Source organism: Amphiprion ocellaris, chromosome 13 (genome assembly GCF_022539595.1).
Source record: "Amphiprion ocellaris isolate individual 3 ecotype Okinawa chromosome 13, ASM2253959v1, whole genome shotgun sequence".
Taxonomy (NCBI): Eukaryota; Metazoa; Chordata; class Actinopteri; family Pomacentridae; genus Amphiprion; species Amphiprion ocellaris.
In genome coordinates, this window is record NC_072778.1 from 508,093 (window position 1) to 580,181 (window position 72,089).

General features: G+C 39.9%; 1 long non-coding RNA gene across 1 annotated transcript; it reads left to right on the forward strand.

The window, feature by feature from the left end:
• Positions 1-3,879: 3,879 nt before the first annotated feature.
• LOC118470565 (uncharacterized) lies at positions 3,880-29,106 on the forward strand. Its single transcript, XR_004847673.2, has 3 exons — positions 3,880-3,975; positions 4,218-4,294; positions 28,979-29,106. It is a non-coding gene; the product is annotated as an uncharacterized LOC118470565 (long non-coding RNA).
• The last annotated feature ends 42,983 nt before the right edge of the window (positions 29,107-72,089 follow it).

Genomic DNA, 72,089 nt, shown 5'->3' on the forward strand with positions numbered 1-72,089 from the left:
ACAAAATGACAAAACACCACACAAAATTACGAAAATTAGATAACAATTGACAAAAACAAGACACAAAACAACCAAAATGAGACACAAAATGACAGAAATGACAAAATGACAAGAATGTGATCAAAACTGACAAAAACAAGACACAAAATGACACAAAATGACAAAAACGAGACACAAAATCACCAAAATTAGATAAAAACTGACAGACTTCCTATTGATCCTTTTAGTAGAGTAAGGTAAGAAAAAAACTAGATTTCTTACCTATAAACAGGACAGGTTCAGCAGCTTATTTCTCACCTCAAACACTCTGAGAAATACTTGAACTGTTTTCATAATAAAAGAGAAAGTTTATGTTGGTCCTGTCATATGACCTGTCATGTGACCACCTAGAGACACGCCCACCCGGTGGCTGCGTTTCCACATAGCTTTAGTCTTTGGTTTTGATGAGAAACTGCAGATTTGTGTCGTCTTTTTGCAGCAGCTATGATCCGTCTTCAGGTGCATCTGGGTTCATCTCCATCCAACCTTTCATTAAACTAAAATCTGACACGAGTGGAAGGAAATTGTCCTGTTCTTCAGCGATCTCTTAAAGCTCTCTGTTGTGGAGAGGCGTCATTAGGAGGCCGTGATTGACACGTCCAAATGAGTGAGGAGTCTATCGAGGGGCTGCGGTATATCTTTTTCACATCATTACTGAGAGCGTCAGTAATTTCCATCGTGAACACGGCAGCGTCCCCTGACAGCCTCTCATCGGCTGCGACATCCATCGGGGGAAATGATGGTATTAGACGGGAGGCGGACTCTCGGGGTGAGGCTCCGTGATGAGAGGCAGGCGGGAGGAGGGAGCTAATTAGCCTTTTATTACCGGGGACCGGAGCCTGGTCCCGGGAGGCCTCGCCTGGCCCTGTTTGAGACGAGGAGGATCCGGCACGCCACATTAGCTCAGCTGCTCGGGCTCTCCGCCGTGATGTCGCATTAAGAAAGCCACCGTCTGTTTCCATCCAGAGCTCTCACAGGACGCTCCTCCAAACAGACCTCCGTTTCATTCCGCCGTGAAGCAGGTCGGCGGCCCGCCGTTAGATTGATGGTTTGTTTTCATGCCGGGCTCACGCCGCAGGGCCCCCAGAGGCCCCGAATATACAGCGACTGGCGATGCTGGGCTAAACCTGCAAGAGCAGCCGTCAGTTCAGTCCACTGCTGAAAGGAACACTAAAAAACACATAAAAAAGACGGAAACATGAGCTCTGACTTTGATACGACACAGAAAACTGACACTGATCATATAGCGACACACAAAACGACAAAAACGAGACACAAAGTGACAAAAACGAGACACAAAGTGACAAAAACGAGACACAAACGACAAAAATGAGGCACAAAATTACATAAATGAGACAAAAATGACAAAAAGAGACACAAAACAACAGAAACAAGACACAAAATGACAAAAATGAGACACAAAATGACAGAAATTACACATAAAATGACAAAAATGAGACACAAAATGACAAAAATTACACATAAAATGACAAAAAAAGACACAAAATGACAAAAACAAAACCTGAAATAACAAAAATTACATATAACATGACAAAAACAAGACACAAAACAACAGAAACAAGACAGAAAACGACCAAAACAAGATGTAAAATGACAGAAACGTCATCATCAGGTTATGCTAACATGTTGTGGGACACGTTCCATCACCAGATGACGACCTTTCAGTGCTGCTTCTACATATTCCTGACGTCATATCGATTTACTGGTTTCCTCGGCTAATGAACGACCAGCAGGAAGACACCGGCAGGAATCTCCACTTGGCTCTGCTCAGTAAAAATGATCCAGTGCTGTATTTACTGCATCAGGAGCTTCTTCACATGAAGGATGGCTGCTGAACGGGAGCCTCACCGGCTGGAAATAACGTGGCAAAAACAAAAAGCATGCGAGCGGCGAAGGTCCTCTGGGCTCCGACACGTCGCTGATGAGTGATGCTGCAGCAGGACGGAGGCTGTTAGTCACACAGGAAGCAGGTGAACATCCCAGAATATACAGCCTCAGAGAACAGAGTGGATTTAAAACCTGCAGCGCTTCATGTGAAACACTGAGAGAGAGAAAACATCCGTCCATCAATCTGGATCCACATTTAAAAGGCCAAAATACAAACAAACACGGCAGAACAGACCCTAAAGAACCCGGTGAACAGGAGATTTTCTGTTTCTATAAAGCCGCTGTAAGCCCAGATTTTACTGGAGTCATTCCAGAAAAACTGGACACAAAATGACAAGAATGAGACACAAAATGACAAAAACAAGACATGAAATGACAAAAACGAGACACAAAATGACAAAAGTGAGATGCAAAATGACAAAAACAAGACATGAAACGACAAAAACGAGACACAAAATGACAAAAGTGAGATGCAAAATGACAAAAACAAGACATGAAACGACAAAAACGAGACACAAAATGACAAAAACAAGACACAAAATGACAAAAACGACATGAAATGACAAAAACGAGATACAAAATGACAAAAATGAGATGCAAAACGACAAAAACAACACACAAAATGTCAAACGACACAAAATGACAAAAACAATAAAACTGACAAAACTTACAAAAATTCAATAAAAACTGACAAAAATTACAAAAATTAGATAAAAATTAACAAAAACGAGACACAAAATGACAAAGATTCGATAAAAACCTACCAAATCCAGGTCCACAGCCACTAATTCTTATGGTTTCTTGGATTAACGGTCACTAGCGCCTCCTACTGGTATAAACTCTGATGCTGAGATTTGGTAGCGGTCAGGAAACCTTCCTGGTGTCAGTATCCTCGTTTCACACTCAGATTCATCTTCCTTCTCACCACTGCTGATTGGTCTGGAGGTTTTTCCACCAGGACAGACAGAAAACCATCAGATGTGAGACGTGGGTGGAGATTCTGAGACTCTGATGTGATTTCTCTTCACTTTCTGCCTGGAAGCTAAAGAGCAGCGGGGCCAGACGACTGCAGGGCAAAATAAACCAAGCCTTTTATGGAGTCTAAACTTTCACTCAGTTCAGATTTAAAGATTTTAAAGTTCAGATGTGATGAAGCCAGCAGGATGGGAGTCTCATCAGGGCCTCAGATCACTCAGTGTCTGTGCGAGGCGTTGCATGATGGTTGCATGATTGTTGCATGATGGTTGTGTTGCTCATCAGCATAAAGTAGTTTTATTTCTACTTCATGGAGCGGAGGTCCGACGCATCACGAAACTTCGTTCTAGAACTGGAGGAGATTTTACTTCAAATTTTAAATAATCCAAAATACTAAAACATGCATTTGTTGTGTAAATGTACTGATGTCCTGAGTCATTTTGGGTCTCATTTTTTAAATCAAATTTTTGTGATTTTGTGTGTTGTTTTTGTCGTTTTGAGTCTAATTTTTGTCACTTTGTCTCGTTTTTGTCAGTTTTCGTGTAATTTTTGTAATGTTGTGGCTCATTTTTGTCAGTTTTTATCAAATTTTTGTCATTTTGTGTGCCGTTTTTGTCAATTTTTATCGAGTTCTTCTCATTTTGTGTCTCGTTTTTGTCAGTTTTTATCTTATTTTTGTAATCTTGTGTGTCATTTTTGTCATTTTGTGTCATTTTTGTCAGTTTTAAACAAGTTTTTGTCATTTTGTGTGTCCTTTTTGTCGTTTTGTGTCTCATTTTAGCTGTAATGCATTTGTGAACAAGTAACGTCTTCTTTTTCTTTCGGAGGACTTTAGAACTCTCTCAACTGCACAAATGTTGTCAGAAATGATCAGTTTGTGTGTTAATCTGCAGTATAATCATCCATCTACTTTACCCTGGAGTTTATTCCAGCTAACGTTAGCTTGTTTTCCACTGCAGGAACTCGAGGCAGGATGAAGGTGGTGCAAACCCGTTTCCTGTAAGATCCTTCGAGTCCAACGTCTAGGATGATGTCGGCACTGGAAAAATGGAGGTTTGTTATGTTTCCGGTGAACTTTATGTCATTTCTAGTGAAGTTAGAGGATGTCAACAGGCCAGAAAAATGATGTTTGTTGTCATCTCTGAGTTTAACCAATCAGTATGTAGGTAGGTCCCTCAAAGAGGTTCCACTGGAGCCGTTCTTGAGGTTAAAACATGCAAAAACATTCAACATTCTGGAAAAGTGCAATGAAAAACATGATATTCTCTTTCAAAAAAATGATGTTTTCACTGCAGGATGCAAATGTGCAGGATCTCGTTGGGACGGATCTCCAGAACCTCGACCTTTGAGCTACATCTGCCTTCAAATCCAGGTCTGCATTCACTAATTTTGTCATTAAACTAGCAGCCTATCGCTGGTATAAATTTTGCAGCTGAGGTTAAAAGGAAAATCATAATATGTCATCTTTAAACAAATCTAGCTGCAGATTAAAAAGTCTGCAGGATCTGGTTGAGTTTCTGTGCTCCGAGTTCAACCAATCAGCATTAAGTAGCTCGTAAATAATGCTCTGTCTTACCTAAAACCCTCCCAGAAAGAGGTTGTTCAGGGTCGGTTCTAGCAGTCAGAACACGCGCAGACGTCTGGGTCGGCCTAAAGCAGCAGATGAGTTTCTGTTCTCTCTAAACGACAGACGAGATGCAGCCGGACAGGTCGGCCGTTTCTCCGTTCTGCTCTGTTTGTGTGGAACTTTCATTCATGAAAATACAACCGGCTAGTCAGAAGAAGAAGAAGACATGCAGAGCGAGGAGTCCTGTTGGAGAAACAAATGTAGAAGAGCAATTTCAAACCGCACGGCCGACGTGTCATCGGAGCGAGACTGACAGTCGCGGACAAAATGAGACGAGTAAAAGGTCCGGGCGGCAATAAACGAGGAGCAAAATGAAAGATGAAAAATGTCTCTCTAAAGCAAAACAGTCCGTGACGAATACGAGAGGCAGCGGAGAGCGACGCCACAATCATGGAGATGGATGATGATGATGATACCGGACGGCGACCTGCATAAAGACCGGCGGCCTGCTTTCAACCCACGTGTCCTTTCTGTGCTTCATGCAGAAAGAGGAAGCCGAGGTGGTTAATAAAACTCCTCTCTGGGGTCTGGAACAGCTGCTCCATTCAGGAGCAAACAGGACGTAATAAAAGCCAACAAACGCTAAGAGCTTCTTCAGGAAATCACATTATTTTCTGTGTAAGACGACGACAGATGGTGTTTTTTTTTATTTCACTTTCACCAGAGAAACAAATAAAGGAAAAAAAAGGTGCATGAAGCCGTTTGTGCATCAATTTGACGCCGTTTCAGTTTTAATTCTGCTCGATCTGTCGGCGTAAATTGAACTGTAAAATGTGACAACAGGCGTTGGCACTGTAACACTTCTGCATTTTAATTCCACTGAAAACGGATGCAGTAAGTAAGTAAGTGTTCGGTTTGTTGTGTTCAGGGTCGTCTGAGGTTATTTTATAGAAGCTGCTGCTGCTGTCAGCTGGTTTAATGAAGCTGGGATGAACTGAAGGACGTTTTTACACAGAATAAACCCTCTGTGGATTTTATAGTTTAACTGCAGTAACAGTTCGTTTTTTACATGTATACTCTGTTTTTACACCTGGTGGATGTTCAGGTAAAATTCTCTAAACTAACAGGTTCACCTGGAGGCTGGGTTCAAACCATGTGGAAGGTTGGGATGGTTGGATGGTTGATGGCTGATTGGATGGTTGGATGGATGTAGGTTTGGTCCTGCATTGGAGGCATTTATTTCTGTATACACATCTTAGATTTCAGATTGTTTCAAAATAAAATTCAGTTTCTTTTGGACAGTGACTAAAAATGGACTTTAGTTCTATTAGAACATGAGTTTTTGGAGACAAGCTTGGAGATAGGCAAGAATTAAACACCTCAGAACATTCTAAGATGTATTTTTCCACCAAAATGCCAACAACACACTGAATTTCAAGACCAATAAAACAACCATTGTTTTGCCTGTTCGTCTCCACTAAAATATGGTTGCAGAAGCTCTTCAGTGTCATTTGATGGATCCAAGAATCTCCAACCAGAACACTGTGGACCTGCTAACAACCTGTAGATGTAGATTCATGAGATGACCACAGGTTTGGATGTTTGTATTCAGCAGAAACACTTCAGTCGACTCAAAAACCAACACTGTAGAAGCCAAAATGGTGAAAAAACTAAGAATAGAAGAGTGGATGGACGTGATCCCAGTGGATACCAGCAGACAACAGAATAAAACGTTAAGAAATAAAGTGGTATCTGTGATGGTAATGATCGTATTTACACCAGAGCATTAAGTTTATATTTGATTCTAAATGTATTCAGATCTGGTTGTTCTGTACGGATCCTCTGATTAGCTCCACGGGGGAAAAAGCAGTAATTTGATCTGAAATCACGACTATTATAGCTCCGGACCCCTTGTGAATTTCACTCCCGCGTACCAGAAAATTAATGAAAACCTGAATTTCTCTTAAAGCCTCTCGCCACAAGAGGCCCGACATCGCACTGAATAATAACGTGAAGCCAAATAGCCGGTTTGATGTGATCATCAGGCCGATCGGCACTAAACAGTTTGTCAAGAAAAAAGACCAGTCCAGTTTTCCACTCTGTAAATATCTGTCCAAACACATCGCTGATGGATTCCCAGGATGTTTTAGCAGTTATTAAAAAGCAGATGAAAGGAAATGAGCGGGACCGAGGAGGAGCAACACGCTGATAGAAGAGCAGAGTAAATAAAACAAATATAAAAAAGGCAATTAGCTGCTAAATTAAATGATCTGAAAGGATTTAAAGGTTTGAAGACCAACAAGATACAGAATCATGGTCAAACTAGGAGCCTTGGTGAGAAAGGAACTGGACTTTTAGGCTCTTAAAATCTTTAAATCTTCTCCTTTTCTTGATGCACATCCATCCATCCATCCATTATCTATACACCGCTTAATCCTCACTAGGGTCATGGGGGGGCTGGAGTCTATCCCAGCTGACTCAGGTGAAGGCAGGGGACACCCTAGACAGGTCACCAGTCTGTCACAGGGCTACATACAGAGACAAACAATCACTCTCACATTCACACCTACGGGCAATTTAGAATGATCAATTAACCTCAGCATATTTTTGGACTGTGGGAGGAAGCCGGAGTACCCGGAGAAAACCCACGCATGCACAGGGAGAACATGCAAACTCCATGCAGAAAGATCCCGGGAAAGCCGGGACGTGAACCAGGGATCTTCTAGCTGCAAGGTGAAAGTGCTAACCACTACACCACTGTGCAGCCCTTCTTGATGCACATTTACATTATTATAATTATCTTTTTACTGGCCCTCATTTAGACAAATTCAACCCTAAAATCTGCTGATTTTCCAGCTGCTACATCATACTGGGTCACCAAAATTTAGAAACTAAACATGAAATTCTACAAATCTTCATGAAGGGAAAATCAAATGAGACACAAAATGCCAAAAACGAGGCCCAAATTGACGAGATAAAAAAAAAATGCCTAAAATGAGACACAAAATCACAAAAACGAGACACAGAACGACAAAAATGAGACAGAAAATGATGAAAATGAGCCAAAACAACAAAAACAAGACACAAAATGCCAAAAATTAGACATAAAATGACGAGACACAAAATGCCAAAAATGAGACACAAAATGACAGGAATGAAACACAAAATGACAAAAATGAGACAAAAAATGACACAATTTATTTTCCTTATGCACGTTAACATTATTATAATTATCTTTTTATTGGCCCTCATTTAGATGAATTCGGACCTTAAAATCTGCTGATTTTCCAGCTGCTGCTCCATTCTGGGTCACCAAAGTGTAGAAACTTGAAAAAAGCTGCGACTTTCATGTTGTTGTCTGGATGCCTCGACGCAGACTCACGAAATAATTACATCAAAACGGTTGTCGGCTGTTTAAACGGCGGCATAACTCAAATCTAAGAGATACCAGAAGACGCGTTATTATTTTTCTGGCCTGAAACAGAAGCAGCGCAGCTATAGAGGAGGAGGGTGATGCAATTTGGGGGATTTTTATCTTCAAGACGGAGGAAAACAAGATAAATCAGAGGAAGGAAAATGAATTAGAGAGACGGAGTGTGTGTTTTTATCAGGAGGCAGCGAACGCTCACTTCTCCGACTCAATCTTCACCCAACACGCCGCCGCAAATGACACACTTTAGAAAAGCTCAGCTCCGACCACAGCCCTTTAATCGTCATTATCTAACGGGGGAACCATCAACCCTTTTCCCTTGAAAACGCCGCTTTCTTTGCCACGCGTTAGTATTGAGTTTAGTAGCTTTGACAGTTGTGCGACAACATAATTAAAGCTTGTGGGAAATGTCTTTGTTTCAGCGCGTGTGGCCACAATAGCAATCAGTTTCCACACGCGTGCTAAAAACAACAGCGTGGCCTCCAGCTTGTGTTATTCCTGTCAAAACCTCCCACAAAACAAAACAACAGTGTCACCGTTCAAACACAATCGTTTAGTTCTGTTTGAGCCGCAAACCACCTGCTAATGCTAACAATCCGGCAGGAAATTAAGCACACATTCAGCACAAACGGCAGCTGGAAAAATACGATTGTGAGTCACGACCTACTTAAGATTCTTACAGGAGAGTTTCTGGTGAAGATGAGGAACAGTAGCCGAGTTGTAGAGAATAAAACGGAAGCAAAGAACAATGCAGTTATTAAATAGGGAATAAAATCACCCAGAAGCATGTAGTAGATTAGTTAAATACATCTAGAACCCCCAAATAGATGCATGAGACCAGTCCAGCACCATTACTGCTGCTTAATAGTACTAATACTACTAGAAATACATCTTCATGAGGGACTTCTGAGGTGCAGAAAGGCTTCCAAGTTTGAAGAGATGCTTGCGAAGGGTTTGTCCAATGAACCAGAATTAGCATCCAGATTAATGTGATGGACGTCTCAGAGGAGGTGTCTACAACTAAAGACAGAGATATCAGTAGAAATGGAGGAGATACCTTCAAGATTTAACATCCATTTATCCCTGAAAAGCAAACACTGGTAAAGCTAAGATCAGTTTTCAGCTTTAATGTTTACTTGTTTTACCTGAATTTTGTGTTTTGATGAAAGAAACAGTGAAATTCTCCACATATTCTGATCTAGAACAACTCCATTGTTCTACTACTATATCACATGAGCTCATAGAACTGGTGATGCATCCGATAACGATTGGTTTTGGTGCATTCAGAGTTTACGTCGTGTTCGAAGCCGTTGGATTCAACACTGGAATGGAAACAGGACTTGTATGGGGGTATTATTTTAGTAAAGCTATTTGCGGGATATTAATGGATCTTCGTATTGATCTTTGTACGGATCTTTGTACGCATTTACGGATCTTTGTACGGATCTTGTTATGGATCTTTGTACGGATATTTGTACGCATTTACGGATCTTTGTATGGATCATTGTACGCATTTATGGATCATTGTACGCATTTATGGATCATTGTACGCATTTATGGATCATTGTACGCATTTATGGATCTTTGTACAGATGTACAAGTCTTTGTCCGCATCTACAGATCTTATTATGTTTACAAATTTTAATACATATTAGCAGATTTTTTCCACATTTGAAAGTCTAATTACAGATGTACAAATTTTGCAGATATTTGTAGATTCCGGTTTGCATCGACAAATCTCAGTACACATTTACAGTTTCTTTTACACATTTACAGACTCTTTTACACATTTACAGATCTCAGTACAGACAGGTAGTTTTACTATAATAATACCCCGTTGACTGGCAGCTTCCCAGAGCTCCAGCTGTGGAAAACCTGCTGAGCTGGCACTGGTAGCAGTTGATACTGCCTCAGAATAAAAGCTGTAGCTGTAATAGTACGATCACAGATGCTTGGTGATGTTTAGGACTAAAAACTGATGCACAATGATGCTTTTCTATTCTTCATTATGACATTATGAGTCACATAAAGAAACAAAGTGTTGTTTTGATATAAAAAGCTCTAAATTTTAACCCTGGCACTGAAACATCCAGTCTGCAAACACACCAGGACTAAAATCCTCAAAAAAAAAAAAAAGTCATGGAGCTGAGATCAACAAGCAGCAGGGGGGGAAAGTTCAGCAGAAAAAGTTCCATCGATGCTCTTTAGTTTTTACATCCGTTCCTGCTGACACGCCAAGGACACGAGGAATCAGTCTGATGCTGCAGAAAAACACCTTCCTGCAGAAAAACCTGGTTTTTAGGACTCAGTGGTAGAAACGTCTCTGCAGAGGAGCTCATGAACTCATTTTGGATGAATTTTAAATCGTTTTGGACAATTTTTTAGCTCATATCAGACAAATTTTTAGTCATTTTGGACATTTTTGTTTTTTAGCTCATATCAGACAATTATTACTTTTATCTCATACCAGACAAATTTTAACTAACTTTGGACAATTTTTGGAATAGAATAGAATAGTCACTTTATTGTCAACCAGAACATACAGTAGTCGGTGCACATTATGACTGAAATTCCGGTGCAACAAGCTCGCCATCGGACTGATAAATACAACAACAAACAAAAATTTTTCTAAAAAACAATTGCAATATTACATGTAATCAACTATATATATTTATATAGTATGTATATAGTGTATTTATATAAATATGTATATAAATATGTATATGTAAATATATGCACACACGTAAGCACGCACGCACGCACGCACACACACACATACATATACATATATATATGACAATTTTGGACAATTTTTAGCTCATATCAGACAAATTTCAACTCATTTTGGACATTTTTTGCTCATATCAGACTCAGTGGTAGAAGTGTCTGCAGAGGAGAGTCTAGTGTGTGGAGACTCATCCATATGCATGCATACGTAGGTAGATGAACCACAGTACATGCAGGTTGTGAAGGCGCACATGCAGACACGCATGGAGCACATTGGCATGATGGCGCATTAGCATGCGGTTTACAGCGGAGCCACTCAGACGTGTCAATCTCCCCTCCGAGCTTCTCAAGCCGCTTCAATTTCGTCTGATCTCAAAGATTTATGAATTTGGAAGTCAGCAGATAACACATCCCCTCATATCAGCACTAAGCTGGTGACAGCGGAGGGTGGGGGGATGTTTTCCTGCCTTCATGAGCGTGGAGAAGCCGTCAGCCAATCGGACGCTGCCGCCACCACCGACTCTCTGGCTCAAGGCCACCGATTCTCTCAGCTTCTTCACATCCTTGTTCCCAAAGCAGCGGCGTCAAACACAACTGTGTAAAGTGTAAAAATTCCGGAGAAGACTTTAACTGCAGATTGGAAATTAGTAAAACTCTAATTTTTGTCATTTTGTGTCTTGTTTTCGTCATTTTGAGTCTGGTTTTTGTCATTTTGTGTCTTGTTTTTGTCATTTTGAGTCTGATTTTTGTCATTTTGAGTCTGATTTTTGTCATTTTGTGTCTTGTTTTTGTCATTTTGAGTCTCATTTTTCTCCTTTTGTATCTAATTTTTGTTACATTTTATCTTGTTTTTTTGTCTTTTTTGTCTGACTTTAGTCGTTCGTCTCATGTTTTTGTCATTTTGTGTTTCCTTTTTTGTCTCACTTGTGTTTTTTGTCCTATTTTTGTGGTTTTGTGTTGTGCTGTCCACCTGCTACCGAAGGAGGAGAGAAAAAAATAAAAATACCAGGATGTCTGGCGGAGTGATTGAAGCGAAAGTGAAAAACATAAATTTTATGGTTTAAATAAAAGCAGTCCAATCTGGCCTGGCTGACATTTCGCCGGGTGCTCAGGGGAAAGGACAAACAGAGATCGGAGACTGCTATCAGATCCACAGAGGGAACTTTATAGAGACAGTTCAGGGGATTCAACATTTGAATTTTACTGAACACACAAACAGACACACACACACACAGATTCTTGTGCGGTTATTTATTTCCCTTTATGGATTCATGCATAGCTGGCCAAAGGCATAAGGAAAGTATATGCCAGGGCCCAGCAGACAGCAGTATGGCCCTGAACCAGCATGGAAGCGAAAGCACAACCTCTTCTAGCCTTTTCAGACGTATAAATACAAATAAATTAGATGCTTGACTGGTTGTTTGTCTGAATAATCTCTTATTTCCATGTAAAGCTGAATTACTTGTGTGGCATTTGATCTCAGACTCTCTTTTTGAACCGCATTCATCACATATTTTTGTAGGATTCATAAAATTCTTTCTGCTGGTTGAAGTTCGCTGCAAATAACTTCTCACAAATGCTTTTCTACACATAACAGATTCGTATAAAATAACTGGAATCCACATTAAATGGGAGATATGAGCAGAGCAGTCAGTCACACCGACTGCTAGCACAAATGTACTGAGGAAAGAAAATGCATTAAGAAGATTTTTTCTTTGCATTTCTCAGATTTTTGCAGCTTTGCAAGAAGACTCTTACCAAAATTTACCCAATGAACCATCACATGTAGGTCCAAAAGGCATGTGTTCTTTTAAAAATGCCCCACATTACATCATTTATCAGAACCACACACCGTAAAACCAGCAAGAATTGTCAGATTTTCAATTCTCCGGCACTCAATCTACATCTTGTTTAAGAATTTGACAAAAGTGAGACACAAAATGACAAAAATGAGACACAAAACGACAAAAATGAGACACAAAATGACAAAAGTGAGGCACAAAATGACAAAAATGAGACACAAAATGACAAAAATTAGACACAAAATTACAAAAATTAGACAAAATTACAAAAATTAGACATAAAATTACAAAAATGAGGCATAAAATGACAAAAATTAGACAGAATGATATTAGCGACAGAAAACAGACAATTAGAGAGACTGAGAGTAAAATAAAAGCTACTGGATGAATAAATAAGTGCAGCATGGCTCAGAAACAGTGAACAGAGCAGCTAGTTGTTGGAGATCCATCCAGCATGGTGAAACATCTTTCTGTAGATGATGAGCAGAGGAGAGAGGAAAAGTCTGGAGAGGCTGAAAACATGGAGATATTCTTATTGAAAATGAATCAAACTACCCAAAATGATCGAAAACTTTGTCAAAATTTAAAAAATGAAAAAAAAAATCTAAATTGCTCAAAAATTCAAAATTGCTCAAAAATTTCTCCAAAACTAGATTCCAAATGTCCAAAATGACTCAGAATTCTTCCAAAATAACACAATTGTTCCCACATCATTTAAAAAAATGTACAAAAACACTCAAAATTTATCAAAAATGACAGAAATTTGAAGTTCTGAGACGTCTCTGAGTTCTTTCTCCTTCTTCATGTTGTTTTCTTTAGAGCTGCAGGACTTTAAAAATGAACCACAGTGAAGAGGAAACGGCGCTAACATACCTGCTGGGCTTCAGAGCAAGCTGGCAGTGACACTGAGTGCTGATAAAACCTGTCTCTGATATATTAGATAAAAGCAGAGTGGCAGACATCAGGATCAGTCGTACTACAGCAGCTCTGTCAGCCTCCGAGGCTTTTACATCACATTCCTGTTCAAGAATGAGTGATAACAGCAACAGGAAGTACAAACCTGATGATGTGATCACCAAAGTTACTACAAATGCAAAATCAACAGAAAACAATGCAAAATTACCACAAAAAAGGATGCAGAATTATACAGTTGGGACAATAAGGTCCAAAATCACTGCATAAAGATGCTAAATTGCCACAAAATATGCAAAATCACCATAAAAAGATGCAAAATCACCATAAAAAGATGCAAAATCATCATTAAAAAAAACTGAAAAATCACTACAAAAACAAAAGTACCACAAAGAGAATCAAAATTACCACAAAACAATGAAAAGTCACAACAAAAACACACAAAATCTATACAAAAACAGGTGAAATAATGGCAAAAGTTGCAAAATTACAATAAAAAGATGCAAAATGACCACAGGGGGACAAAAAAATCACTGCAAAAAAAGAGCAAAATCAACAGAAATGATGCAAAATGACCACAGAAAGATGCAGCGTCATAAATCACTACATGAAGATGCAAAATCACAACAAAAATACACAAAATTACCACAAAAACAAGCAAAGTCACCACACAAACATACAAAATCACAACAGAGGGACGGAAAATCACCACAAAAAGGTGCAAAATCACTACCGAGAGATAAATCACCACACGAAGATGCAAAATCACAACAAAAACACTCAAAATGAACACAAAGAGAGGCTAAATTAACACAAAACGTAAAATGTAAGGCTTGTAAATGAGACATTAAAACGGAACGTTTCTCTTCTCTGTGTGAATATTTTCTTGAAGTGAAAGCGAGTCGACCTGCTGTAGAGCTTCTTCTGAAGGACCTTCAGCCGAACATCCAGCTGTTGGTGTCCTGACCTGATCTGAGCTCAAAGCATTCTGAACTCTCCTCAGCCCTCCAAAAGATGAGAAAAGGAACAACAAAAAGCTGTTACCTGCAGGAGCTTCTTCCTCCTCGCTCACATTGTACTTCCAGCATCTTTACTTTTAGCCACAATTTCACATTTTTCTTGTCATTTTTCTTGAACACAGCTGATCGTTTTTTGTGGTTCTTCTTGTGCTGGTAAACTATTGATTGGTTCCACCTGCTCTCCCAGACATTACGTTCCAATACAACCAAACAGCATCTTCAATTAGGCTCTGAAAGAAACCCATTTTCTCCCTGACAGGTGACGCTGTGACACGAACTCCACGTAAAGATGAGGTACAAGTCAGAACTAAGACTGGTTATACTTCAGCTTTGTTTGAACTCCCTGTTTGGTTGAGTTAAAGATAATATATAATAGGATTTGGGTTAAAAGTCAAACCAGATTTTCTTGATCCAGATTTAATTTTTTTGCACGAAGAATACCTAAAATTTTCAGTCGAAAAACACACCTGAATTCTGGTAAAAACTGACACCAGATTACCACAAAAAGGGAAATGACCTCAAAAAGATGCAAAATCACAACAAAAACACAAAGGTACCATGAAGAGAATCAAAAATGACCACAAAACAATGAAGAATCACAACAAAAACACAAAATCTGTAGAAAAATAGGTGAAATTGTGGCAAAAGTTGCAAAAATCCGCCGCATGTTTGACATCCCTGCTTTAAAGAGTCGACATAAGAACTCAGAATTAGCATCAGATGCTCCAGAGCTGATAAAAAGTTGGATTTGATCAGTTCAGACTGTGAACCACCCCCACAGCTCAGGGCTCGGTTGTGCTTTTTGTCGCTCTGCTGTGAAACTCTCCAACCTGCTCCCCCTCTGCCCGACGATAAAAAACCAGGAGACTCAAGGTTTTCGCTGTTGACACACTCACTGGATGTAACAAACAGCCGTCTGATGGTGAAGGATAAGCGTGAGGAGCTGTGGAGTGGAGTGAAGAAAGCCGACTGTCAGAGCCGCTGAGCTGCAGCAGGAAGCTCGGTGGTGGAGTTTATCCGGCGCTCTGACTGATGTTTCGACAGGAAGACACTCTGCTCTACAATGGCTGTTGACAAAGCAGCTGTTTGACCGGCTTCTGTTTTGACAGCGCTCGCTGCTTTCAAAGAACGTTTCTTACTTCTCTTTTTGCAGCAGTGGCGAGGTAGATGTGTTTCTGCCACGTCCTTCACCTTCTCCCCTCAGGTTTCCTTTGATTCCCGTGGCAGCGAGTGTTCGGATTACAGCTCCTCCACACATCCACGCCCTAGGCAGCGTCCTGTTGTCCAAAGAGCCCGAGAAACTCTCAGCAACATGCAGGTCCAGTCGGAGCGCAGCATTAAATATATATAACCCCGAGGTTCAAGGGGAGTTCAGGCCGGTACGAGGCTGTTCAAACACCTCGCCGGTGAAGAATCTGATTGTTTACCTCCAGAAAGGTTATTACGGCTCATTGGATGGCTGAGAGTTAAAGGCCGCATTGTTTTTTCTCCAGAAGCTGAAACCTGCTGCTTTCACTTGCACAGAATTATTTGAGTGTAGAAAAAAGACAACAGAACAGATGAAACTCTCTGTTTCTTAGCAGGAGAAAAAAATCCCATAAAGAAGTGGACAAACAGCAGTGAATCAATCCTCGTGTTTCCCAGAGCGAGCTGTGGATGTTTCATCGACTGGAGACAGAAACTCACCTGAATATTTCAAACAGGGATCAGAGTTATTACTGCAAAAACACACATTAAACCTCTTTAATTATCATTTATTATCATTATCAGCTTTGTTTCTGTATTCAGACTGTTTCTAAAAGTGGTTTCAGTTTTGGTTTACGACTGGTTTCAGACCATTTTAGGACTGGTTAAGGACTGGTTTTAGGCCTTTTTAGGACTGGTTAAGGACTGGTTAAGGACTGGTTTTAGACGTTTTTAGGACTGGTTTTAGACCTTTTTAGGACTGGTTAAGGACAGGTTTTAGGCCTTTTTAGGACTGGTTAAGGACTGGTTTTAGACGTTTTTAGGACTGGTTTCAGACTGTTTTCTGTGTGGTTTTGAACATCTTTTTGGACTGGTTTAGGTTTGAGTTTGATCCTGGGTTTAGACCTATTTAGGACTGATTTAGGACTGGTTTCGGACTGTCCTAAAGGTTTATTACCACCACCTACCAGACTGGACAGTGGACGGAGACACAACCCCAAGAACAGCAATCCTGAAGCCTGATTCTTTAAGTTCTGTATCTTAAGTTGATGAAAGTGCTTCTTGATTCGAGGTTTGATTTATCTTCTTATGTTTTTGTTGATTTATTAGTAATTTACAGCCAATATTTGCATCTTTTTGGTGGGTTTTCTTGTCCTCTTGTCACAACTAGAGATATGTAGATCGAGTGTTTTTGCCTCTGATCTGATCTGAGCTTCAAACCATCGACTATTTTAAGGTTATTAAATTCAATCCAGCGTTTATGATTCATAACTGAACATCTCTGCACTGCATTATGAAAAAAGAAACTGCATTCTCTCACACAGTGATGTATTCAGTTTCTCTCTCTGTGATCTTTTCGGCCTTGTCGCTATCTGGAGGAAATTTCTCTCTTTTAAAAAATATCCTTCAGTGTTTTGTTTTGCTGCAGCTTTGCTTCGGTTACCTGAGTGAACCCGCTGCTGTGGGTTTTCTTTTCAGATGCAGTTTCAAACCAATAGAACTGAATGCAGGTTTCTTCTGTAAGTGGCTGTTGGATTGATTTCTATTTTAAACTTTTTCTATTCTGCAGATATTTAAGGTATGTCCTGCCATGAGTTGTGTCTCCTTCCACTGTCCAGTCTGGTGGGTGGTGGTGATACACCTTTAGGATGATTTTCTGCTCAAGACGGTCTGAAACCAGTCCAAAAAAGGTCTTAAACCAGGACCAAGATCAATCCTAAACCAGTCCAAAAAAGGTCTTAAACCAGGACCAAGATCAATCCTAAACCAGTCCAAAAAAGGTCTTAAACCAGGACCAAGATCAATCCTAAACCAGTTCAAAAAAGGTCTTAAACCAGGACCAAGATCAATTCTAAACCAGTTCAAAAAATGTTCAAAACCAATCAGAGTACAGTCTGAAACCAGTCCAAAACCAAAACTGAAACCAGCTTTAGAAACAGTCTCACACTGTTTTTAAAACAGTCAAAAACCAGTACAAAATCTGAACAAAACCAAACCTAAACTGCTCCTAAAAACAGTCCAAGACAGTCTGAAACCAGTCCTTATCCAGGACCAGATCCAGAGTAAAATAAATCCTAAACCAACTTCAAATCACATCCAAAACCAGGAGAACCAAGACTGAAACCAAACATAAACCAGTCCCAAGAAAGTCCAAAGAAGAAAAACAGGAAGAATTGTGCTTTTCATTCAAAACAACTGTCTTAAAGTGGATGTAAACCAGATCGGGCTCAAGAAAAAGCCATTTTCAGCTCAGATTCTGATCTTTTTTTAGTTTTATTCATCTTTGCACTTGAATTTAGCTTCTTTAGTTGAGTTTCCAGTCGTTCCTGAGCTTTCTTCAGCTGTGTGGAGGACATCGTGTCTGTGTTTCAAATCTGCTTCAAAGCTGCTCGGTTTAGTTTCACAGCGGGTTGTTTTCTGCACCGCGAGATCCGATTTCTCATCATTGTCTGTAATCTGACCGATGGCGACGGTGACGACGGCGGCCTCGGATTTCATAACTTCAGTGTACGAGTAATTGTGTTTTTGTTCTCAAGTCTCTCTCGCAAATGAGATCTCGTTCCTCGCCGAGACTTTGTGATTAAATAAATAAAAACGAGGCGAAAACATCGGACTCACCTCGTGTCTCCGAAACCACACGGCTAATTGCTCCTACACATATATGCGACGGCGTTCCTTATTTTGTGACACATTTTAACTTCAAGGGATCGCCTTGATAATGAGCGCTGATGAGCGAATAATTTGGGATGGAGACACGGGAAGCAGGAAACAAAAGGACGGCCTGTTGTTCGCCGCCTCGCCTAATGGCTTCACTGCTGAATAATTAGAGGCTGACCCTGCAGCCGCTAATGGATGCTAGCATGCAAACACACACACACACACACACACACACACACACACACACACACACAGAGGCAATTACACAAAGACAAGACGTAAATGTGATGTCTGCCACACACACACAAATAAATAACACACACAATTACAAAAAGATGGGATGTAAATGAGTTTTCACACACACTCGTATTTAGATGCAGGCAAACACATATCAATAAAAGGCAGGCTTAGATGAGATTCTCACACACACACACACACAAACACACACACACACACACACACACACACACACACGCGCGGCTTCTTCCTGTCGGTGAGTGAAGTGTCAGGTTAAGCAGAATGAATGGACTCGCTCTGAAAACACAAATTGCAAAGTAAACAGATTAGAGTGAAAGCAGACTCCTCCACTCGTCCTCCCCCTCCAGCCGACCAGCCACTCCGCCTCTCCATCACTCCGTCATCCATCTCCTCGCAGCCACATCTCAGCCTGCAATCAACTTATTTTAATGCGATCGGCGGATTTATCGGCGGAGATGCAGGCAACAAATGCGGCGGTTGAATAAAACATCTGCGAACTGGAACCCACATCTGGACAAACATAGCTCTGTCGGTTTAGAGGGAGTCCAACAGCTGTAAAACAGAGGAATCCAATTAAATGCAACTATACGTTATATAAACGTTGATATAGGAACTGATTGGTGAATAAATGCACTTCTGGTTAGATGATAAACTGCATTTCACTACCTGTACCTGTACACCTGTAAGGAAAATGAAGCTGAATCTAAGCTAGTCTTTATTTATTGTCAATAGCAGCAATTTAGCACCTTTTCTTACAAAAAATGCCAATTTTTGCATCTGATTTCTTCAGCCAGCACAATTTGCATGTTAACTGCATGTTCTTTTGCACCTTGGTTTCCTTATTTTTATGTAAATGTAACATGTGATCTATCCATCCATCCATCCATCCGTCTATCCGTCTATCTAATATCTATCTATCTATCTATCTATAGTCTATCTATCTATCTATCTATCTATCTATCCATCCATCCATCCATCCATCCATCCATCCATCCATCCATCCATCCGTCTATCCGTCTATCTAATATCTATCTATCTATCTATAGTCTATCTATCTATCTATCCATCCATCCATCCATCCATCCATCCATCCATCCATCCATCCATCTATCTATCTATCTATCCATTCATCCATCCATCATCTATCTATCTATCTATCTATGTAAAAGGATGTCTTTGATGCAATGTTCAGAAGATGTTTATAGAAATCTTTTAGTGTCTCTAGAGAACTTTATCTTACCACATCCAATATCCAGTTAACATTCTTGGAGCTTTAGGACAACTTCCTGCTGAATACATGACTAGAACTTTGCAGTATTTTCTCAGAACATTTTTAGAACAAAAGTTCTACAACCAGCTAGGTGAGGGAGAACATTTGGTGTAAACAACCTGAGCTTTGGTGAGTTTCTTGACCACAGCGACTTCTTTGTCTTCCCCAGATTTAATCTCAGGTTGTAGGTTTGCTGTTTGAGGAGTTTCAGCTCATCAGATGGATCTTGAAATGTTTACAGAGCAGAACCTCCAGGGAACATTAAAGGTGTTGCAGGAGCTCTGGGAGCAGAGCAGCACTGGAGGCACTTCAACAGTTGGCATCCACATTTAAAGCTGTCGTGATGTTTTGCTTTTACAGCCAAACTCTCACAACTTTTCCGTCAGCCCTCGTATGTGTTGGAGCTGGAACCGGTCCAGACACGATCCAACCACGAGGCAGATGTTTGTCCAGCTGTTTTAGTGGCAGTAAAATCCTGGAAATCAAGCTGAGGGGCTCGACATCTGCTGGAATCACTGGAGCATCTTCTCACTTTAAAAACCTGCATTTACAAACTGGTTTGTAGCCTCTGCACTGCTTCAGCTTGTAGTTTATCTCCTGTTCCTAGTGTGTTGGACGTCATACTAGATCAGAACATCGGAATAAACACTGACAGAACACAAGAATCTACATACTGGATGGTATTTCTGTATTTCAACGTATAAAGTCTCAGTTGTAACAGAGTATCCTTGAATAATATAATAATAAAATCCAAATATCAGATATTAAAATGAAATTAGACTGTTGGGAGTTAGCGATAAAACCTTCATCACTACATTCTTAAGCAAACTTTCAAGTTAATTTCACTTTGCTTTCAAAAATTACCCACTTTCTTCTATAAACACCAAGCTCTAACAGGACTTTTTAATCATATAGTTCTTTACAAGACAATGAAGTTAAACATGAGGATTTCTGTGTTGCGTATTGTTATTTGGAAATATCATTTTGAGTCATTTTGAACATTTTGTTTGTCATTTTGGACAAATTTGTCAACCCACCTGGTTCTATTTTGATAACAAGACTTTATAATCACTTAATTTTTACAAAAAAACAAAGTGAAATGTAAGAATTTGCAGCCTTTTTTGGCAGTTCCATGTCTCTGTTTGCTCCTGTTGATTTCCTCCGAGCTATAACCCGACTCTGATGATACCCTCAGAGTTTCAGACCGAACCTCCTGCTCTCTCTCTGGCATTTCCTGTCTGTCGTCCTTCCTTCTGCGTTTTCAGACTCTCTTCTTTTTGGCTCGTCATCAGACCTGGCAACCCGCTGCAAACACACACCAGTAAACACACACACTCACAAAACACGCGCAGATTGCAATCAATATGCAATTTCCCCTCCGTGTATAAAAGATGGACCTACTTGGAGGCCGTCCTGCCACTTTTGAGTAACGGCGGGTCTACATGAAGTGCTGCTATAATTCTCCTAACTGTGCCGCTCGCTCCCTAAATCGTGATAAAAAGGATTTCATCTTGTGGGCAGCTGCAGAAGCACACGGCCGCTGATTTATCCCCGACCTCCTGTTTCGTCTCTTCTCCTTCCACGGCGAGGAAACATGAAAGCTCTGAAACGGATTATTTGATGGTGAAGAAAAAGATAGTGGAGGAACCCGACACTTCGGAGCTTCTTCCTGGAACAAAACTCTCCCCTGCTTCCCCCATCTCATCTCGCATTAGAGTTTTGAAGTAAAGACTCGGGGGTTCTACTCCTTTTCTCATTAGTCTCCAGGTTTGAAGTCGGGATCTTCAGCAGAGGGAAAAGAGCTGCTCAGCTGCTTTCTGAATGCAGATGGATTTTTACCGTTTTAAGAACAAGATTTTCTTATTTCTTGTAGTTTTTTCTTGAATATGCAGTCTGTGAGTCAGAAACTGTTTGCAAAAGGAAGTCAGTCAACAGGTGGACGGGAGGTCAGAGAACAGGTGGACAGGAAGTCATTGAACAGGTGGACAGGAAGTCAGAGAACAGGTGGACGGGAGGTCAGAGAACAGGTGGACGGGAAGTCAGCCAACAGGTGGACGGGAGGTCAGAGAACAGGTGGACGGGAGGTCAGAGAAAAGGTGGACAGGAGGTCAGAGAACAGGTGGACTGGAGGTCAGAGAACAGGTGGACAGGAAGTCATTGAACAGGTGGACAGGAAGTCAGAGAACAGGTGGACAGGAAGTCATTGAACAGGTGGACAGGAAGTCATTGAACAGGTGGACAGGAAGTCAGAGAACAGGTGGACAGGAAGTCATTGAACAGGTGGACAGGAAGTCAGAGAACAGGTGGACAGCAAGTCATTGAACAGGTGGACAGGAAGTCATTGAACAGGTGGACAGGAAGTCATTGAACAGGTGGACGGGAAGTCAGCAAACAGGTGGACGGGAAGTCATTGAACAGGTGGACGGGAAGTCATTCAACAGGTGGACAGGAAGTCAGAGAACAGGTGGACAGGAAGTCAGAGAACAGGTGGACAGGAAGTCATTGAACAGGTGGACAGGAAGTCAGAGAACAGGTGGACAGGAAGTCAGAGAACAGGTGGACAGGAAGTCAGCAAACAGGTGGATGGGAAGTCAGCAAACAGGTGGACGGGAGGTCAGAGAACAGGTGGACGGGAAGTCAGAGAACAGGTGGACAGGAAGTCATTGAACAGGTGGACAGGAAGTCATTGAACAGGTGGACAGGAAGTCAGCGAATAGGTAGACAGGAAGTTAAAGAATAGGTGGACAGAAAGAGGGTAAATGTAGTGTTAGAGGGCTTCTTATTTTTGTTTTTACATCTTATTTTCTGTTTTTATTCCTACTTGTGGAGGTGTGTCAGTGAAGGCAACGCTCTGCTCCAATCACAAGGCACTGATTGCTAATTATCCTGGGGCCGGTGGGAGGAGGCTGCAGAAAGTATGAAGAGGTTCTTGGATGCCAGAGGAACGTCTTCTCTCAGCAGCAGCAGCATCCGAACCGGTCCAAGCATTAAAACGAGACAATCGAAACGGAGGCGAGTCGCTCGTTTGTGAGCCGCCCACAAGTGACAACGATTCAATTAAAGCGAGCCGCCCGGCGCTTCCTGGCAACGGGACGGGCCTCCAGGGCCGAGCTTTAGGAGCCCAAAGTCCAGCGCATTACATAATGGACCCGACCAGCGGGAACGGCTCATGCTCATCGCCACGGCAACAGGTGGATTTCAACAATGCACATTGGAGAGGCTCACAGATTTCCTGGAATACAAAGCCTGCTGCGACTGCCAAGCGTTTATGGTAATGCTGCATTCAGGGGAAGAATGGAGGATTAGTAAAGCCACCGAGCTGGAAGGGCTCCATGCCGGCCTGCTGCCGGAGGAGCCGCTAGGGGCCCCCAGGAGCCGCCAGGGGCCCCCAGGAGCCGCCAGGGGCCCAGCTGTGGTCCCCAGAAACCCAGCCGTGGCCCCAGGTGCCACCAGGGGCCTCCAGAAACCCAGCCGTGGCCCCCCAGGAGCCCGGCAATGGCCCCGAGGAGCCCATCTGTGGGCCTAGGAGCCCAGCCGTGGCCTCAAGGAGCCCAGCAGTGGCTCCCAGTAGCCCAGCAGTTGCCCCCAGGAGTCCAGCCATGGCCCCAGGGTGCCACGATGGGCCACCAGTAAACAAGCTGTGGCTCCCAGTAGCCCAGCCATGGTACAGGAGCCACCAGTGGCCCCTAGGAACCCAGCTTGTGGCCCCCAGGAGCCACTGCAGCGTCTGCAACGTTTCAATTACAAGGGGTTTCTGCATTTTTCCCAGAATTCTTTGGTTTTCCTTTGGTGATGATTTAATGTTTCTCTGAGTGGATTATGAAGTAAAACTGCATTTTATTCCTGTGTAAATATGTTTTTAATGTGTTTCTACTCTGGTTTCGTGCTCCTGTACGTCTCTGTCAGCGTCCTTCAGCAATTTGAGCAAATTTTTAATTATTTTTGGACAAGTTCTGAATCATTTTCTTTCATCATTTAAGACTTTTAAAGTCAAACTGCAGATTGTTTCATTGGACTTTATTCACCTCACACTCATAGAATCCATTTAATTTATTTATTTTTCTGTTTAACTACGTTCTAAATGTATTTCTATTCTGGTAGCAGCAGCACTCAGCGTCCTTCATGCATTATAGGAAGCTTATTGAAGCTCCTCCAGACATTAAAGCTGAATATAGAAGCTTTATGAAGACCTTGGATCAGGTTGACTTTAGGCTGAAAAACTACATTTAAACCAGAATACAGTGAAACTACATTTTTGCAGCTGCACAAAGACACAAAAAGTTTGACTTTAACCAACATAACGATAAAAAATCTATAAAAACTACCATAAGGTAACATTATTTTACAGCAAGCCTCAGAAAGTCCAGAAAACTTCAGCAGGAAAAAGTTTGCAGACAGTTCTTTGGTTCCATTTTAATCAGAGAACTCCATGATTATTTAGTTATGTTTAAAGCTAAAAAGGCAAATGTAAGATGCCAGTCTGGGATTTGGGAAACAGTTTAGTGATTAACTGAGAAAATGATCCTTAGATTAATACATTTTGGACAAATTCTAAGACGTTATAGACGTGTTTTGTCATTTAGGGAAGATTTTGTGCACTTTTGGATAAAATTTGAAGTCATTTTGTATAGGTTTGGGATCATTTTAAACAATGTTTTAGCTGTTTTATATCAATTTAGTCATTTTGGAACACATTTTGAGTCACTTTTGAATAATTTTTGGAAATTTAGGGAAAATTCTTTTTGTCATTTTGAAAATATTTTTGTCATTTTGGCCAACTTTGGGTCATTTTGACTATATTTTATAGACCTTCCTGGCTCTAATTTGATTTTTTTTTTAAAAAGACTTTCCAACCATTTATTTTTTGCAAAAAGCATTTCTGTGTTCCTTCCATGAGAAAATATTTAATATTTTGGGTTCTGAGCCATGATGGACATGTTTTTGTCAATTAGGAGAGATTTTTAAGTCACTTTAGACACATTTTATGTAATTTTGTACACGTTTTGGGTCAATTTTGAAAAGTTCGAGACATTTGGTGGGAAAAATTGAGTAATTTGGGAATTTCTTTTGGGCAATTTATTATTAGAATTAAAAAATATATCCAGAATATATCCCCTTTGCGGCCCACAAGTTGTGTCCTTTTCCGTCCTCTAACACACAGTCTGGATATTCTGATTTTGTCCTGCATGTTAACGATGAAGGAAAACCAAATTATCGAGCCAATTTAACGACGTTTCTACCACTTTAATGCAGTTTCAAATTGATAAATGTGCACATTTGAGTTTAAATTACTGTCAATATTAAATTGATGCAACATTATTACGTCAAAACACAACTCATCAGACAGTATTTCCCTTTGCAATCTTACATGTAATGAAGTTGTGGGTATAAGAACCTAAATTTAATTTAAATCTGCAGTCGTCTGAGATGAAGCTTCAGCAGCTGCAAGGACTGGAAACAGTAAAAACAGTGTCAGATGGGGTTACCTAGATGACGGAGAAACAGTTTAAATCATGCTTTTGACTTGCTTGATTGCACTGAAAAAGGAAAAGCTCACTTGGACTTTATGATCGTTCATCAAGGACAAACAGAGCAGAGAATCAGCAGCGAGACGTCTTCATACTTGGATGTAAATGTCTTCCTAGACTCGTCTGTTTGTCCTCCTGCAGGAGTGTGGACTCAGGAGGGACATTTCCAAAATTGTGAGGATCAAAGAGAAAATATCATGTGGTCCACACTATTAAAGCAACTGAAAACAACAATAACTGAGACTCTTAACTATCAGTAATCCCCACCATTTATGACTCTATTTAGGCTACATTCCCAAATGAGGACAGACTCGCTGCACTGTTTAACATTTATTATTTCACACAGTTTTTTTTTTTTTTTTTTTTTTAACATAACTTTTCCTCATGCCCTTACTTAACATTTGGTTTTTATTTCAAAGTCTCAACAACAAGCTTCAAACTAGTAGACTTCTCAGGACAAAAAAAGGAGGAAAAACCAACTGGCATAACTTAAAATAGCATGGTAAATAAATACTAACCTGGTACCAGAACAAAACAGGTCACAAATAACGTTGGCACATCAAATAAAACGTTAAGTGGGCTATAGCGATTTCAAATCACAAGGCTGAAATGGGCTCCTCACACTGCTTAATGGCTGAAGTTACATTTCCCCTCTGACACCAACTTTTTCACATCAGGCTTGGCCGCTGTCAGACTTATGTGCAAACAGTCCTCCAAAGACTGGTTTGACAGTCGGTTCCTCTCGTGTGTTTTTATCGAGTTCATCTTGGAGAACGCAGCCTCGCAGGTGTAGGTTGAACCCAACATGGTGAGCACATACATAGCCAGCGTCTTCAATGTGCCATAGTCCTCGGGACAAGACATCCAGAATGTGCTCAGGCTTTCAGCACCATGGAGAGCAGCCTGGATTTCAGCCAGCTCGCTCTGAATGGACGCCTCGTCCAACGGCATCATTTTCACCACGTTTGTGGAGAATTCTCCACTTGGGCTGATGGTGAATGGGTCACGCACAAATCCAGTGACATCCCTGGAAATGAAAAAGTCATGGAATCTAGCAGAGAAGTTGTCTTTTAATTGTGTGATGAATGTCTTCATCTTGTCTGTTACGTTGCTTTCTCCCACCGTCTTCAGTGTGTTGAAGTGCAGCAGCCTCTCTGACAACAAATCTGCATGGAACAGATCAAGTTTGTTCCCAAAGGCATCAAGTTTTTCCACCAAATCCCCCACTGATTTTTCTTTTCCTTGCAGCTGGAGATTAAGTGCATTCAAATGGGAGAAAATGTCTGTTAAAAACGCAACATTGCACATGTATTCTCTGTCTTGCATGATGCGGAGATGGTCAGCTGCCGCTTTTGATTTCCTTTGTTTCAAAAAATCCACTACTTGGGCATGGAGTTCAACGAAGCGCTCCAGTGCTTTGCCCTTACTGAGCCAGCGCACGTCATTGTGGAGTAACAGGTCATCATGAGAAACCTGGGATTCCAGCACAAATTTACGGAACAGGCAGTGCTGCGTGCTTGAATTTCCTCTGATGTGGTTAATAATTTTCATTGTTTTCTCCATCACCTCTTTGAGCTCCCTGCTTAGCTTTGCACACAGCACGCTTTGATGGATAATACAGTGAAGTGCGTTAGGTTTAGGAGCGACTGTGGTATAGGTGATAGGAGCCTGACTCATAAAGGCTAAAAATGCCTTCAGTTTTGTAGTGAAATGGAAAAAAATATAAACAATAAACATCAAATAATAATGTTATGCCAAAATTAGATTTTTATTTAATTTTTGTTTGAGGGTCCAGCCCCCAAGGTGACTGTCTGGTAAAATTCTGGCCCTCTGACAAATATAGTTGGTGACCCCTGCTCTAAATAAAGATGTTTCCAACATGAATTCATGCACAAATGGTACAAATTAATGTATAAAATGTATAAGAATGCAGGAAATTCAGTGTTTGATGCTCAAATTCATGCAGAAAAGGCACAACTTGGTGCATAAAACTCACCAAAATCCATAAAATTCCATGTTTGATACTTAAAAACAGCCCCCAGAAGTTATTGTGTTCCAGTGTTTGCAGAAATAAATACAGATTTACTGCGAGGGAATCTTCTAATTTGTGTTAATTCTGCTGGAATGACCTGATTGTGTTTGTAAGAAACAGTCTAGCGATGGGCTTCTGCACAGTCTGCTGCACAGATACTAATAAATTAGCTTCTCTGGTGTCTCTCAGGTTTAACTTTAACTAAATGTGATTAAAGTGACCCGCAGCAGGCGCTAAATAAGCAGCCGGCTCTTATTTACAGTCGGCAGCTCAGTATTTGCAGCTTTTTGTTTGGTAAAACTCAAAGAAAGTGAACCTTCTGTCAGCCATCTGCAGTGTTTTCCCCATTTCTTGCTGTTTTTGTTTTGCCATATTGCGGTGCCCTTGGTATTTACTGTAGATGGATTTTGTCTATCAGAGCCGCTGAGTGATGGACCAGACTTTTAACAAGTTAGCTTTCTGCTGTTACTGCTGGCGGGCAGGCGGCTCGGTCCTGGGAGAGTTAAAGCTGCTATCTGGAGCACTGCGTCAGACGCCAAATAAACACATCAGCTCTGCTCTGTCTGACTGGAACAGGAAACTCACCTGTCTGGAGCCTCACCTGGTGACCACAAACAGCGAGCCCATCCCACACTACACACACTCAAAGTCTATTTTTAGTCTAAATGTCTCATCCCACTCGATTTAAGATAAATTCACTTAACAAGAGACATTTCAGCAGATGGAGGGACTTGTTTTAAGACAATGCATCTTAAATATCTTGTTAAGTCAAATAATCTTGAAATGATCTTGTTTTGAGTTGAATTTTATAAGAAAACTCAAAATAAGTTTAATCCTCGTGTCGTCCTGTCAAAATGACCCGTTTTAAAGTTTGAAAATGTGGAAAAAATATATTTATTTTCACAGTGAAACTTCTGATGTCCACATTTTCAACATTTTTGGGAAATCTTTGAATATTTTTTGGTGGAAAAAAAGAAATGTTATAAATGTTTCTTAAGAACATTCACGAATGTTCTTAAAGAAAATATCAGAAGTTTTACTGATATATATGGAAACACTTTAGATATTTTTAGAATTTTTTGGAAGCATATCTGGCTTATTTTAAGACACCTAAGCTTGACAATCCTGGTAAAATAGAGCTTAAAATAAGTTTTCCCAGCTAATTTTAAGATCTCAATGTTGTAAATATCATATCTTATTTCCAGAAATGTGACCAAGCCATTTTTCACTTGTTCTATTGGCCGATTTTTCACTTATTTCAAGGTAAAAGTTCCTTGAAATAAGTTATTTTTTTCTTGTTTTGAGAGGAGCATTTTTCCAGTGCAGACGCCTCCTGGATCCCGTTGAATCTGCTAAACGAGTTTCCTGAAAGCTGTCCGTATGCAGACTAAATCCACTCCGGAGCCCCACAGAGCTCCACACAAAGAAGATGGAGAAGCTGCTTGTGGCTGGAAAACATTAAAACCAATTTCAGGAGGTGATGGGAAAGAAAACTGTGTTAGATAAAAAAGCATTACCAGACAAATTTATGTGTTTTTGTGATATCTTCCCTCCTGTTGCTGACCAAACTTTTTATTTATTCATTTTCCTTTGTTTAGTTTTGTGTTTTATTTTTCTTAGAAATAATTCTCCGGAAACTCTTTCTCCTTTTTTAAAACTGTTTTTCAGCTGAGCTCCTGCAGTTTCGGAGTTCGATGTAAGCCTTGCATCAGTTCCCCTTCAGATCTCCGTGGAAAGTCGGTGTCGAGTCTCCGGTGAGTTGACGAGCATCGAGTTCAAGCCACATGTCAACAGCTCTGCTCAGAAATGCAAAGATTTCTGCAGAAAAACCATGAAAATTAAACGCACTGCGCATATACTGCCACTGAGTTGGATCTGTACTGCAGAAATCTGTCTTTTAATTAGTCAAAACATTTCAGACAAACATATGATTAATTATGTCATTTTATTATTCAAGTTTATTGAAAATCTCACTGCAGATTCAGCTGCTGGTATCAGCGACTAGATTAAGATGATGACCTCAACTCCAGTTTCAGTCAACAACAGTTTAAAACGTGACACAGAATGACCAGAGAGATTCAAACCAACAAATATTAATGTAAAATTAGCACCAACACATGATCACAGACAGAGAATGACCAGAAATAAGAGACAGAATAAACAAATAAATGATGCAAAATGAAACGGTGCAAAAAAGATGTAAATTCATCTCTAAAAGACCAAAATAGCCTGAAAGACAAGAGACATTCCTTACATTTTTTTCTTTTTTTAGGCTGCTTTTGTCATGCTGAATATATCCTTTATATAGAGGGTCCTCAACTTACGTCGGAGTTTCGTTCCTACGGCCCGAAGTAAACAAAGCGTGCATCACGATATCAATCGATTCTTCAGAAAAGTCATTAAAATCAATGACTTTCATGCATATATAAATCATTTTACAAGAAGATAACAGAATATGTTGCACTGTTTTTACAACTTTATCTAATAATTCCGATGTTCGTCAGTGTTTCTCCTGTTCCCAGCGTTTTATTCTATCTAATTTCACTTCCATGGAGACGGTTTTCCTTTTCTTCCAAGCATCAGAAGAGTCTGACTGACGCTGGGAGCCATAATGAAGGACAGAAAGTTAGTGAATGTAGCACAATCCAAGGTGGAGTACAACCAGAGAATGGAAACAAAGCCGTCTGATAGCACCATGTGACGACGTATTCATCCACTCATCAACTAGTTCTACATAACCAGTTCTGACATAACAAAGAAACGCTGTAGGTCGTAAACTGAGGACTTCCTGTATAGATATATACTCTTTGTAAGATCCTTTTTACTGGATGACACGACTTGACTGGACTATTTTATCTTGATTTTGATATGATTTATCAGTTATGTATTTATACGTATTACTTTTTATTATCATTATTATTTGACATTTGTTTTATTATAAATCAGTTTGTAACTTTGGCTTTTAAAGACGCCATACAAATAAAGATATTGCTCTTATGAAAAAGTAAACAAAATACACATGATCATGTAAAATTAAGGGTAGAAAATTTCTGGTAATTATAGAAAACTAGCATATTTGTTATGATGTGGTTATTTTGTGTTGTTTTACGGCATGTTTTTTGACAGAATAACGTTGTTAACTCGTGTAATTGTAATTCTGGACAGTCAGAACCGTCTATTAAACAGCTGCAGTCGGTGCCAGATATTAATTCCGTTCTGTCAGTATTAACTCCTGGCAGAGAGTCCGTCTGCTGCTGAATATCTGGCGGCTGTCAGACGCTCGGCTCTGCTGCTGTCACCTCCGTTCTGTACAGGAAACTATCAGTGACAGCTGCCACGCCGCTCCTCCTCCTCCTCCTTCATCCTCCTTCATCCTGCAGCTGACACCGTCCTCAACATCCTCCTCACCCGCCAGACACCACCAAGACAACGCTGGTGCACCTAACTCACATGCACAAAGAAGGGTTTCTCTTCTTGGAGGCGTAAACGGTGAAAAACTGCAGATTCGGGGGAGATTTTTCACGTCAGGCTTCAGGGTGGAGGTGTCACCGCTGACGGAAAACTACCTCTGCTGTCAGCTGCTGCCAAACGTCTCCTATCAGAGGGTGAGGAGGGAGGGGAGGATGAGGTGAGGATGGAGGGGAGGAGGGAGGGGAGGATGAAGGGAGGATGGAGGGGAGGAGGGAGGTGAGGATGGAGGTGAGGATGGAGGGGAGGATGGAGGGAACGATGGAGGTGAGGATGGAGGTGAGGAGGGAGGTGAGGATGGACGGGAGGATGGAGGTGAGGATGGAGGTGAGGATGGAGGGGAGGAGGGAGGTGAGGAGGGAGGTGAGGATGGAGGTGAGGATGGAAGGAAGGATGGAGGGGAGGATGGAGGGAAGGATGGAGGGAAGGATGAGGTGAGGATGGAGGGAAGGATGGAGGGAAGGATGAGGGAAGGATGAGGTGAGGATGGAGGGGAGGATGGAGGGAAGGATGAGGTGAGGATGGAGGGGAGGATGGAGGGGAGGAGGGAGGTGAGGATGGAGGGAAGGATGAGGGAAGGATGAGGTGAGGATGGAGGGGAGGATGAGGTGAGGATGAGGTGAGGATGGAGGTGAGGATGGAGGGAAGGATGAGGTGAGGATGGAGGTGAGGATGGAGGGGAGGATGAGGTGAGGATGGAGGGAAGGATGGAGGGAAGGATGAGGGAAGGATGAGGTGAGGATGGAGGGAAGGATGAGGGAAGGATGAGGTGAGGATGGAGGGGAGGATGAGGTGAGGATGAGGTGAGGATGGAGGTGAGGATGGAGGGAAGGATGAGGGAAGGATGAGGTGAGGATGGAGGTGAGGATGGAGGGGAGGATGAGGTGAGGATGGAGGGAAGGATGGAGGGAAGGATGAGGTGAGGATGGAGGGGAGGATGAGGGAAGGATGAGGTGAGGATGGAGGTGAGGATGGAGGGAAGGATGAGGTGAGGATGGAGGGGAGGATGGAGGGAAGGATGAGGGAAGGATGAGGTGAGGATGGAGGGAAGGATGAGGGAAGTATGAGGTGAGGATGGAGGTGAGGATGGAGGGAAGGATGAGGTGAGGATGGAGGGGAGGATGGAGGGAAGGATGAGGTGAGGATGGAGGTGAGGATGGAGGGAAGGATGAGGTGAGGATGGAGGGAAGGATGGAGGGAAGGATGAGGGAAGTATGAGGTGAGGATGGAGGTGAGGATGGAGGGAAGGATGAGGTGAGGATGGAGGGGAGGATGGAGGGAAGGATGAGGTGAGGATGGAGGTGAGGATGGAGGGGAGGATGGAGGGGAGGATGGAGGTGAGGATGGAGGTGAGGATGAGGTGAGGATGGAGGGGAGGATGGAGGGAAGGATGAGGTGAGGATGGAGGGGAGGATGGAGGGAAGGATGAGGTGAGGATGGAGGGGAGGATGGAGGGAAGGATGAGGTGAGGATGGAGGGGAGGATGGAGGGGAGGATGGAGGTGAGGATGAGGTGAGGATGGAGGTGAGGATGAGGTGAGGATGGAGGTGAGGAGGGAGGTGAGGATGTTGTGAGGATGGAGGGGAGGATGGAGGTGAGGATGAGGGGAGGATGGAGGTGAGGAGGGAGGTGAGGATGTTGTGAGGATGGAGGGGAGGATGGAGGTGAGGATGAGGGGAGGATGGAGGTGAGGAGGGAGGGGAGGATGGAGGTGAGGAGGGAGGGGAGGATGAGGTGAGGATGAGGTGAGGATGGAGGTGAGGATGAGGTGAGGATGGAGGTGAGGATGGAGGGGAGGATGGAGGTGAGGAGGGAGGGGAGGATGAGGTGAGGATGGAGGTGAGGATGAGGTGAGGAGGGAGGGGAGGATGGAGGTGAGGAGGGAGGTGAGGATGAGGTGAGGATGGAGGTGAGGAGGGAGGTGAGGATGTTGTGAGGATGGAGGGGAGGATGGAGGTGAGGATGAGGGGAGGATGGAGGTGAGGAGGGAGGGGAGGATGAGGTGAGGATGGAGGCGAGGATGGAGATGAGGATGGAGGTGAGGAGGGAGGGGAGGATGAGGTGAGGATGGAGGTGAGGATGAGGTGAGGATGGAGGCGAGGATGGAGGGGAGGATGGAGGTGAGGAGGGAGGGGAGGATGGAGGTGAGGAGGGAGGGGAGGATGAGGTGAGGATGGAGGTGAGGATGAGGTGAGGATGGAGGTGAGGATGAGGTGAGGATGGAGGTGAGGAGGGAGGGGAGGATGAGGTGAGGATGGAGGTGAGGATGAGGTGAGGATGAGGTGAGGAGGGAGGTGAGGATGAGGTGAGGAGGGAGGGGAGGATGGAGGTGAGGAGGGAGGTGAGGATGGAGGTGAGGATGAGGTGAGGATGGAGGTGAGGATGGAGGGGAGGATGGAGGTGAGGATGAGGTGAGGATGGAGGTGAGGATGAGGTGAGGATGGAGGTGAGGATGGGGTGAATATGCTCATTTATTAATGTGGATATTTAGACCTTCTGAATGGATCTGTAGTTTAAAACTTGCTGCAGACACTTCCTGTGAGGGAATTCTTTCCTAAATCTGACCAGTGAGGGTTGGAGAAAAACTGCTGTCTGACAGCCACCTGAAAACTGCATCATCTCCTATATTAATGACGGATGTTTTCACCTTTCCTGCCTCTCCGTCGTCTAAACGCCTCTTTACGCTCGTCTCCTTAGAGCTGCTTCATTGAGCCGCCGTCGTATCGCTTCCACCCGGCAGGTCAGCTCTGCTTTCAGGGAGAATCTGCCTCCGACGTCCTCATTGTGGGCCGTGATGAACATTGACCTCTCGGAGTGCTTCGAGTGGAGCCGAGTGACGCCCACGTGTAAACATCTAAAAAAAAATCAGCGATACGGCGAACCGGAGGTCAGGAAAACTTAAAGATGTTATCAAAGAAAGCAGAGAAACAGACGCAGCGAGCCACATTCAGGCCAAACACGAGGAAGGAATCCAAGGAAACGGCAGAAACCAGAAGTACAAGAAAGAGTGAAAATCCACAAATAAAAGAACTCAACAGGAGAAAAACAGTAAAACACATGTCCGTACAGAACCCTTAAAACGTGTGATCAACCTTTAGAAAATAATGTTTTATAGATTCAACATAAAAACAAAAGAAGAAAGAGGCGCTGCTGATCGTCAGTCTGTTTGATGTTTTATGTCACACTTGCATCAGAGTCAATATTTTATCAAACAACTGAATCTGCAGCAGGAATAAGTTGGAAAATGTACAAAAAAACAATCACTTGTACCTGTAAATTATGTACTTTGTGTTAAAAGAAAAGGAGTCGGTGGAGAATATCAACCTGGAGATAAAAACCAAACTAGACAACAGACAGAAAACAAGTAAAATCACCAAGTAAATACCAACAATCCAGAAGAGTTTAGTTCAGTGGAGGTTGAAGAATCCTAGAGGAGAACCGCCGAAGCTCCACAGACATGGTTTAAAGGTCGAGTCAGAGTTTAGACCTCAGTCCAGCTGAGGATTAGAAAAGTTCTGTTGACTCAGGATCCCTGAGGAAGCCAGCAGTGTTTAAGAGTTTATAAAAAAGAAGGAGGTGAAACTTTGGATGTTCAGACTGATGGAGACCAACAGGATCAATGATACAGCTAAATGTTCATTTTAAACCATTTTTGGACCAATTTTAAATCATTTTGAACCACGTTTTAGTCATTGTGGACCAATTTTTTTGCAATTTTGGACAAGTTGGAGTCATTTTGGGCAAGTTTTAAACCATCTTGGACCAATTTTAAGTCATTTTGAACCATTTTTAGTCATTTTGGACCATTTCTGAGTCATTTCTTTGTCAAAAACTCTGAAACAAAACATGGAAGCATCTAATTATGACTTGCTGATGAACACGTTGACCAATGACCTTCCAGCTGGTTCTACCTCCATGCTGGTTCTACCTCCATCCATGCTGGTTCTACCTCCATCCATGCTGGTTCTACCTCCATGCTGGCAGCTGAAGTTCTTCCATCCTGTGATCCACCTGCAGCTCCGGTTCTTCTGCAAGTTCCTGGTCTGGTCTCTAAATCACCAGACATCATAAATAAGCTCTTTGTTGGGAGCGAAGTGTTCCTAGCGGTCAGCGTGTGCGTCGTGTCGTGTTTACGGCGGTGTTTCAGAGGCTTTATGATGTCAGGAGCAGAGACGGAGGGGCGGGAGCTGCTTCTCCGGTTTATTTACCAGCCATAACAGACACATCTCAGCCGCCGCTCCTCCGGGATAACACATTCATGGATGAGACGCTCGGCTCATTTCACGGGAGAGGTGGATAGATTGCCGCTCTCCCTTCTAACTATCTAATCGCTCTTTGTTAAACAAGGCACAAACCCAATTACAAAGTGCCACATGCTGACAGTTTATTAACATCATCGCCGCCAGAGAGAAGCCGGGTGGAGGCGGAGGGGGGACTCCTGTTTGAAGTGCGGGAATGAAAGATCGTCCTTTTATTCAGAAAAGAAGGTTTGTGTTTGCAGAGGCCGGACAGGTAATCACTTACGCTTCACACTCGTCTGTTTCTGAGAGAAAACAAGCCGACGCCTCGGGTCAGTGTTTCCTGTTTTTTGCAGGAAGCTCAGGAAAGGCTAATGGAGTAATATTTCTGTGCTGCGTCTGATCCCAGCCTCTGATCACTTCATTAAACTGATGTTGATGAATGCACAAAGCAGCCGGGCGGCGAGCTCACGCTGCAGATGCATCTTAATCACGGCGGGCAGCGGAGGAAGGTGGGATGCATGTAATCGCTCACCGGCTTCCTCCCCACCGCACCGTAATGAACTCATTCATGACTGAGCAGATCTGCCACTTGACGAAAAATGGAGAGGGAAAGAGCCGAGACCACCATCACAGAAACCACCAAAGGAAACACTGCAAAGCTAACACTAAAACCACTGAAGGAAACACCACAAAACATCACAGAAACCACCACAAACACTAACATAGAAACCATCCCAAAAACCAACACAAAGACCACCAAAGAAAACATCACAAAAACCAAAGCAAAAACTCAGAAACCACCACAAAGCACCACAAAAAATCAAAACAAAACACCACAAAAGACAGCATAAAACCACCACAGAAACCACTGCAAAAAACACTAAAACCACCACAGAAACCACTGCAAAAAACACTAAAACCACCACAGAAACCACTGCAAAAAACACTTATACTACCACAGAAACCACTGCAAAAGACACTAAAACTACCACAAAACACCAGAAAAACCAACACACAAACCAAAACAAAACGCCACAAAAACCACCACAAAAACCACAACAAAATACACTACAGAAACCACAAAAACACCAAAAAACACCACAAAAACCAACACAAAACACTGACAAAACTACCATGAAACACCATAAAAACCGCTACAGAAATCATCACAAAACCACCACAAATGTCACAGAAACCACCCCGAAAACCAACACAAAACACCACAAAAACCACCGAAGAAACCATTACGAAACTAATGGAAAAACCACCAAAGAAAACACCACAGAAAGCCCGACAGAAACTAATACAAAAACCACCGCAAAAACCACTGCAAAACACCACAAAAACTGCCAAGGAAAGCACCACAGAAACCCTATAAAACCCACCACAGAAACCACGTCAAAAACCACCACATAAAACCACAAAACCATCAAAGAAAACACCACAAAAACCACCACAAAATGCCACTAAAACTAACACAAAAACACCATAAAACACTCCACTGCTCAACATGTGGAGCCTCAAATAGAAACATGGAGGTTCCAACTAGAAGGAAAACTGATTCTGCTCTATGACGCTGTTAAAGATCCAGTTTCAGGTCCACAAAGATCTATTTACCAAGAGAACCATTAAAAGTTTCATGAAAAGCTGAATCGGAGTCAGTGTATGAAGGCCTCCCCAGTTAGAAATAAGTTTTATTATATAGAATTATAAATGCGAGTGGGCCTAAATTTGAACCCTGAGGAACTCCAGAAATACGTGAACACCCACAAAAAAACTATAATCTGACAAATATTCTGCAGATTTATGTAAGAACCCATCAAATATCAGAAATCATGAACAAACAGATCACCATCTGCATCATTTTAAGTTCTGAGAATGATTTTTTTTATGCATTTATTACCGTAAATTTGCTTTGTGCTGATTTATTTATTTATTTTCGTGATTTGCAGGTTAAATTGTTTTGTGTTTTCTTGCATGTTATTCCTGTTAATCTGTCCGTGCTCTGTAATTATCAGATTATTCACACCTGGGCTCTCTAGTTTTATTCTTTTTGAGGATAACAATTAGCAGTAATTGTCGATTTTATCATTGTTTTAATTATTTACGAATTTTATTTTTCTCTGCAGCTCCTCAGAGTCTGAACACTGCAGCTCATGAACATGTAGTTTCCATATTAATCAGCATTCAGCAGCGAAAACTCCACTTTTATTGATTCATATGAACCTTTTATGTTGTGTTGATGAGTTGTTTTAACATAATAATCCTGTCAATTACACAAACTTATTATTGTGTGTAATTTAAATGGAATTTTTGCATTCATTTATGTTAATTAATTAATTAATGCTGCAAATTCTTACATTTTTTTGTTGAAAAAAATGACTTCAATAATCACCAGATCCTGTGATCAACACATAACCAGGATGATCTGCTAATCTGTCCAAACTGACTTAAAAAAATATGCTTAAAAAGTGAATTAAAGTTTCTCCAAAATGAACAAAAACTGTCCATATTTAACTCAAAATTTGTTGTAAATGGAAAAAAGACCAAAATAACTTTAAGAAACTTTTACAAAATAACTCAAAACTGACTTTAAATTTGACTTGTAGATTCTTTGTCCAAGAAAAGCAGCAAATTCTTACATTTTTTCATTTAAAAATGACTTCCACAATCATCAAATGCTGTTTTCAACACAGAACCAGGATGATCTGCTAATCTGTCCAAGCTGACTCAATGCTTTTCTTCAAAAATATACTTAAAAATGAACAAAAGTTTGTTGTAAGCGGAGAAAAAAGACCAAAATAACTTGACCAGAAACTTTTACAAAATGACACCAAATTCATCCAAAATCAATTAATATTTACATTAGTTGGGTTAAGGTTGGTGATTCTTAGTATTGCAGCTTAATTATTACTAGTTGTATTTTTCTCTATAATTAATAACACTGTCGGGTCTCATATGCATTAGAAGTAGTGTTTAATATAATGTTTGTACATTTTTAATTGCTAACATGTAAATTATTCCTCTAAATCCCCACCATAAATAACACTCTAGGTTCTTAATTCTAATATTTACACCTGCTACATTAATTTTATCATACAAATCTTGATATTTCATGACTGGAAGCTTTAGTGTGTTTTGTTTTCTTCTGAAACCATAAACCTGAATAAAGCAGCAAACAGCAGCGTTCCAACTGAAGCCAATCTTTTCCTGAACCATAAAAACGTTGTGTTTTGATGATTCGCTTTTAAGTTTAAGTGTTTTTCAGCTCTAAGTTCTTCAGACTCAACCAACCAATCAGCTGCTCCCGGTGGGTTCTTCTGGTGGGAGGAACATGAATAATTAATGCGTGGAAAGTAGAAGGAATTACACAACATTATGTCCTCACTCTAACAGAGTGTGGCCCGTTTCAACGGCTGGTCTCGATTTAACGACATAGCTTCATTTCAACAACAGTACAACATGAAAACACAACACAGTAACAACAAGGACAACACAACATGAAAATACAACAACAGCAACAACAGCAAAACGACACCAGGTTTAAAGGCTTTATGGGACCAAACACAAAAAGATCTCCACAAAAAACATGTAAAATTACCACAAAAAGACACAAAATCACCACAAAAAGATCTAAAATCTCCACAAAAAGATGTAGAATTACCACAAAGAGATGTAAAATTAGCACAAAAAGACACAAAATCAACAGAAAAAAATCACCACAAAGCGTAAAACGTAAAATCATCACTAAAAGTTCCTTTTTGAACTTCTGTCCAGAAAACTTGGACTTTGTGAGTTTTATTTAATGTTTTTCTGCTGAGCTGAAGTTAAATCTGTGGAATAAAAAACAGTCCTATGTTCCTGAAACAATCGAAGCGTTAGAAAGTTGCCCTGTAAAACTTATTTTGAGTCGATTTAAACAAATTTGTTTCATTCTGAACAACTTTTATGTCATTTTAGAGACATTTTTGGAATTTAGGACAAGTTTTCAGTCACTTAATACTAAATATATGAGTAGAATAAGTTGTAGATAACATGCTGAGCTGGAAAAATGCTATAAAAAATAGATAAATACCAGTTTACAGTCAAACTTTAGAGCAGATCTGTAAACCTACAACGTCTAAAATTCAATTTAACATGCTAACCGACTAAATATTTGCAAAAACGGAGTTAATAATTGTGAAAATGTGATTTATGTGCAGAAAAAACAGCTAAATGTAAAGGTCACAAGGTCAGAACTTGAGGATAAATGGTGTTTTCAGGTCAAACCACAGAACTAAATGTACGGTTTGTGTGATTCCTCTGTTCCTCCAGGAAGTTTTTCTTCTCACTTGGGAGGTAAAAGGAGAGAAATAAGTCCTGAGAGCGGTGATTGTCTGCAGCTTTCACCATCCAATCCGGCGATCTGCCGCCGTTTTAAAGACGTCCCTCCGTTTAATCCTCCTGAGAAGCTCCTGAGCAGGCAGGAATGTTCCGGATCAAACGGCCCCAGAACAAGGCGGCTCTGTCCGATGGGGGATTCTCAGGTAACCCGAGACAAGACACCTGAAGCCGGAGCTTGTCCTCCGCTAAACGCAGCGATGTAATTAGTCCTAGCGCCACAAAGAGCCCGGCAGCAGACCCACGTCTCCGAGCCTCATTAGGAGACAACAGATTAGATAACGGCCGTCTAGAATCTCCTCCGCCCCGCCGCACACCTGCTTCAGGTGAAGCCCCACCCCTCCATGCTACCTGTCGGAGCAGAGGTCCCGACCCCTCCCACGGGACCCGCTAATGGATGTCAGGACAGGGCCAGCCGGCGTTCAGATGGGAGGTCAGGTTTCTGAGGAGGCGAAGACCCTGGAGATCCCCGAGAGGAAGGAAGGAGGAGACAGGAGATGAAGGAGGAACCAGGAGGAAGAGGAGGAGGAACCAGGAGGAAGAGGAGATGAAGGAGGAACCAGGAGGAAGAGGAGAGGAAGGAGGAACCAGGAGGAAGAGAAGGAGGAACCAGGAAGAAGAGGAGATGGAGGAGGAACCAGGAGGAAGAGGAGATGAAGGAGGAACCAGGAGGAAGAGACGGAGGAACCAGGAGGAAGAGACGGAGGAACCAGGAAGAAGAGGAGATGAAGGAGGAACCAGGAGGAAGAGACGGAGGAACCAGGAGGAAGAGGAGGAACCAGGAAGAAGAGGAGATGAAGGAGGAACCAGGAGGAAGAGGAGATGAAGGAGGAACCAGGAGTAAGAGGAGAGGAAGGAGGAACCAGGAGGAAGAGGAGATGAAGGAGGAACCAGGAGGAAGAGGAGATGAAGGAGGAACCAGGAGGAAGAGGAGATGAAGGAGGAACCAGGAGGAAGAGGAGATGAAGGAGGAACCATGAGGAAGAGGAGATGAAGGAGGAACCAGGTGGAACCAGGAGGAAGAGGAGATGAAGGAGGAACCAGGTGGAACCAGGAGGAAGAGGAGATGAAGGAGGAACCAGGTGGAACCAGGAGGAAGAGGAGAGGAAGAGGCTGTCGACCGTGAGTATTCATTATTAAATCTATAAGCATGCATAAAGAGTCCTTGTGTTTAAAACACAGATGGCGTCGACTTTAGAAGTAAAATCGTTTCTCCAGAGAGACTGATGGATGGATTCAATGAGAAACTGTTCGCTGCCATAAATTCATTTGGTGATAAAAGGTTAATTTATAAAAGGGTCACAAGAAGCTCCATAAAGCCAGATCTAAGAGGTTAAAATGCTGAAACCGGGTTAAAAGGGTTAAAAACTGGAAGCCAACCTGCAGAGCAACTCACACATCTGTACGTATAAATAAAACAAATTAATAAAAACAGCATCTAAAACCAGCAGCATCCCATGGAAAATTATAAATATAAATAAAACACATAAACTCCCTCCAGTTATTACACATTATGGGATGTTTGCACATTAAAAAAAACTGTTCTATTTGTTCTTTTAGAAATATATAATATTAAATCTGAATTTATTAGATTTTGAAGCAATTCAATAATAAAGAAATATTTGTGAAAATTGTGCTAAATTTGTAAAAGTATTTTAACAGACTTGTGTCAAAGAAATTCAATTTCTTTTTAAAGAAATGGAAATTTTATTTGTTTTTGCAGTTGCAAACTCTTGTAAACTCACAATCTATTTTTGTCAATTTAATTAGAAATTGTGTTATTTGCCATACTTTTTTAAAAAAAAAATTATAATATATATAATCATTTTTTAAAAATATATTTTATTCTGGAAAATCTATGATACTGTACAACATTTTTAAAGGTTTATTATTATTATTATTATTATTATTATTATTATTATTATTAATAATAATAATAATAATAATAATAATAATAATAAGACTCACTTATTAGATTGTTTTATTATTTTTAATAATGATTATAATTATAATTATACTCTCTATTTACATAATTTGTTCTGTTTTATTCTGTATATTCATATTATTTGAATTTTTAAAATTATTTTTCAGGTTACGAATGACTAATTTCATCAACATAAGAACAATAAAATGCTCATAATTTCATCTTTTCTTTTTTCTCTTTTCACATTTTTATTTTTAAATTATTTTTCTTTCTGCAGTTCAACCTGTTGGAAGCTGCTTGTAGTTGAAAAGTAAACACTGTTTTCTAAAAATGTAGAAAAACTTAATTAAATTATGGAGATGTTGAAAGTGTTAAATAGTAAATTCAAGGTTTTTTATTTTATTTTCTTGTATATTTGGTGTCAGTGTTGAGTTGAATCAAACAAGATCCTAATTTAGCCGAAGTCCCTGAATGTAAAAAAAAAAACAAAAACATATTTTATTGACTCACTGATTAGATTATTTTTTATTATATTTAATTAATTTATTGATTTATTATTATTATTATTATTATTATTATTATTATTATTATTATTATTATTATTATTATTATTATTGTTATTGTTATTGTTATTATTATTATTATTATTATTATTATTATTATTATTATTATTATTATTATTAATAATAATAATAATAATAATAATAATAATAAACTCACAATTTACATAATTTATTTTGTTATAATTTTATTAGTATTTTTTGCTTCGGAATGACTAATTTCTTCCATAGAAAAGCAATAAAATGCTCTTATTTTCATCTTTTCATTTTTCTATTTTTTTCCTATTTTGTTTGTTTATTTGTTTGCTTGTTTGTTTGTTTGTATATTTGGCATCGATGTTGAGAGTCAAACAAGATTCTAATTTGGCCAAAGTCCCTGAATGTAAAAATAAAATAAAATAGAATTTCATGTAATAAATTGAAATAAAATAAAATTAAATTGAGTTAGAAAGTTTTATTCAGGAATATCAATGATAATGTATGAAATTGTATGAAAACTCATGTTTTTATTATTATTGTTGTTGTTGTTATTATTATACACTCATCATTTACATAATTTATTTTATTTTAGTATCATTTTATTTAATTTTTCTGGTTAAGAGTGTCTAATGTCCTCGGCTGAAGGATAATAACGTTCTCATCTTTCCATCTTTTCAGCTCTGAGAACATTTCTTTCAGCATCTTCTCTGTAGACTCAACATGAATCTGCAGCTTTTCATCCTCAGGGTCGAACTCGAGTGTTTCTACTGCTTTACTCCAACGCAGATGTTTGTAGAATAAACCCACAGAACAGAAGGATTTAAATTCAGAGCAGCAAAGAGTTAAAAAGCCTTTATCCAGACCTGACTGACAGCAGCTCGTAGGAGGAAGAAACCAGGGGGAAAGAAGAAGAAAAGACACTCCACGAGTTCTCGGTTCTAAAGTGAACTTTGTGTTTCTCTAAATGAGCCTCTGTGGCCTTTCAGAGCTCCATAATGTATTTTAATGTATGTAAACCGAATCAGCTCGTTCCATCAGCATAAAGAGGAACTTCTGGGTGGCTTTTCCCCTCCACTGCGTCGCTGACACGAGGCCCGGCTGACGGCTCTGGAGTTAAAATATGGACTCTGGTCTGTCCAGGTCCACGGGTTCATTTAAAACTTCCTGACTCTGACGGGCTGACGGCCGATCCCACGAACAAATGGAGCGACTCGTCAAAAGAGCGACAGAATGAAAAAAATGAGACAGAAAATGACTAAAACGAGAAACAAAATGACGAAAATGAGACACAAAACAACAAAAATGAGACACAAAACGTCAAAAACGAGAAACAAAACAACAAAAATGAGACAGAAAATGACAAAAATGAGAAAAAACAACTAAACTAAGACACAAAATGTCAGGGAGGCGGCTGGGTGGGGCTGAGGAGGACGACACGAGGCCCGGCTGATGGCTCTGGAGTTAAAATATGGACTCTGGTCCGTCTCCGTCCAGGTCTAGCGGCTCATTTAAAACTTCCTGAGAGTGACGGCTGATCCCAGGAATAAATGAAGCGACTCGTCAAACGCCGGCTCTGGCTGCAGGCCGCCGAGCTCCGAGAGCAGGAAGGGAGGACCAAATGGATGTTTGAATATGGAGTGAGTCCTTTTTAAAGCTAATTCCTCCCGGTGCTGCCCCAGAAATACAGATCTGACACGTCAAAGAGGGAAAAAAAGAAATCAAGGGCAATCCAATCACTGTCACAGAGACGGCTGGGTGGAGCCGAGCAGGAAATTGACAAAAACTAGAACTGAAACAGCATGAAGAGGACAGAATACGACAAAAAGTAGATAAATATACGACAAAAATGAGACAAAGTGACAGAAAAGAGACAAAACTGTTCCAAAGAGACACAAAATTATGAAAACAAGACACAAAAATGAGACATAAAATGACATAAATGAGAGACAAAAGGACCAAAACGAGACATAAAATGGCCAAAATGAGAGACAAAATGTCACGCTGGGTGAGGCCGAGGAGGAAGAGCTTCCTGTTAATGATGTTGGTCTGTTAAAGGCGATCGAGGAACTCTGTGATGGAGGCGGCAGGCGGCTGCAGAGCGTCGATTTCCTGCTGGTCCTTCAGAGCTGAGATCCACATGAAACACTGCAGAGACTCAGCTGGAGGTTAAAAAGGGACAGAAGCGCTGGATTCTGCAGCGTAGATGTTGGTTTCCTAAAGCACACATACAGCAACGAGGAAACGCTTCACCAGAGGTTAATGTCCTGCACGGAAAGTTCAGAATCAGAATGCAGCAAAATAAAGGTAAAAGTTCTGCTTTGGTCTCACTGACTGATATATCATTATATTACTGATCCCAAGATAGAAACAGACAGAAATATGGCACAAAATGACAAACCAAGGCACAGAACGACACAAGCAAGACACAGAAGCATCACAAAGAGACAAAACAACCACAAAAAATACCACAATAAAGCACAAAAAATGGATGAAAACAGTGACCAGAGATTGTTGGAGATCCATCCAGCATGGTGAAACATCTTTCTCCTGACAGGAAAAGTCTGGAAACACGGAAACATTCTATTAAAAATGACTCAAACTACCTAAAATGAGAGAAAATTTTGTCAAAATGAAAAAATATTTTAAAAAGACTCCTCTTGGATGACTGAAGGACTAATTTTCAATTAATTTTTGACAAATTTTTGGACTAATTTGGGCAAATTTTTGACTCACTTTTGACTCATTTTGGACTAATTTTCGACAATTTTTTCCTAATTTTTAGACTAATGCTTGACTAATTTTCGACAATTTTTTGACAAATTTTTTGGCTCATTTTGGATTCACTTTTGGCTAATTTTTGGACTAATTTTCAACAAATTTTTGACTAATTTTTAACTATTTTTTAACAAATTTTTTGACTAATTTTATATCAGGTAAAACTTTAACCCATCAGATTCTACTGATGTTAGAACCTCAACAGTTGGTGAAATGTTGACCAAAGACTGGATTTGAGTAGTTTTAAGGTCCAATAATTGTCTTTTTGCACAATTTTGAGTCATTTTTGTCAGATGTTGAGTTATTTTGGAATCATTTTGGAAGACTTTTAAGCTATTTGGGACTTTTTTTTTTTTTTTTTTTTTTACAGCTTTCAAGTCAAAATATCCAAGAACTGGAACCTTGACTCTGCATTATATATATATATATATATATATATATGTATATATATATATATATACACACATATGCGCCCCGCTGCTGGACAAGATGTAATAAGGTTATTTTTCAGCCTTAATGTCTCTTAAGTGGGAGAAACTGGATGCTAATTAGCTTTATGTGCTAAATCTGCAGCTAAAGTGTGACACGGTAAACATGCTCAGATGCCTTAGAATCGATATCCAGCATGTTTATGGATGACGTCTGATAGAACCCGAGGAGATCGCTCCGTAAACGTGTTCAGATCGGTCCTTGGGGAGTCGTGCCTTTGCCAGATTTAACGGTTCGACGGCTCTGTTGGTCAATATCGTGTCAGCCGAACGGCCAGGAATGTTTTAAACGGCCACTTAAAGCCCCTTTGGACAAATTGCTTCATTTTTTTGGAAACAAAAAAGACGTGGCGCTGCGATAAACAGGCTGGAACCAGAATCAATAGACGGAATAATAGAGCACACTTCAGTTAAAGGGTTAAGTTTATCTCCTCTGCACATTCACTAACATGAGGGTGTTGCATTAAAACTGCATTTTTGTTCTTAATTCGGCTGAATGAAACAGGCCCAAACTAAAAGCAGACACAGTGATTACAATGAGGACATTTATCAAGTAACTCTGAGGTGCTTTAAATGGATATTTTGATTTGTGTGCTATTTTATCCCTCCACGTTTATCTCACAGCTTTAGTTTTGTTTTTTTGTTTTCTCTCATTTTTGTCATTTTGTGTCTCGTTTTTGCTGTTTTGTGTCTGTTTTTTGTCATTTTGTGTCTCATTTTTGCCGTTTTCTGCCTCGTTTTTGTCATTTTGTTTCTTGTTTTTGTCGTTTTCTCGTTTTTGTCATTTTGTGTCTTGTTTTTGTTGTTTTGTGTCTGTTTTTTGTAATTTTGTGTCTCGCTTTTGTTGTTTTGTTCCATTTTTGTCATTTCTGAATCAAATTAGTCCAAAAATGAGTTAAAAAATTAGTCCAAAAAAAGATTGTTCAAAATGGTCTAAACTTTTCCAGAAAGGTTGAAAAACATGAGTCAAAATTTGTACAAAATGATCATGAGAGGAAATAAAAACCTACTGGATCAATAAAATAAATATAATTTTGGAGTTAAGTGAACATTTTCACCCAAATGTCTTGGATTTTGACTCATAAACATCTAATTTCTTGGAATCTGTGCTGAATGTTTGGCATGAAATCGTGATCCGAGGCACAAAATCACCTCCAGGAGGAAGAATTTATAAAGAAAAATTAGCCTCCTGCCCTCACTGCTGCTCAACAAACTAATATATTCCTTTTGTATGAACATAATCCATCCCTCCCTCTCTATCCACTTTGCATTAAATCCACCATTAGATCCGCTTGGTACCAGCAGAGCTTGTAGGCAATAAAACACATTGTTAAAGTGACATGTAATTACCCAGCCTGTCCTTTGACTAATTAAGTCTCTGCTGCCTATTATGTGGAAATGTATAAGGAAGTCAGGTGATCAATAACAGCGAAGGCGAGAGACAAGCTAATTTCTCAACGCTCGGATGGCTGATTCCTGCAATATCACGGCTGCAGGCGGCGCCGCTCTGACATCACCGATGAGCTCACAGAGTGATGTCGGCTCGTGATAAAACACCGGGCTTTTAATTTCATGCTGCCATAAACTGCCAGTCAGGTTGATGATGGCAGCGGCGGCCAATATACAGTATTTCACGGCTGACGATTAGAACAGGAACACATTTAAAGCTGATCGATGGACAAAATGAAGCGACTCCACCCCTCTGGTGCTGCCTGCTGAGGGAAACCAACCAACCCCAGGACAGGGGACACTTTCATGTCTTCACACCTGGGAGGTTTCGTGTTTTTACTTTCAGAAAATGCAGATTTAAATGAAGAAATGTGTCCAAAATGTCTCTCTATTGTCATAAATGGTTTGAAAGTGTCCGCAATGACTCAACATTCTCTAAAATGACTCAAAATGAATTTAAAAAACTGTTTTAAAAGGTCAAAAATTAATCCAAAAATGTGTCAAAAATTTGTCAAAATTTTGTCAGAAATTAATCTAAAAAATGCGTCAAACATTAGTGCAAAACTTACTCGAAAACTGAGTCAAAATTTGTCAAAAACCGAGTCAAAAAATGAGTCCAAAATGGGTCCAAAAGTTGGTCAAAAATGTTCAAAATTCTTCAGAAATAAGTCCAAAATGACGAAGTTACAGAGGTGAAAGAAACCAAAAAAATATTCAAATTTAAGAAACTAAAGTCACAGAAAATGCTTGTTTTTGCAAAAAATAAAATAAAAATACTCAAGCTGATTAAATGATTCATTGTTTATTCTATAAAATGTCCTAAATTATTGAAAAAATATTCAGTTTGCTGACCTAGTGGCAGAAAAAAAACTGAAATCTAGAAAATATTCACATTTAAGAAGCTGGAATTTAGACTTTCAGTTAAAAAAAAGGCTTTCAAGAATTAACTGGTGAGTCATCTAAAGTCTAACAGCTAATTAAGTAATTAATTAATGACTGTAGCTCTATGGACAAGCCTGAATAAACCTGCAACATCCAACAAGAAACACCAAAATAATGCAGATATTTCACATTATTATCATCATCGTGATCTTTTTCTGCGTTTAGATGAGATGATTTTCCTTGTGGGCTGCACAGTGGTGTAGTGGTTAGCACTGTCGCCTTGCAGCTAGAAGATCCCTGGTTCACATCCCGGCTTTCCCGGGATCTTTCTGCATGGAGTTTGCATGTTCTCCCTGTGCATGCGTGGGTTTTCTCCAGGTACTCCGGCTTCCTCCCACAGTCCAAAAATATGCTGAGGTTAATTGATTATTCTAAATTGCCCGTAGGTGTGAATGTGAGAGTGATTGTTTGTCTCTGTATGTAGCCCTGTGACAGACTGGTGACCTGTCTAGGGTGTCCCCTGCCTTCACCTGAGTCAGCTGGGATAGACTCCAGCCCCCCCATGACCCTAATGAGGATTAAGCAGTGTATAGATAATGGATGGATGGATGGATGGATGGATGGATGGATGGATGGATGGATGGATTTTCCTTGTTGGGGGTGAAATAAGTCCAGCTTTAATCAGTTTAATGTCCATAAAGTCTGTTCTTTCTCAGCATGTTGTGGCTCCACACTCATCTCTGATTTGTTTTCTATTCATGCTGGGGAGCCGCAGCTCATTACGGCCAAATGATGGAATTTTAAATGCAGCTGCAGTAATTTATAAGGGAAAAAAAAAATATTCATCAACATATTGGAGTCGTGATCCTTCCGTCTCATCCGAGGAGTCTTTTCCACAAATGAGACAAAAATGTGTTTTTAATACGATCAAATATCAACTTAGAGCGGAAATAAAGCTGTGAGGTCAGAACATCCTGTTCCTTCAGGAACACCGACTGCTCCCTCAGGATCTTCTCGGCTTCTTCTCTCCTCCGCCTGGCAGCAAACCCCAAACTGATTCTTTCTCCTTTTTTTCTCTCCGAGCCATCAGGAGGAAAATGGAGCTCCTGTCCGAGTCGGGCCGAGAGGAGATAATTCACCGGAGGAGACGGGCCTGAAATGAAGTGAGGAGAGAGAAGAGGAAGGAAAATTGATGGGAGGGAAGACGGCATAAACACGACGGGTGCTCCTGGTCCAAATGAAAATCCAATTTCAAGAAAAAAAAAACAAAAAAATGGGGAGGTTTGTGGAGTTTATGAGCAGGAAAAGAGGAACAAAGCAAACAGCGAGAGTCGAATCCTGAGGGCCCGAGGAGAGACAATGATCTTCAATTACCAGCTGTTCTGTTCGCAATTTTAGACTAGAGCGATGGGAGGAATGAAGGGAAGGGAGGGAACAGAACCGGTCCAGATAAAGAGGAACAGACCTGTTCTCATTTTATTCATCATCTCCCATTAGTGGGCCACTTCTTCTTCCTCCTCCTCCTCCTCCTCTTCCTCTCAGACCTGAGAGCTTCAACGCTCCGTTTGTAGATGTTATTGTCTGGAAACAGGCAGCACAGCTTCCCTCCGGTTTCCAAAATGAGTTAAAAAATGAGTCAAACTGAGTCCAAAATTAGTCCAAAAATGAGTCCAAATTTAGTTCAAAAATAGTCCAAAATTTATTTTTAAAAATAAGTCCAAAATGACTCCAAACTGAATTTTAAAAATGTCCAAAATTAGTCCAAAAATGAGTCAAAAATTAGTTTTAAAAATGTCCAAAATTAGTCCAAAAATGAGTCAAAAATGAATTTTAAAAAATGTCAAAAAATTAGTTCAAACATAGTCCAAAATGAGTTTTAAAAATGTGTCAAAAATGGGTAAAACACACAAAAAAGCTAAAAATCAAAAAAATTGGCCAGAATAGTCCAAAATAGTTTTAGACAATTTTTGTCCAAACTGAGTCCAAACCCGAGTCAAAAATGTCCAAAATTAGTCAAAAAATGAATCATAAAATAATCCCAAAGTAGTCCAAAATTTGTCCAAAAAAATCGTTAAAAAGTCAGGAATTAGTAAAAGAAATTATCCAAAATTAGTGACAAAAAATTTCCAAAATAAATCCAAAAATAGTCTAAATTTTTCAAAACATTTGTCAAAAAATTTGTCAAGAATTATTAAAAAGAAATTAGTCCAAAATTAGTCCAAAATGAGTTCAAAATGGTTTAAACATTTGTCCAAAATTAGTCCAAAAAATTGTCCAAATTTAGTTCAAAAACAGTCCAAATTGTGTTTTTAAAAATAGGTCTAAAATGAGTCCAATATTAGTAAAAAGCTTAGTCCAAAATTCATTCAAAATGAGTCCAAAAATAGTCCAAGATTTGTCCAAAAAAATTGTCAAAAAATTTGTAAAAAAATGTATCAAAAATGTTGATCAGTGTCTCCCAAAGACCAAGATGACAGTGGGGACGGAACGTGTCCAGATAAAGAGGAACAGACCCGTTCTAATTTTATTCATGGTCTCCCATTAGCGGGACACTTCTTCCTCCTCCTCCTCCTCCTCTTGGACCTGAGAGCTTCATCGCTGCGTTTGCAGATGTTATCGTCTGGAAACAGGCAGCACAGTTTCCCTCCACGTCGTTTGCAATTCAAATTCCCCGGCAGATTTGTGTACTCAGGGCTGAGGCGACAGTAGCGGAGGAGAAGGGAGTGGAGTCGGAGGGGAAACAAACACGAGTCCTGATTCAACACGACTGTCAGGAGAGCAAACAGGAAGCGTCTCGCTGCGTCGCTCAGTCGATCAGATAGAAAAACAGAAAAGCAGCTGCTGCTCTTTGCTCACGCCGAGCCACAGCAGCTTCCTGATGAGCTTCTGTACTTTTCCTTTTCAAGGTAACTGCATCTCAAACAAACGCAGGAATCGTCACGGCAACGTCACCTCTGACCTTCAGGAGCATGAAGCAAAAAATTCAGGTTCGGTGGAAGCGAGATGTTGGAGTTAGAAGATATGATGGACCTAAAGTCAGAGTTTTCATGCTCTTTTCACCTGCTAGATCTCCATGGCAACCAATGCTGCACAGCTGTATTTCCATGGTAGCTGATGCTGAGGCCCTAGATCTCCATGGTAACCGACACTGTGAAGCTAGATCTCCACAGTAACCATTTCTGCAGAGTTAGATCTCCATTTTAAACTGATGCTGCTAAGCTAGATCTCCATGGCAACCGATGCTCAGAGCGAGATCTCCATGGCAACCAATGCTGCACAACTACATCTTCATGGTAACTGATACTGCTGAACTAGATCTCCATGGTAACTGATGGTTTGAAGATAGATCTCCATGGTAACTGATGCTGCTGAGCTACATCTCCATGGTAACAGATGCTGCACAGCTAGATCTCCATGGTAACCAACGCTGCCCGCCGAGCCTAGATCTCATAAATACCAAACTTCTGTTTAATTCTCCTATTTTATATCGGTATTATATTGTAAGTTAAATATTGATGAAGGATTAATGCAGTTTTATCTCATCTCATCTGCAAGAATCTGTGATATCTGAGTTTCTACATATTACAGAATCTGTACATCAGTATTTATGTCTTGTCAGTTTTTTTAACTTTCTTTACATTTCTGCACCTTCTCTTTGCTGCTGTGGGGTGAGTAAAGCTTTACTTTTGTGTTAACTGCAGAGAACGATGGAATAAATGCAGATATGAATACAATACTGGAACATATAATCATGCTCGTCTGTGAAGCGCTGCCCTTCCACCTCCAGACTGTGGAAGTCGTGTGGATGCTGCTGAAGTGCTCTTTGATATGATTCCTGGTGCGTCAGCTGCATTCAGGCCAGACATAGAATCATGTTGGGAGGTCTGCTCAAAGAGCCGGAGGAGGCGATGGAAACGCTCCACACAATGCAAACCGAACCTTGAATTAACTGCTAAAAGTTGACCTCACGCCGAGCAGAAACACGGCTGCAGCGATGCATCTTTGGCCTCTCCTTCTGGGCTGCAGCGAACTTTTCCCACCGCCATAACCTTCCACTTTGTGTGTTTCTGAAGAGGATCTGTGTTTATTCTGATAGCAACAAATGAAAAGGAAAAAGCCTCCGTGCAATAAGCTGCAGCTCCTCTGAGAATCAGGACAAAGAGCCGGGAGGCAGCAGAGACCAGCGGCAGCAGCTTTATTACCAACTGGTCAACATTCAGCTGCTATAAAACTCCTCCCCGGTGAACCCATCTGCCGACCCTCAAACTGAAACTGACCTGAAGCCCCGCGTGGTTTAGATCTGATAACATCTAATTAATAGCAGGTGACAGCAGGAGGTAGGCAGAGCACTGAAGGTACACCATTAGCAGGATGAAAAAAACACCAATAAAGACCAGAAAAGACTTTTAAAAATCAGAAAAGACACATTTTGCAATTCACTGTTGTCTCAAATAAAGCAAATAGTGAAAAAAAGATGAAAGTTGAAGGTAGAATCTGCTCATTTCAGACAGATTTCTCCTCATCTTCTAGTTTCTAGAAACTTGAAACCCTTAAATCACCTTTGCAGGTAGCTGTTTAATCATTTTAAATCGTTAAATTATCTTTGTAGGTGGATTTTTAACTGTTTTAAACCCTTAAATCACCTTTGTAGGTAGATTTTTAGCCATTTTAAACCTTTAAATTACCTGTCGGTGTAATTTTCAGTGTTTCAGGCCTTTAAATTATCTTTGTAGGTGGATTTTTAACTGTATCTTTTATTTTGTGTCCTGAAAATAATCCAGATCTCAGTTTGGATGTTTTTCTGCTGCTTCCATATTCAGGACTGCAGATTATTTTGCACCAGTTAATAATCTACCTACAAAGGTAATTCCAAGGTCTAAAACTGTTAAAAAATACACCTGCAAAGATATTTTTTTTAACTGTTTTAGACCTTGAAATTACCTCTGTAGTTGGATTTTTAACAGTTTTAAACCTTTAAATTACCTTTGTAGGCAGATTATTAACTGTTTTAAATCTCGAAATTACCTTTGTAGGTAGATTTTCACCTTTAAATTACCTTTGTAGGTGGATTTTTACCTGTTTTAAACATTTAAATTACCTTTGTAGGTGGATTTTTAACCACCATTTATTCTGTGTCTTGCAGCTTCTATATTCAGAACTGCAGATTATTTTGCAGCTCTGATGAGGACAAAAAGCTGTTTTCTTTGTCTTTTAACATGACAAACCTTGAGGGAATCAGATTTAAATGAACTGATTAGTTCCTTGAACATGTCCATAGTTTACTTCCTGTTTTGTCTTGACGATGACTTCACCATCGGTCTGGAGCAAGGGTTAGGGTTAGTAGAGTTAGTATGGTTAGGATTAGGAGTAGTAGGGTTAGTAGGATTAGGGTTAGTAGGGATAGGGTTAGTAGAGTTAGTAGGGTTAGGGTTAGTAGGGTTAGGGTTAGTAGGGTTAGGAGTAGTATGGTTAAGGTTAATTTCTGGCAGGTAAATGGTGACTCTTCCTTTCTGTTTCATCCTGTTGTTCAAGCGACTCCAGCAGCTTCGTTACCTGAAAGACAGCAGCTCGGTTTCCCGACAACAAAAGGCAGGAGGCATGAAAGTGGCTGTTTACCCCCCTGGAAGCCAGCCGGGGTCATTGGCGACCTAATTAAACCGCAGAGTATTTTTAGATTCCTGAGATCCTGTTAGACTCGCTGCCTCCTTGTGTTTATCTGGAACAAACAGAAGTGTTTTAAGATTCATTGCCAACTGTCATGTTAGCTCTCCTCCTGTCGGCGGCGTGAAAGCGAGTCCTGCTGGGAAGCTTTACATCAAACGGCCTCCTCAGAAACACCTTTAATTACTCTCCGTCTCTCAAGTCCTCGCTGTGCTTCTGGCTGTTTCCGCCTGGATCCCATTCAAGCCTCTTCCTCATCCTGCACATCCCTCAGCTCCTCATCCCTCCGTCTCTCAAATTCAAATGAGCTTTAACTGGCAAGACGGCGACGAGGGTTTGTTTACGTGGAACCTTTCTGTGGAGAGAACGTCGCCGAGTTCCTCACAAGTCGGCGGAAACAAAGCGGAAAGGTCACATACGAAACTCGGCTTTAAACACTTTCTGGAGACTCAGTTTACTTTCTTGAAACTTCACAGTTCTGCAGTTAATGACTTGAAGTTGAACCTGCAAACATCAGGGTCTTCAAATTACCTTTTGAAAAGATTTTCAGCTATTTTAGACCTTTAACTTACTTTTGTTGGTAGACTTTTAAATGTTTTAAACCTTTAAATTATCTTTGCAGTCAGATTTTTAAACCTGTAAATGACCTTTGTAGGTAGATTTAAACTGTTTTAAACCTTAAATTACCTTTGTAAGTGGGTTTTTAACTGTTGTAGACTTGTAAATTACCTTTATAGTCGGATTTTTAACTCTTTCAGACCTTATAATTACTTTTGTAGGTGTATTTGAGCAGTTTTAAACCTTTAAATTACCTTTGTCTGTGGATTTGAAGTGTTTAAAACCTTTAGAAATTACCTTTGTTGATGGATTTTAACAGTCTTAAACATTTAGATTACTTTTATAGTTGGATTTTTAACTGTTTTAGACCTTTTAATTACCTTTGTAGGTGTACTTTCACCTGTTCTAGACTTTTAAATGACCTTTGCAAGTAGATTTTCACCTTTTTTAGACCTCTAAATTACCTTTGTAGGTGGATTTTCACCTGTTCTAAATCTTTAAATTACCTTTGCAGGTAGATTTGAACTGTTTTAAGCCTTTAGATTACCTTTGTAGGTGGATTTTAACTGTTTTAGACATTTAAATTTCCTGTATAGTTGGATTTTTAAAAACTGTTTTAGACCTTTAAATTACCTTTGTAGGTGGGATTTTGACTGTTTTAAACCTTCAAATTACCTTTGCATGTAGTTTTTCATCTGTTTTAGAACTTTAAATTACCTCTGTAGGTGTATTTTCACCTGTTTTCAACCTGCAAATTACCTTTTGTAGGTCAATTTTTAACAGTTTTAAACCTTTAAATTACATTTGTAGGTTAATTTTTTCCGGTTTTAGATCTTTAAATTTCCTTTGTAGGTGGATTTTTTCCCTTTTTAAACATTTAAATTGCTTTCATAGGTGTATTTTTTTCTAACACTTTTAAACCTTTAAATTACTTTTGTTTCTGATATTTCAATCTAGAGCTTCAACAGTTTTCTCATGATGTTCATTTTCTTTTTGCTCAGTTTTTCTTTAATCCATTTACATATCCTTCATTTCTTGGGTTCTTTGTACAATCACTTGCTTTTATTTTATTTAATACCATAAGTTGATGCTTCCATTCCAGCAATTTCCCTCCCGACGCTGTTTTTTAAACCAAAGAAAAGGTTGTCAAGCCATTTTCTCTTTATTACTTTTAACATATTCTTCCCAGCTCTTGGGGAATATTCTCTTGGTTAAATGTTTTCTCTCTTTTTTCCCCCTCTTTTCTCCTCATTAAACTATTTTGAATTTCTTTCACTTGCAGATAAATGTTGCAGATCATTTGAACAAACCAGAGCTAATTAAGTGTTTTCTGCACATTTTATTTTGCTCTTATTTCCTCTGAACACGGCAGGCGTTGCTGCTGCTGCTGTAATAATAATCATTATTTCTCCCTGTTCTCTTGTCTTTCTCATCTCCATCCCCTCCGTTATTTCCGGTGCAGCTCCTCCAGGTGACCCCGGGGGACGCAGCCACTTTAAATTGATTCTTCCTCTCCGACGTCAGGGCATTAAATTGAAACCAATCCCCAAATGCTTAACAGCTCAAACTGCAGCCCGTCGTCCCCCCTCCGTCTCCACGGACGGGGGAAGGCGAGGCGAGGCGAGGCGAGGCGAGGCGAGGCGTTCGTTCCCACACAATGAAGCGACAGGGTTCGTTTCGTCTTCGGAGGATTTGGTAAATCCGGAACTGTGTCGAGCAGCTTTAGACGGGGAAAGGAAAAGGAGCCGCCAGAGCAGAACCGCCGAGCATGACAACCGGCTTTATTTTATGTCATTGTATTCAAATTTACTACATCCCCGACACTTATCGGCCTCCTCAGCGCACACAGGCCCACTTTGAAGACGGATCACCGTGGAGAAAGAACACATTTCCCCCCTTTTTCCCAAAGTCAGATTGGCACAAATGGAAGCAGAGGAAGTTTTTATGCGTGTCGGCGTCGCACAATGGAGAGCACACTGTAAAAAATGGACATCTTAAGAGTTCACTGTGCAGCTCTTTTTATTCAGTCAAGCACAATATGGACAAGAGAGCTGCAAGTCCATTAATTAAAGGAGAATTCCCACCAAAGCTGCACAGAAACAACACTTTACTGTCATGTTTAGTCTTAGTGAGGCTGCAAAAAAGTCATGTAGTGACTTTAACCCTCCTGTTGTCTTCATTTATGGGCAGCAAAAAAATTGTTCCTTCGTCTGAAAAAAATCCAAAAATTCACCAAAAAAATTCCCCAAATTTATAAAAAATTTGCAAAAATCTTCAGGATGAAAATTCTTTAAAAGTTTCCCTTAAAAGTTTTACTAAAAAAAACCCCAAGTTTGGCAAGAAATAAAAATTTTAAAAATAATTTTTAAAAATTGTAAATATTTCAAAAAATGAATAAAAACCTTCCAAAAAAATCCCAAAAATATCTAACGTGATTCCATATATATATCAATAAAACTTGTGATATTTTCTTTAAGAACATTCACATAAAAAGTGCAGCATGGCTCAGAAACAGTGAACAGAGGAGTTGGAGATCCATTCAGCTCGGTGGAACATCTTTCTACTGATGATGAGCAGAATATAGGCTGTAAAACTGAAAATATTAATGTTAAAAATGACTCAACAGGGGTCCAAACGGACATAAACTCATCCAATATTACTTAGAAGTGGTCTAGAATGACTCCAATTTGTCCAAAATTATTGGAAAGCTTGTCAAAAATGATTCAACATGTGTTTGAAATGTTCTAAAATTGCCCAGAAAGGTTGAAAAAAATATTCAGCATTTCTTAAAACTTTTCCAAAAATGATCCTAACAGGAAAATTAAAGCTATTGGACACAAAATGACAAAAATGAGGCACAAAATGAGACCAAAAAAAAGACAAAAATGAGACTGAAAATGAAAAAAAAAATGAGACTCAAAATGGCAAAAATGAGACAAAATGACAAAAATAAGACATAAAATGACACAGACGACAGAAAACACAGATGACTAGAGAGACTGAGAGTAAAATCAAACACACAATGATAAAATCGAGACACAAAACGACCACAAAAAATGCAAAAAAAAAAAAATACCACAGTAACGCACAAAAAATGGTTAAAAACAATGAAGAGAGGAGGAAGTTGTTGGAGATCCATCCTGCATGGTGAAACAGAGTCATGTGAAAAATAATAAGTATAAATGTGACAGGAGCTCTGGGCTCAGAGCCTTAATACAAACTGATCAACTGTGTCTGTTTAGAAAGTGAAAGTATTAACTGAGAGCTTATTTCTTCTGTAAATACTAACATTATTTTCAGAGTGTAACTGCACTGAGTGCAGGTAAAACCCTCCACAGTGGGTGTTTTTCTGTTTTCAAAGCTAAATATACCGTTACAGCTGCAACGGATGACTCCATCTGCCCACACAGCCGTGATTCATACGTGTTCCAAACATGTTCTCATGCAGCCGGAAGCCGATTCAGACACAAAAGCCGTACGAGACACTCCCACCTCCTCCATCCTCCGAGACGAAGGCCAGAACTTTTAATTAAAACATCCAGCATCCCCGTCGGCCTCGCCGGGCACGACAACAATAAAAGTGTCCAATAAAATCAGGCCACGGTGACGGTGCTCAGATCCACTCTGAGAGTTTCTCTGCAAACATCCGAATGAGAGCCTTGATTTTCCGAGAGGCTGGAGTGATGAGGATGACCCTGCAGGAATGCTTTTAGCTGCACGCTCCTCTCTTGTCGCCACCCTCTAAACTGGGCCGAGGATGCTGCCGGACACTCAGAGGAGGCGTTTTTATCTGATGGGAGAGAAAAAGCCGCCTCAACAACACCTCTCGGTAAAAGCGCCCTTCATGCTTTCTGTTGGCGAGGACTGAAAACCCTGTAATCTAAAAAAGCTGCGCTGCAGATTACAGTGTTTGAGTGGTGACGCTGGAAGTTACCTGCTGAGATGCAGCTCGGCCCGATGTTTAAGTCCACCTGGGAGGAGGCGACCCGTCACCTCCGACCCGAGGGATCAGGAAACACTTCAGACTCCATCCTCCTCTTTGTCCTCACGTCCACCTGCAGAGACTCCAGATGAAAGTGAAACTACACATCAGGACCGGTGTACATTTTTTCTGCCTAAACTGAGATTTAGACATAGAAAATCTCAGTTCATGTCTTTAAAACAAACCAGAAGTTATAAGTTTTGCTACTTGTTCTGGAAATAATCCATTAGAAAAACATTTCAAGTTATATCAGAAGACTAAATAAACTTCTTAAGCCAGATGATAAACCACAATGTTTGTGGGCTAAATCCAGCACACATCCAGATCTTCACCTCCAGACTTACCCAAACACGGCGAATAAACCAAAGCTAGCTCTAATTTAGACCATTAAATGAAGTGATGCATAAGAGAATCCAAAAAGGATGGATGGATGGATGGATGGATGGATGGATGGATGGATGGATGGATGGATTTTATTGCCCTAAACGGTGACAGATATCCTCCTCTGACAGGCTCCAACAATAAAACAAAAGACACTTTAGACTCAAGCTCACAAAGTACAGACGTCTAAGGGGAAATGTTAAAAAGCAACAGCAGCCAATTAAAAAAAAAACTACATGTGCTGTTCAGTGCCTTGTTTCATTTTGCTAAGGATGGTTATTGCAGTGGGGAAAAAAGCATTTTTTGCTAGATGTTTTTGCAGGCCTAATGTATGCCTGATGTCCAAAATGCAATTGATGATTGGGTCTAAATATAATCAGAAAAGAAACCCACCAAAAAGAGAGCAGCATAATCAGAAAGAACAACAATAATTATTACAAAAGGAATTTTAATTGCATGCACACTAACTGGAAGAATATTTTTCTGGGGTTGAATTCTAGTTATTCTAATCGATAAAAGCCTCAACTTCAATGAATCAGCTGCAGTACCTGGTTATTCCACCAGGTGGAGCCTCTTACTGTTTAATGCTGTAGAGATCAGAGGAGGCAGGAAGCATTTGCTGGAGGTTTAACTATCAACAGGCACCATGACAAAGACTTCTGTGGAGGTTAATGACCTCTAAGAACTCAGAAGACAAGTCGACTAGACTCATCTAGTGACCCAGTAATCCATCACTGATTGATTAGGCTGCTGTCAGGTAAGAAAACAGCTTAAAATCTGGATCTCCAGTAGATATAAAGTTCAACAGATCGAGAATATCCCAATAAAGATGTCAATAACCACCTAACTTGAGTGCACAGGTTTTAAATTTCTAATACAGGAGGTCCTCGACTTACGTCGGAGTTCCGTTTTTATGGATCGATGTAAGTCGATTTTCACCATAAGTCGGAACTCCAGCTAAAATGTAACCAAAGCTGTTCTGTGCATCACGATATCCATCAGTTCTTTATAAAGTCATGAATACCAACGACTTTCATGCATGTATGAATCATTTTTCAAGAAGATAAAAGAATATGTTGCACTGTTTTTACAACTTTATCTAATAATTCTGATGTTGGTCGATGTTTCTCCTGTTCCCAGCGTTTTATTCTATCTAATTTCACTTCCATGGAGACGGCTTTCCTTTTCTTCCAAGCATCAGAAGAGTCTGACTTACGCTGGGAGCCATAATGAAGGACAGAAAGTTAGTGAATGTAGCACAATCCAAGGTGGTATACAACCAGAGAATGGAAGTGAAACTCTGCAGGTAAATTCAGGAATCAGCCATGGTGAGCACTTCCCCTTTCTCTAATTGGTAAACCTTCCTTTCCTAAAAGAACATTTTCAATACCACACTTTGACTTTTAAAGGAGCGCTCTCTCAAAGCGCCATCGACACTTTTACCTGAAGGATTTCAATTCTTCCTCCACCTCTTTGCTCCTTATTACCAGCACCAATTCCTCCCAGAGCTGCTGTGCACGACCAGGAAATCTCCACAGGTAGGTGGATTTTTGACTGTTTTAATCCTTCAAATTTCCTTTGTAGGTAGATTTTTAACTGTTTTAGACCTTTAAATTACCTTTGTAGGTGAATTTTTGACAGCTTTAAACCTTTATATTACCTCTGTCTGTGAATTTTAACTGTTTAAAACCTTTAAATTACCTTTGTAGGTGGATTTTTGACAGCTTTAAACCTTTATATTACCTCTGTCTGTGAATTTTAACTGTTTAAAACCTTTAAATTACCTTTGTAGGTGGATTTTCACCTTCAAATTGCCTTTGTAGTTGAGTTTTTGACTGTTTTAAACCTTTAAATTACCTTTGTAGGTGGATTTTTAACTGTTTTAAACTTCCCCTTTCTATAATTGGTAAACCCTCCTTTCCTAAAAGAACATTTTCAATACCACACTTTGACTTTTAAAGGAGCGCTCTCTCAAAGCGCCATCCATACTTTTACCTGAAGGATTTCAATTCTTCCTCCACCTCTTTGCTCCTTATTACCGGCACCGTTTCCTCCTGGAGCCGCCGGGAAATCTCCACGGGTCGGATCTCTCTGTGAGGCCGAGCTTTAATGATCCCCGCCGGGAATTAAGGAGGCGAGAGGAAGAGTCGATCCAGAGGTCAGGGATTTAACCTGGATGCTTCGTTGCGGAGGGCGGGAGGTTGTGGGTTCAATACCGGGCGGTGGGGAGGTGGCACAGTGCCCATGAGCCTGCCAGGATGTGGAGGTGCACTGGAAAAAATGCTCCTCTCAAAAAAAGAAAACAGCTTATTTCAAGGAACTTTTACCTTGAAATAAGTGAAAAACAAGTAAAAAATGTCTTGATAAGATTTCTTGAAATAAGATCTGATATTTAGAATATTGAGATCTGAAGATTAGCTGGGAAAACTTATTTTAAGCTATATTTTATCAGGATTGTCAAGCTTAGGTGTCTTAACCCTCGTGTCGTCCTGCAGGTCAAATTAACCCGTTTTAAAGTTTGAAATTGTGGAAAAAAATCTATTTTCACAGTGAAACTTCTGCTGTCCACATTTTCAACATTTTTGGGAAATCTTTGAACATTTTTTGGTGGAAAAACATGTTTAAAAAATGTTTCTTAAGAACATTCACAAAAAAATCAACAATTTCGAATTTCGCTGGATTTTGGTCTTCATTTACAGGCACAAAAAAATATTGTTCCTTTTTTCTGAAAAAAATCCAAAAAATCAGCAAAAAAATTCCCCAAATTTCTGAAAATTTGCAAAACCTTCAGGAAGAAAATTCCATTAATTCCTTAAAAGTTTCCCTTAAAGGTTTTATTTTTAAAAAAAATCTCCCAAATTTGGCAAGAAAATTCTTGTGAATATTTTCAAAAAATGAGTAAAAATCTTCCCAAAAAATCCTAAAAATATCTAAAGTGATTCCATATATATCAGTAAAACTTCTAATATTTTCTTTAAGAACATTCACATAAAAATCAACCAAAATCCAGCGAAACTCACTGGATTTTGGTAGATTTTTTTGTGAATGTTCTTAAGAAACATTTTTAATATTTCTTTTTTCCACCAAAAAATGTTCAAAGATTTCCCAAAAATATTGAAAATGTGGACATCAGAAGTTTCACTGTGAAAATCTTTTATTTTTTCCCACATTTTCAAACTTTAAAACGGGTCAGTTTGACCTGCAGGACGACAGGAGGGTTAAACTCATTTTGAGTTTTCTTGTAAAATTCAACTCAAAACAAGATCATTTCCAGATTGTTTGACTGAACAAGATATTTAAGATGCATTGTCTTAGAACAAGTCCCTCCATCTGCTGAAATGTCTCTTGTTAAGAGAATTTATCTTAAATCAAGTGGGATAAGACATTTAGACTAAACGTAAGACAAATAGACTTGGTAAGATTTAGAGTTTTTGCAGTGTGTAGGGCTTTAGACGGCTGGGCGTTTGTGTGGAATTGATGAGGAGTTCACAGTTTCCTTGTTTGAGTCGTCCAAATAAAGCCACGCTAATCTCCCACCGCCGAGTGTTGACTGATGTCTGCATCACCACCAGGCTTCCTAAGCCGTCCTGTCAGCACCAGAGAAACAAGGCAGGAGGAAGTCTTTTATTCTAGAGAGTGTGTGTGTGTGTGTGTGTGTGTGTGTGTGTGTGTGTGTGTGTGTGTGTGTGTGTGTGTGTGTGTGTGTGTGTGTGTGTGTGTGTGAGTGTGATACACTCCGCTAAGCTCCAGCACTTTGTTTTTTCGAGGGTTCAGCAAATAGCGCCTGGGTGAAAACACAAACACATCGCCCATTAATTGTGCACGGATTGTACATACGTGTTGGTGTGAAGAGAGAAAACGGCAACACGCGTGCTGATCCATGAACACATGACAAAACACAAACATTCACCATCTGTGCGAACAGGAAGATCTCACCCCTCCATGGTGCACGTTTCTCCAATCTTTTTCCCCACGTTGTGGACATCAGACGGATTTTTACCAGTTTTAAACCTTTAAATTACCTTTGTAGGTGGATTTTTAACTGTTTTAAACCTTTAAATTACCTTTGTAGGTGGATTTTTAACTGTTTCAAACCTTTAAATTACCTTTGTAGGTGGATTTTTAACTGTTTTAAACCTTTAAATTACCTTTGTAGGTGGATTTTTGCCAGTTTTAATCCTTTAAATTACCTTTGTAGGTGGATTTTTACCAGTTTTAATCCTTTAAATTACCTTTGTAGGTGGATTTTTACCAGTTTTAAACCTTTAAATTACCTTTGTAGGTGGATTTTTGCCAGTTTTAATCCTTTAAATTACCTTTGTAGGTGGATTTTTAACTGTTTTAAACCTTTAAATTACCTTTGTAGGTGGATTTTTAACTGTTTCAAACCTTTAAATTACCTTTGTAGGTGGATTTTTACCAGTTTTAAACCTTTAAATTACCTTTGTAGGTGGATTTTTGCCAGTTTTAATCCTTTAAATTACCTTTGTAGGTGGATTTTTACCAGTTTTAAACCTTTAAATTACCTTTGTAGGTGGATTTTTACCAGTTTTAAACCTTTAAATTACCTTTGTAGGTGGATTTTTGCCAGTTTTAATCCTTTAAATTACCTTTGTAGGTGGATTTTTACCAGTTTTAATCCTTTAAATTACCTTTGTAGGTGGATTTTTACCAGTTTTAAACCTTTAAATTACCTTTGTAGGTGGATTTTTGCCAGTTTTAATCCTTTAAATTACCTTTGTAGGTGGATTTTTAACTGTTTTAAACCTTTAAATTACCTTTGTAGGTGGATTTTTAACTGTTTCAAACCTTTAAATTACCTTTGTAGGTGGATTTTTACCAGTTTTAAACCTTTAAATTACCTTTGTAGGTGGATTTTTGCCAGTTTTAATCCTTTAAATTACCTTTGTAGGTGGATTTTTACCAGTTTTAAACCTTTAAATTACCTTTGTAGGTGGATTTTTACCAGTTTTAAACCTTTAAATTACCTTTGTAGGCGGATTTTTGCCAGTTTTAATCCTTTAAATTACCTTTGTAGGTGGATTTTTAACTGTTTCAAACCTTTAAATTACCTTTGTAGGTGGATTTTTAACTGTTTTAAACCTTTAAATTACCTTTGTAGGTGGATTTTTAACTGTTTCAAACCTTTAAATTACCTTTGTAGGTGGATTTTTAACTGTTTCAAACCTTTAAATTACCTTTGTAGGTGGATTTTTGCCAGTTTTAATCCTTTAAATTACTTTTATAGGTGGATTTTAACCTTTAATTACCTTTGCCATTGAATTTTCACCAGTTTTACACCTTTAAACTGCCTTTGTAGGTGAATTTTTGACTTCTGTAGATCTTTAAATTACCTTTGTAAGTGGACTTTCACCTTTGTAGGTGTATTTTTACCCATTTACACATTTAAATTGTCTCTGTAGGTGGATTTTTAACTGTTTTAGATCACTAAATTACATTTGTAAGTAGATTTTCACCTTTAAATTACATTTGTAGGTAGATTTTTATCTTTAAATTACCTTTGTAGGTGTATTTGTAACTGTTTTAAATCTTTAAGTTACCTTTGCAGTTTCTATTTTATGATGCACAGCTGCAGATTTGGAGTTGGATCCTTTTTAAACTCTTTAGACCAGCATTCTTCTCTTCAAAATGATCTCCAGGTTGAGGGCAGTGTTGGTGCAACAGTTAAGTCTCTGGACTACTGATTAGAAGGTCAGAGGTTCAAGCCCCGATGTGGCCACTGTTGGGCCCTTGAGCAAGGCCCTTAACCCTTCCTGCTCCAGGGGGCGCTGTACTGCGGCTGACCCGTCGCTCTGACTCCCCCAATTGGGGAGAGATGCGAAAATCAGAATTTCCCTTCGTGGGATTAATAAGGGATAATAAAGGTTTTTTTAAAAAAGTAAAGACGACTGAGTTTCTAGAATCTAACGGCTCTGAGTGTTGGAGGTTAATGTGAATAAATTTGTGTAGGAACCGTTGTTATCAGCCTTTAGAAACCTGGACAGCATGAGGGAGAGCTCCTGGTGTCCGAGGAGATACCGCTAATAGAGCCGGGTTGTCGGACGGACAGGACGGGATAATGGTTCGATAAAGATTACAGAGAGGAGGGAGTCTGAGGACCAAGCCGTCTGCTCAGAGGGATATTTGGCTGAGAGTAATTACTGAAGCTCCAGACAGTGGCAGAGGGTCCGGACTCTGCTGGATCTTTATTATCTCTGAGGGGCAATTTGTTGTACAGCCGCTGGTCAATTAAGATCAAAACCCACAAATACAGGAAACAAAGAGGTTCGGTCCCACAGATACTGGAAACAGAGGTTCACTCTCATTTTTGTCATTTTGTGTCTCATTTTTGTCATTTTATGCCTCATTTTTGTCATTTTGTGCCTCATTTTTATCATTTTATGTATCACTTTTGTCATTTTATGCCTCATTTTTGTCATTTTGTGACTCATTTTTTCATTTTGAGTCTAATTTTTTTCATTTTATGTCTTATTTTTGTCATTTTGAGTCTCATTTTTGTTTTGTGCCTCATTTGTGTCAGTTTGAGTCTCATTTTTTTCATTTTGTCTCATTTTTGTAATTTTATGCCTCATTTTTGTCATTTTGAGTCTCATTTTTGCTATTTTGTACCTCATTTTTGTCATTTTGTGCCTCATTTTTGTCATTTTGTGTCCCATTTTTGTCATTTTGTGTCTTGTTTTTGTCATTTTATGTCTCATTTTTGTAATATTTTATCTTTTTGTCTGACTCTTGTTTGTCTCATGTTTTTGTCGTTGTGTTTCTTGTTTTTGTCTCGCTTGTGTTTTTTGTCTTATTTCTGTCATTTTGTGTTTTGCTTCATTCCTTACTTTGCATCTCATTTTCGTTGTTTTGTCAGTTTGCTTTACAGACTCTCCCTCCTGCGTGCAGTTTTAATGTACAGCTATTTTCCATCAGAAACTCTCCAAACTGCCACTTCAGAGAGGCAGTAACACTTGATTACATTAACGTTTGTGTACATCCAGCACTGATCCTCCTCTGTTCTCTGTTTGTCTACTGTCCTGCTGATTTTCTGCATCGAGGCTATTTTCATTTATTCCTCTGCTTTGTCATTTCATGCATGCCCAAGCCTCCTCCACTTTTCCACCACGCTGCGTTCTCTTGTCATTTAGCTTCCTTATCAGCCTCGCCGCCGCCGCCGTCGCTTGTCATCACAGTTTTGAAGTTTTCCTCGCTTTCATTTCGTGCCGATGTTTTCATATCTCCGCAGCACAAATTTGTAATTTTCTTCTCTCCGTTTGTCATCGCATTTCATCACTGTGGGTCTTTTTTTTTTTTTATCACTTTACAAATCAACTCGAGCAATTTCAAATGGATCTGTGGGATTTTTTATTTTTATTTTCCCTCACCTGGATGAGAAAGAAGTTTTCTGGGTTGGACTGAAGTTTAAACGAGCCGATCGCAGGAAAACATCTCAAGAAGACAATTTAAACAGAACGATGCCCATTATTTCATTTATTCACGCTACACGTGTGGAAGTTTAACAGGAAATAGGAGTTATTGTCTTTAGAATGCCCGGTTTCATCTTCATTTCTGATAAAAAACATTGCCGTTGGTGCATCCACTCTGAATTTAAATGATCTCAACATGTCCTGTCCAGCCTGATTTTATCTCTTTTTTTGGATATATATAGAAAATACTGTTGAGAGTCAGAAGAAAAATTCATCTTTACTCTTTTCTTTGGAATGAAATGTTCTTAAAATTCGGTTGTGAATAAATCCTTCTAGAAACTTTCAGAACATTTATGTAAATACAGAAAAACCTAATTTAAAAAACATCCTTTAAAGATACTTGCTCTGAAAATTAATACATTACTTTTTATGAGACAAAAGATTAAACTTCCCCATTGAATTACTTACATTTTTACAAATATTTTTTGCAATGTAATAAGTTTTCTGAAATCTTTAATTATGCAAATAAGGAACTATCTCATTAAATATGTACTAATTATGGCAAATGTTCAATGTGTGCTGAACATTTATGTGTATATTTGATGTTTTCTGTAAAGAAAATCATGTTTTAGAAGCAAAATATGCCAAAATCTCAAATTTAACAAGTCCATTAAAACATTATGTCAGGGCTCCCTCCTCTGTCCCAGCTTCAGCCTCCACCTGACCTCCCTCATCCTCCCTCATGCTCCCTCATCCTCCCTCATGCTCCCTCATGCTCCCTCATGCTCTCTCATCCTCCCTCATGCTCCCTCATGCTCCCTCATCCTCCCTCATGCTCCCTCATCCTCCCTCATCCTCCCTCATCCTCCCTCATGCTCCCTCATCCTCCCTCATCCTCCCTCATCCTCCCTCATGCTCCCTCATGCTCCCTCATCCTCCCTCATGCTCCCTCATGCTCCCTCATCCTCCCTCATCCTCCCTCATGCTCCCTCATGCTCCCTCATGCTCCCTCATCCTCCCTCATGCTCCCTCATGCTCCCTCATGCTCCCTCATCCTCCCTCATCCTCCCTCATGCTCCCTCATGCTCCCTCATGCTCCCTCATGCTCCCTCATCCTCCCTCATCCTCCCTCATGCTCCCTCATCCTCCCTCATCCTCCCTCATGCTCCCTCATCCTCCCTCATGCTCCCTCTCCCCCTCCTTCCTCCTATTCCTCTCTCCACCTTCCTGCTCTGTCCAGCTGCTGTTCATCACCAATCACCCATCAGTGGAACTCTGGGCAGCTGTGGTGCAGCACACCTGCTGATCATCTCCACCATAAAAGCTGGTCTCACACTCCACACCCTGTCAGACAGTAAACTCTGCTCATGTCATGTCAGTCAGTTGTCTCGCCTTGCACTAAGTGCTAAAGTTCTCCATTACAAAAAGCCTTGCCTTGACTAGCTCTGTTTTTCCTGTTTAGCTCTGCAGACCTCCCCCCTGCCTCCCTCCCTCACCTTGGACCTGCTGCCTGCTCCTGGATCTCCTACTCATCATGGAGGGTCTCTGCCTGCCGTCACCCCCCTCGGCTCTGGAAAACACCCCCTCTGTCGCCTCCCCTGGTACGAGGCTCTCCTGCTCGCTCTCCGCCACCAACCTACCCCCACCACGGAGGACGCCAACCGGGCCGCCGGTTCCTGGTACAGTCACCCCCCACCCTCCCCTTTTAGTTCAGTTACTCCAGACATCAGTTTTCCACCCCGTCCAGCACTCCCTTAACTTCTGTTTAAATAATGAAATCCACCTTTGTTCTTGCCTCAGTCCCTCGTCTGTGTCTCTCTGCTCAGGTTCACCCCCACATTGTGACACATTATGTCATGTTTTACCCCAAAAAATATCAATTTCAAGTTTTGTTTTTGTTAATTTCTCTCCTTGTTTGTTGTTTGGTTGTTTGGTTGTTGTATTTAGTTGTTTGGTTGTTAGATTGTTGTGTTGTGCTGTTGGGTTGATGGGTTGTTCATTGTTTGGTTGTTGGGTTGTTGGATTGTAGAGTTGTTTGGTTGTTGGGTTGTTGTGCTGTTTGGTTGTTGGGTTGATGGGTTTTTGGTTGTTGGGTTGTTGGATTGTTGTGTTGTTTGGCTGTTGGGTTGTTGTGCTCTTTGGTTGTTGGGTTGATGGTTTTTGGTTTTTGGTTTTTGGATTGTTGGATTGTTTGGTTGTTTGGTTGTTGCGTTGTTGGATTGTTGTGCTGTTTGGTTGTTGGGTTGTTCATTGTTTGGTTGTTTGGTTGTTGTGCTGTTTGGTTGTTGGGTTGATGGGTTTTTGGCTGTTGGGTTGTTCGTTGTTTGGTTGTTCGTTGTTGGGTTGTTGGATTTTTGGGTTGTTTGGCTGTTGGGTTGTTGTGCTCTTTGGTTGTTGGGTTGATGGGTTTTTCATTGTTGGATTGTTTGGTTGTTTGGTTGTTGTGCTGTTTGGTTGTTGGGTTGTTCATTGTTTGGTTGTTTGGTTGTTGGATTGTTCGTTGTTTGGTTGTTCGTTGTTGGGTTGTTGGATTTTTGGGTTGTTTGGCTGTTGGGTTGTTGTGCTCTTTGGTTGTTGGGGTGATGGGTTTTTCATTGTTGGATTGTTTGGTTGTTGTGCTGTTTGGTTGTTGGGTTGTTCGTTGTTTGGTTGTTGGATTGTTTGGTTGTTTGGGTTCTGCTGCTCTTTATGTCGCCCACAAATGTGCACTTTTTATTTCTCATTGTACAGTTTCTTCTCCTTGTTCTTTTCCTCTTTTGAGAAAATATAATTCAGTTTTTTTAAGTTTAGACAGGAACGTCTGGTCACCGAGCCGATGCCGGTTGTGAAACAGGAGATTCACCTCGACCTCTTCAGGTTTAACGCCTGAAATTCAAACACAGTGGGATAGTAGCAGATGGATGCACAGAGTGTAATAATCACTGATCATATGAGTTGAAAGTCGCTGGTTCATATATTTTTGTCCTCATACTGCAGCTTTTCAACATGCTGGTGCATGAAAAGGTCTCAAAAATGCATCTGTCACTAAAAACATGAAGCATTTTAATCAGTTTCCAGTTAAAAACGTGGTGTTCAGATTTCCTGCAGGAGCTCAGCGTTCAGTGGCAAAGCTGCACAGATGCTCTCCGTGTGATATTTCAGACGTGACGGTTTCAGTTTCTGCTTTTCTTGAGCGGCAACATGTGAAACTGGAGGAATGAAAAGATCCACGTGAGGAACCCGGGAGAGGAGAAAGAAAACGGCGAGGAGATAAGCGGATTCCTGAGAATAAAGGAGTAACACGAGGCTGCTGACGGGGCCCGAGGCAGACACAAAGAGGACCGACTCATTTAGGAAGTTTAACAAAGTCGTCCGGGCCGGTTGCCACGGCGACGCCTTTGTCAGCACTGGTCCATCTCCGTCTGCTCTCCTCAGATAGGCCGTCGTAACGCAGCTACAAATGTCTTGTCTCACGTCTCGCTCCTTTTTATTTCATTTATTTTTTATTTACAGCTCTGTTGGTTTTCTCTCAGCTCTGGTTTTTACGGGGTTGTCCGTGAACGCATCACAGCAGGTGGTTCTGGGATATTTTAGGGATGTGTTGGTACATCGACCCCCGGAGGCCTCAAAAGGTCACCGTGAAGAAGCACCAGGGAGCCGAGTTTCCTGTCGTCCTGCCGTCCGTCCTCCAGTGTCCCCAATAGAACCGATGTCCTGCTGCAAGGACGTCGTTTTGGTGGAAACTTCTAAAAATGTCCAGGTTTTGTCCCCTCGACTTCTAAAGATGAAGTTCTGGAAGCTAAAATCTCTCAGCGGTGGGTGACCTCCCACAGTCCTGCTGCTGGAACCCTCCACTCATAAACCAGAAAACTCTTTATTAATATTTCATTTTTATTTTATTTTACTTTTAAACAGTATTTATACAATTATTAATAATAAATGTAAGTATTATTTATAAAAATACTATATTCAAAACATAATGTTGTTAATATTATTATATTTTTAAATAATATCATTTTTGCTGATTTATTATTATTATTTCATCAGTTTATTTCATGCAATTACAACTGTTAATAAATGTAATTATTATTTAATTTATACAATTATTATTTTTTAAATTATATTGTTGTGTTTTTAGTTTATTATTATTGTTATTATTATTATTATTATTTGTTATTATTTTACAGATTACACAAAATTAGCAGTATTATTTATGCAATTATTTTTTAACAAATTAAGTTATTACATTTATACAGTTACATTTAAAACATAATGTTATTACTATATTTTTGAATAATATATTTAGAGTTTATTATTCAACTCTAAATTATCATATCAATTTATTACTATTTTGATGGAACAATATTATGTATACTATTATTATTAATAAATTAAATTATCAGTAAATCAGTAAAATTATTATTTACAAAAACAATAATGTTACTGTGATTGTTATATTTAAACATTATTTAAATAATATATTTTCGTTTATTTATAATTATTATTATTATTATATCTATATCTATCTATATATATATATATATATATATATATATATATATATATATATATATATATATATATATATATATATATATATAAAAATAAATATTTTTAGTTTATTATTATTATTATTATTATTATTATTATTATTATTATTATTATTATATCAATCTATTATTATTTTATAGTTCACACACAATGAACATAATTATCTATGATTATGTTCCAGTTTTATCTCCCCAAAACAGATTTTACTTCGACAAATGAACTACAGTCTAAATGTAAACAATGATGACGGGTCCTGTAATTAAACTAGAACCATGTGGAACTGTAAAGATCTTAAAAACGGTTCCTTCAAGAACATATTTTTGATGAAGTGATTTGGACCTTGCTTTTAGCACCGAAAGGAATCAGTTTTTAAGGTTCTTTGAGGCACCTTTGGGTTTTGTTTTTCAAGATCATTTTGCCTCAAGGTTCTTTGTGAAACTTGCTGCAAAGAACTGTTTCCGGTTGTCGTTACCGTCTATATTTGAGATATTTTTCTTGTCTTTCTGGGTTTTTTTTTGTTTGTTCCTTAATTCTGACCTTTCATGCTTAATTTAATAACTAGCAAATAAAAGCTGACATCGCTTCATAACAACTTTATAAATATTGGTTTGTGTTTGTCTTCCTGTAAAACTGTGAATACGTGCTGGTAAAATGTTTATTTAAAGATTTGTTCTCATTTTTTCAGAATATATGAGTCTCCCAGCTGCAGATTTGATGCTCATGTACAGTTTAAATCGTTAACGGTGGTTCTGTTCTATTTATTTTAGAACGTATTGAGGGTTAAACCAGGTGAAAGCGAAGCAGCAGCAACAGAAAGAGGCAAATAGGAGATAATTCAGCTCGTCTCCATAACAACAAAAGCTGTATTTGCTTTTCTTTTACACGTTCGTGTCCTTAAAAAGCAGATTTTCCGTCCAGTCACTTGACTGCAGGAGGAGAGTCTTGCTTTCCTGTAATGGACTCTTCGACTTTTGAAGTTCTCTGTCTCAAGCTGCTCGTGGAAAGTCGTGCGACGGATAATGATCAGTTTTTACTTTCTGAAAGCGCCGCTCCGTTCCTCAGAGCATCAAACCTCCTTCAGCCGAGGAGAATCTGCCTCCACCTTCCTGCTGAGCTCACATCCGTCCATCAATGCTCCAATTTACACGACTTTCCTGCAGAAAAAACTGAGAGGAATCCAGTCTGAGGACAGTTTTCTGAACATTTACATCTATTTTAAATGTCAAGAAAATCATGATATAAAAGCAAAATATTACAAAATGTCAAACTTAACAAGTTTGTTAAAACATTATGTTTTCTGTCGCCTTAAAAAATACAAACTTAGAGTTTTAGCTTGATTTAATGTCTCTGCTTGTTGTCTGATTGTTGGGTTGTTTGGTTGTTGGGTTGTTGGTTGTTAGGTTGTTAGGTTGTTGGGTTGTTGGTTGTTAGGTTGTTAGGTTGTTGGTTGTTAGGTTGTTGGTTGTTAGGTTGTTAGGTTGTTAGGTTGTTGGTTGTTGGTTGTTAGGTTGTTAGGTTGTTGGTTGTTAGGTTGTTAGGTTGTTGGTTGTTAGGTTGTTGGTTGTTAGGTTGTTGGTTGTTAGGTTGTTGGTTGTTAGGTTGTTAGGTTGTTAGGTTGTTGGTTGTTAGGTTGTTAGGTTGTTAGGTTGTTGGTTGTTGGGTTGTTGGTTGTTAGGTTGTTGGTTGTTAGGTTGTTGGTTGTTAGGTTGTTAGGTTGTTAGGTTGTTGGTTGTTAGGTTGTTTGGTTGTTGGTTGTTGGGTTGTTGGTTGTTAGGTTGTTGGTTGTTAGGTTGTTGGTTGTTAGGTTGTTAGGTTGTTAGGTTGTTGGTTGTTAGGTTGTTAGGTTGTTAGGTTGTTGGTTGTTGGGTTGTTGGTTGTTAGGTTGTTGGTTGTTAGGTTGTTGGTTGTTAGGTTGTTAGGTTGTTAGGTTGTTGGTTGTTAGGTTGTTTGGTTGTTGGTTGTTGGGTTGTTGGTTGTTGGGTTGTTGGTTGTTAGGTTGTTGGTTGTTAGGTTGTTAGGTTGTTTGGTTGTTAGGTTGTTAGGTTGTTGGTTGTTGGTTGTTAGGTTGTTGGTTGTTTGGTTGTTGGTTGT